This window comes from Micromesistius poutassou (genome assembly GCF_964030765.1).
Source record: "Micromesistius poutassou genome assembly, chromosome: 7".
Lineage (NCBI taxonomy): Eukaryota > Metazoa > Chordata > Actinopteri > Gadiformes > Gadidae > Micromesistius > Micromesistius poutassou.
In genome coordinates, this window is record NC_140277.1 from 12,071,560 (window position 1) to 12,143,113 (window position 71,554).

The window sequence follows — 71,554 nt, forward strand, 5'->3', positions numbered from 1 at the left end:
ACTGCCACCCTCTGGTTAGGCGCACTTTATATGGTCTCAGTGTAGTCTGTACTTTGTGTCTCCCTTGCAGCAAGTTGTTTCAGAAGAAGATCGAGCGTCTGTTCGATCCCAGCTTTGAGAACCGAGATTCCCCGGGAAACGCATCGACTCTCTACAGGTGATGTTCAGGGTTCAAATAAAGCGTATTTTAATATGCATTTACGTTACAACTTTGACTTCGTTCTATCATTCTAGGGAGATTTATAATGTTGCCATTTTGTTAAATTGGGTTAGTTAGTTCATAAATTAATTTATGCATTTGACATTGATCACTTTTAGTCTCTACTCCAGAAAATTAAGAATACATTCTCGCACTTTAATGAAGTATATAATGAAATAGATGTCATTCTTAACACAACCAGACTTTGAAGAAAACATTGATGACAAACCTCACAGGATGTGTGTTTCCCTTCCCAGGTGCGGTCTGTGCCACAAGCTGCTGACCAAAGACACAGAGAGAAGGATCTCCTGTGTTCCTGGGAAGATCTACATCGACGCCAAGGGAGAGATCGCCTACTCTCATATCAGGTTAGACAACCCATCACATGCTGCCCTTGGATAAACATCAGTCACCTTAAAGTGAGGTAATGGTAGCACACATGGCTTAAGCTTATCTAAATGTTTTGAATGAGGCACACAGTAGCAACCACAAATGACTGTGATTTCATCTATGATTTCATCTTGTGTGTCATCTTTTGCCTGCTTGAGTCAACATAGGAAACACATTCAACTTTCATGCTGTCTGTATTTGATGTGTGTGTGTATGTGTGTGTGTGTGTGTGTGTGTGTGTGTGTGTGTGTGTTCAGACAGAAGAGCTGGGAGGTACATGAGTACCTCAGCAGTGTGCATGAGGAGCTAAAGTCATGGGTGCTCGTCTATTGGAGGATCTGGGGAACCATCAATTCCCTCACCTGCTCCCGCTGCCAACAGGTACACGCGTGTGTGTGTGTGTGTGTGTGTGTGTGTGAGTGTCGGTATTTTACTAGTTCACAAATATATAACCAAAATTCTGTGTGTCTGTTTTCATTTGGTGCGTGTTTGTGTGTGTGCGCCCGGCACAGGTGTTTGTGTGTGCAGAATTGACCCACTGCAGGTACCACCCAGAGAGTGTGCAGTACCCGGGCATGGCCTCGGAGAAGGGCTGGCATGGCACGGGTCTCTACCCCTGCTGCAGCCAGAGGGTGCTCCGCTTCGACCCATCAGGCCTGCCCAAGGTAAAGGCTGCTATACACTGGCCCAACCGTTGGCCATCTGAAACGTTTGGGGAGATTCGGACAAGTTGGGGAGCAAATGCGTTTGGAAGCTTTTGGAACCGCGGTCCGATTCAACATGCAAAGTCTGAGAGCGTTGGCGTCTGAGGATCTGAGCCTCTGATTGGTTGTGTGCTGCTAGCACACAACCAGCGAATCCGTGCGGTGTGTGGGAGGGGCGGACTAGCGCCACGAGACTGATGTCACCGAGACTTGTGTGGTTGGCAGTAGTCTTCGCGGTACGTTTCAATGCAACTTCTCTGCCGAACGGGTCAGACGAGAGGCAACGGAGTGGTGGGATGAAGGCAGTGTACACTAACGTATGAATGGGAGCTAAGCAATGTATAATTAATGTAGATGGGGATGGAAGTCTAAAAATAGTGTGGGCTAACCAATACATTTCCTGATCTTCCTTTAGCTTCTCTCACCGAATAAAAAATTATGTGAATCAACTCATTTGAGCATGGCTGCGTTTGTTATATTTCATGTCAGGCAGTTTCAATGCTTGTTGTTTGTTAATGCTGACAATGTGTGTGTGCGTTTGCACGTGTGTGTGTGTGTGTGCGTGCGCGTGTGTACAGGGCTGTAAGATGCGGGACCACATCGTGAGTCTCCCTGACGAGGAGAGCAGTGCGGGGAACCCCGTGATCTCGGCCCAGACCCGGGTGCTCAACGACCTGCTGCTCCACCGGGACACCGTGTGTGTGGCCAACGCACCGCCGGCAGACACGTGAGTGTGTGCTCCTGCATCATTAAAGGATTGAACAAACATGGAATTGCAGGGGAGGGTGTGTGTGTGTGTGTGTGTGTGTGTGTGTCTGTCTGTCTGTGTGTGGCTTGGTGTGTGTGTTGCTGGGTGTGTGTGCAACATTACTTATTTATTTCACGGAAGTTGGAGTTTGTTTGTGTGTGTAAATGTCTTACTGCATGGGGTTTGAAATACTAAATTGTGCTTTTAAAGCATCTGCTGAATAACACAATGTAATAATAATAATGTTATAATGTTATATATGTGATGATATCATAGATATGACAGCTATAGATAGATAACGTAGATATTAAGTAGATATATCAGCCATGTCACTTGGAGAGCACAGCACACACACTCCCGGGTGATGTAGTCAGATGCTTCATGTAAGTTGAATAGCTTTGTGCTTTGTGTCAGGGCCCAGGAGCCCTCCTCTGGCGGAGAGAAGGTTCCGGAGTGTGATGTCCTCCAGGAGCCCCGGCTCTTCAGACCCTCCAGAGGAGAGGGCAGCACGGTAGGTCCCAATCGCTCTCTCTCTCTCTCTCTCTCTCTCTCTCTCTCTCTCTCTTGCTCTCTCTCTCCGTCCCTCTTTAAACCAGTGGGTCTAACTGTCTCCTGCTCTTTCTGTTTTTTCTTCTTTGGACCAGTTTTCTCTTCTGAAAAGCTGGAGCATGCAACTGGTAGGTTGTTTTTCTGTCTCTGTCTTCCACATTTTTAGTGAGTGAATCCATCCTAAACCAACCAATAGGCACGCAGCCATTGATGGTTGTCTGTCTCCCCTGCCCCCCCCCCTCTGTCTCGGACCACCAGAGGCAGCAGTGTCTCCTGTCCGAGGATGAGGAGTACACCACTGGGTCGGAGATCACGGAGGATGAGGTCGGAGATGAGGAAGAGCTCTCCAAGAAACAAGGTGGAGTAGTGGTGAAGCAGGAGGGAGCCATAAGGAACAAGGTGGAGTAGTGGTGAAGCAGGAGGGAGTCATAAGGAACAAGGTGGAGTAGTGGTGAAGCAGGAGGGAGCCATAAGGAACAAGGTGGAGTAGTGGTGAAGCAGGAGGGAGCCATAAGGAACAAGGTGGAGTAGTGGTGAAGCAGGAGGGAGCCATAAGTAGAAGTGAGCAGGATGGAGTAGTGGGTAATATGTTAAAGAATTGAGAATAAAATACAGTCAAAAAAAAGATTAAGATGAATTATTAAATAGCGATTTCAGTACTCTTCTATCATTATTTGGTATGAAAATGGCTTTATTCTTTGTGTAGGTAGGTATGACCAGGGAAAGTTTAATTCCAGCCACCAGATGGCACTGTGCGTTGAAGTTATAATCGAGGCTGGGTTATTTCATCACGGTTGTGTTTGTATCTTTTCTACCAGCTGCCAAGAAGGGCAAGCGGGCCCATAGACCGCTGAAAAGACAAATGTCCTCCCCGAGCTTTCAGCGCAAAGAGAAATCTGAGAAGGTGAGTTCCTCCATGGTTTTCACCATTCACACCATCTTTATTAACAATGGATACAATATGAGATCATTATTTATACCATTACAAGGCACAGCATTATTTGATCATATGCGATATTATACAAGGAATGAAGGAATCTTACTTATAGTTTCTAGAGTTCAATAATAATTGTCCCAAATCAATTGGTTCCCTAGGTGCACATAATTCTACTCTCCAACACACTGCATATAGGCCAACCAGTGTGCAAAAATAACAAAATGTGTCCTTTTCTCCTCCAGTCACTATCGAGGGACCACACACCTTTCACGTGAGTGGACCTACATCCCTTCTTCCTCCTAGTGGCTATGACACACGCATCAAGTTAAACCAGGAGGTTCTAAGCTAACTTGCCTCTGGAAGGAAACTGAACAGATCAGTATTGAATATCTGGTGCGGTTCTGTGTTTGCCAGTATGAGCGTTCAGAAGAGCAGATGGGACAGCAAGCGCTCCCTGCGCTACAACCAGGACGCTCAAAGAGAAGAAGGTAACCAGGGGATAATAACTTCACTACACGTTATATTATACCATCTTGTCTGTCATATATTATAATGTATTATTATAAAACGGGGGGCCTAAATCAAGCGATCTGATTGGTTCCCAACCGTTGTATATTGAGCGTATACACACAGCTATGACGCCCGTTCAGTTTACAGAGTCCAGTATCACTCCGCGCCTAACTTGAACTGTTGTTTATTTATATATAAAAGCGATAGCGTAGTTCACTGAAGCCTAAAAAAAGCCTGTAAAGCAATAGGCACACGGTCGCCGGCAATTTAGCCTTCTAAATTGCTAAATTGCCGGCGAACCAAGCTACCGTCTCTAGCCTTCTCTCTGAAGGACGCTAGTGTGTTGCATAGCAACCGCCGTACACTTTGCCGGCAGCCAGGAGGGACTACTTTTCTGTATTCGTTAAAAAAAATGCTTTTCCAACTTTCTCGCTTTTTCAAAATTGAGGGTGTCTATGACTTTAATTTCGCCATATTTACGTAACCGTTTTATACTTCAGTCAGTGATATACGGTCATTATACCACAGTGAAGGGGGTCGCCGCCCCTCCGCTGCGCGTCGGGACGGACAACACCCCTTAACTGTGGTATAATGAGCGTATACCACAGCCTGTCGTGATCTATTGCTTAATTATATTTTGTGTACGACGTTCACATTGGAGCTGGTACAGCTTTGGGGGAACATAACCATTTCCTTACATTGATTCTCCATTCACATCCACTGCTTACACCTATTCTCTCTCTCTCTCTCTCTCTGTCTGTGTCTGTGTCTGTGTCTGTGTCTGTCTCTGTCTCTGTCTCTGTCTCTTTCTCTGTCTGTCTCTCTCTCTCTCTCTCTCTCTCTCTCTCTCTCTCTCTCTCTCTCTCTCTCTCTGTGTCTGTCTGTGTGTCTCTCTCTCTCTCTCTGTCTCTGTCTCTCTCTGTGTGTGTGTGTGTGTGTGTGTGTGTGTGTGTGTGTGTGTGTGTGTGTGGTAAATGGTGCTCACTCCGCCCAACAGACCAACGCAGGATGGTGGAGATAATCTCTCACCTGACCAAGACGAGATTTGGCGACCAGGAGCAGAGCAAATCTAAGGACACCAAAGAGGTTGTGTGTGTGTGTGTGTGTGTGTGTGTGTGTGTGTGTGTGTGTGTGTGTGTGTGTGTGTGTGTGTGTGTGTGTGTGTGTGTGTGTGTGTGTGTGTGTGTGTGTGTGTGTGTGTGTGTGTGTGTGTGTGTGTGTTCATTTTAAAATGCAAATCAGGCTTCTACATGGTTATTTTCATATCAAGCATGAAGACAACCCACAATGGGGATTTGTAATTGCAAGTGCAGTCTGCTTGATACACGACATGAACATGTAAGACTCTTTAGTGATCAAAGCTTTACGGCTGTAACGTTATGTATCGGTTTGAACAGACATTGTGTGTGTGTGTGCGTGCGTGCGTGCATGTGTGTGTTTGGAGGAGAAGGTGTTGTGTGTATCCATAATCTGCTGTTTGAACTGTCGTCAGACTCACATTGCTGGATCATGCCTGAGCAATGTTTTGTATCTGCAACATTTATGTCCTTGTGTACATTGATAATGAATTGCGGACATAATTAAAGAAGTTAAAGTGTGTGTGTCGTTGCTGTGACAGCCGACAGGAGGGATCTACTGCAGGTTGGAGAATCAGTTCAAGAGCACTGCTCAGTCCAAGCAGCAGAGTGCTGATAAAAACCCTAGGTACACACGCATGCACACACACACGCACACACACACACACACACACACACACACACACACACACACACACACACACACACACACACACACACACACACACACACACACACACACACACACACACACACACACACACACACTGTCTCTCCTCCATCGCTCCCTTTGTTGCTGATTCCTTGTGCTGATTCCTTGTGCCCCCCTCTCTCTCTCTCTCTCTCTCTCTCTTCCGCAGAACTAAAACCCGCTACGCTCAGATCCGCACCACGTAGACCCCCCCCCCCCCCCCCGGGGGAACGCCGTGAGGGAGCGGACGGATGCATAGAGGCGGGGAGAAGGGACTGGGAGCGACCGGAAGAGAAACCGCTTTCAAGACGCTTTAGCCAAACAACCCGCCCAGCTGCCGCGCCAGGTGTGAGTGTCTCCTGCATACACAGAGAAGCGCCGGGCGGTGGATCCGACACACTCTGCTACACTTAGAAGTGGCTTCAATATACTCTCCTATGCTTAGAAGTGGATCTAATATACGTACTCACCTACATTTAGAAGTGGATTCAGTACTCTCACTTGCGCTTAGAAGTGGAGTTAATATTCTATCTAATACGCTCCGCCAGGTAAGCGATGCGTTCTGAGTCTAGCCAGCGTAGGGACAGTAGCTTCCTTTGCACATTTCAGTTTTAAACTTCCTGATTAATATCGACCCTTTGCAGGAGGAGGAAGCGATGGTCCTGATGAGCCTCGGATTTGTGTCTGAAACCCCCGTCAGGAAATATAATCGGGTTACGTCATGAGCCTAATGAATTTGAAAGCAAACAATCTATATTATTTGCAGACAGTGCCACTTTACTCCAGCCAAATCCCTACCGGACCAAAGTGTATGCCAGGGTGAGATTTACAGCATCGAAAAGACATTCTGGGTTGCACAGGGCATGAAAGTGTCCTTTTAAAAAGTGTCTCCTAATCTGAGTGTAGATTGGTGCACCGTTCAGCATGCCACACGCCTTTTACGAACATTATGAACACGTTTATTTACATGCACTGCACCGTCACCATTATCCCTAGAGATTTAAGAAAGAAATGTATGATTGTTGCTGCTGTTATTATGTTAGTATGGCTGTACCTTATGCCTGTATGACCGCAAGAAACCTGGGTGATGTCATGGTAAATAAAACGAATCATTTCTGCAGTTTGTCGTGCATTTTGTTGTTTTTAACGATGACATATTCTGTAATTGGCCAGCAGATGTCAGTAGACACCCCTCTATAAGACCAGCTGCTGCTGCCCGCTACCTTTAACACAATTGGAACAGAACCAATTTCTTCTTTCCAGGGAAAACGAAGATGAGCTCTTAGCATTTCAGGACTCCAATTTCAAAATGTTTTTATTTTTATTTTTTTATTGTATCCACATTTAGATCAGTTGTTTATTCATAATCAAATGAGTTGTATACTTGGACAAACAGGAAACTTTCTTTAATTTTTTAATTACAGGTTTCCACGTCTTTAGAGCATTCTCTGCCGCTTGATTGGCTGCGGGGGGGCCCAACCTGTCCCTCTTTGCCATCATCACACACATCTTTCCCGGTTTGGGGAAAAGGGAGATGTGATTGAGGTTGTGTGCTGCCTTTGGGGCCGTTAGTCTGGCTTTGTGCCCAGCAGTAATCAGAGTAATCCAGCTGTTGCCTCCTCTCCTCAAAGGCGCATGCCGCGGACGGCTGGGGATCTGTGATCAGGGTCATAGGGGTGGGAGGGAAGGGGGTATGTGGATCGGTGCCTGCAGCAGCAGCTCCACTGATTTCTCACTGCAGTCGCGCCTTCTGCACTTCGGAGAAGCCCGGTCACCCAATCTACACTTAAAAAAAAGGTGATTCACATGATATATGTTAATAGAACAACCAACATTTGGGGATTACTTAAAATCGAATTCTAAAAGAATGCTGCAGTATAATAACTTGAAAATCTGAAGAGAGATACCTAGGCTTTTATGAATTGTTTATATCTGCCTATAGATACGTATTGGGGATCAGTTTAATATCTTTTTTATTAGAAAATTCTCTTGAAAACCCACAAAAAGGTACATAAGGACACGTTGAAAAATAATATGTTGGAGTTTGTAGGAAACTTTTTTTTTATATCTGCCTTTATTTAATATCTAATTATATAAAAAATGCTACTGTGAATGAAAACACTTGAAAAATAACACAGATGTACCTAGGGACATGTTAAACAAGAATATGGTGGAGTTTGTAGAAAACAATTTCCGTAAGATGATTTGGTGCGTCAGACAGACCGTACAATTATGTCTGTGATGTAGGCCTACCCCAGAATTGTGACGTCAGCTCTTTATTTAAATTGTTATATTAAAAAGAGGAATGTGTTCAATTATATTTTTTATATAAATAAATAAAATACCTTGTTCGATTAATGCGAAAAAAATAAATAATAAAATAAATAAAACGCAATAAAGTAAATGCAATACTGCGCGACAGAGGAAGGGGGCGGTAAAGGGCTTCTGCGATGATCCTGCTGGAATGCGTTGCTGGGACAGGCTCGTGGGGCTTTGAGCAGCGATAGGCCTATTAACTCCCTCAAAGCGTCACCATAGCCTTTAACGAATACCAGCACGTTAACCGGGATTAGCGGTCGGCTCATGCCCCAACCTTTCTGAAAAGACGTCTGAGCGGAAGGAGTGACATGCCAGAGGAATATGAGTGTGCAACAATAATAAGAAACTGAGACGGGGAGTGGACTCACACACTGTGACTGCACTGAACTGAACATTTTCTTAACAATAAAGGTTTTAGAACTGTCCAGAAGACGATAGGTTTGCATGTTTAGGTGCATTTGTCAGATTCGATTAGGGCCGATGTCACGTGTTCATTGAGGTCACCTGGCCAGACACAGGATGCTGATGTCATCCTGGTGGCCCCTGTGACGCAGACAGCCCAGCCCAGAACATTCATGCCATATCTCTTGTCTTCCATAGGTTAACTTGGATTTAATTTTCAGATCACCTTGATAGCAATAAACATCCACTCATTGCACATTTCAAATAGATTTGGAAAACAAATGGCTTACATTTCAACCTTTTGTAAATGTATTATGCTTATTTTTTGGATTCACAATCAGACAGATCACACTAATAATGCCAATAAGTAGCCGTGGGAAATGAAGGGAAATAAAACCGAAAACATTAAAGGTTTGGCCTGTTTGTTAAGAAGGTTAATTGTGTAGGCCTATGTACCAGATGTAAATAAGCCATGATGTCTGACCCAACTCACCCCCTCTCGCTTTGTAGTGTTCGGAGACTGGGCCATTGAGCCATCATTAAATGTGTTGGATTGCAAATGAGTGTTGAGCATCTCACATTATCTGTGTCTTTGTTTTGATCAACACAATATTAGACCATATGAACTGCCCATCACTCGGTGCATTCGTTTTGTGTGGCCTGTGGTGGCATGATGATGATGGGTCTTTCTTTCTTGATACTAACGTTAATTCTGTACAGCATTTTACAGAGTAGCCTATAAAAGGAAATGTTCAAAGGTAAATCAACGTAATTAAACACTGACTGTAGCTTCTTATGTGGCAAGAAGCAACGGTGATGGACCGTAGGCTACTAAACCCTATCCATAGTATGGGTCTGTGAAATGCTAATCAAATCGAATTTATTTATTTAAGCACATTTAATAACAAGGTGAGGGGGGAGATCTTATGTTTTTGTTATAATGCCAACCGTTTTTTTAATGCAGTTTATCAAATAAATATAAACTAATGACACAATTATTCATGTCTGCGATCATCACAGAGTCCACAAGCAGCAGGTCGCAATCCACGACAATTCATGATAGGGGGCCGTCGAATTCTGCGACCCCACTGTAGGCTACATGCGGGAAAAATGAGTCAAACCCAACCAAATGTTTTCAGGTCATTTGTCATCCTCATATCTGTATGTGTGCATAATTATTCATGTCTGCGATCATCACAGAGTCCACAAGCAGCAGGTCGCAATCCACGCTGGGTCACAATTCATGATAGGGGACCGTCGAATTCTGCGACCCCACTGTAGCCTACATGCATTCTGCGCACACCCATTCTGAAGTCGATGAAAATCTCCAAATTGAAAATGCTTTGGTTTGAATTTCGTTCTGTCTATGACGAAATAAGTCACAATCGTGCTCTGGGACACGAGTTTGTGTGTTTTGTGTTATGTGTTTGCATTGTGTTACTTTGTTGTGCCGGTTCTATGTGCATGTGTTGTGGTGTTTACTTGCCGGTCGGTGTGGGGAGTGGGTCGCCGGGTCGGCTGGGGGCGGGGCTTGGGAGAACAGGAGGGTGCGGGGGCTTGCACGTGGAAGCGTTGCGGGTGCAGGTGGGTGTGCCGGTGAACCGGTGGTTTTGTGTGTGTATTGGTTTTTCGGGTTACGGTGACCAGGTTGAGTGAATAAACGGTTAACAAGAACTTGCGACTGGACATTCTTAAGTTACCGGTAGGGTCGTTACAATATATATGAAAATGCTGTGTCCATGTTTATGCAACACCAGGCTTTGGCTACAGAAGTAATACTTGTTAGTAGATCACTCATCTATTGTTTTTTTTCTTCTCATGGAATTTGTTGACAAAGTATATATCACTAGATTTATCCTTTCATGATTCCTTTCAATTGCAGACACTCCACGAACTTGGGATCTGATGCACACTCCTGGTGACGTTTGAAACACTTGGACACTAAGTTACTTCGATTTTTGATATTGCATTCTAGTTATCAGGTGATTTTGAATAACCTTGTTAGGTTTCATGAAATACATCTCAACTGAAGTGTTTTTATGTTAGAAACTGCTTTTGCTAAGTCAGTTAATGCTAGCATCTCAAGGACGTTGGTTGGTTGGGCTTTAGCCAAATAACATAGGCCTACAGTTAAAGAGTTGTTTAAAAGTTTCAGCCATGCAACCAACTATATCATTTATTTGTTCACTTCATTTGTTATTATCGTTGTGCAACCAGGACTCTCGTATCGCAAGTTGTTTAATGCAGGGATGCAAACAGACCTATGGTCAAAAAAGAGAGATTTTCGAAGCCCGCGCCCCCGCAGCAAATATCAAATAATGACATTTCCACCAACCTCTGCCATCCCCGGCCCACCCTATACACAGACAAAATGCAAACTGAAATTCTTAAAATGAAAATCCACAAAACGTTAATTTTGTTTAACTAGTCTTCAACACACACACTCACCTCTCCATTGGCAATCCGATTGCACATTGGAATCGGGAGTAGGCCTACTACACTTTCCCTGATCTTTTCGGCTGCTGAGGCCTGATTCTGGCTGGTAGCTGGTAAAGGATTGTCCTTACAGAGGAGCTGGGCCACACTTTGGGTAGATACGATGGAGGCCACTCTCTGTGTGTGTATTGTGCTCTGGCAGTGTTCCAACAGGGCATGCAGCCCTCTGGAACCATAATTTATCTCTTTAACGCAGAGAGTGCATTTAGCACATCCATTTTTTTCAATTTTTTAAAAAAAGTCTGATAGTTTGAAATTGCGTTGACTGCCTTGATCTCAATTGCAGTTTCAACTTTTAGCCAATGCCACTTCCAACTGGTTTTACATCCTTTATCCACTTGTTGCACAGTAAGTGCCGCACTCTCATCAAATTCTCTCATTCTGCAAATGAAGAGTTGAATATTTTAGCCATACTGTAGCATAACGCGACCAGACGTCTGAAACCGGGACGTCTGATCACCCTAGACTTTCTGTAGGCCTATCATAACGGAGTGCAAAGTAGTTCACTCAGCCCCCTTTCCTCAATGTGCCCTGCGCCACCTTCAGCAATCTATTTGACTCAATTAAAATGTATTAAATGATTTTAGTATCCTTAAAAAAGCAGTGCCGCCTGTTGATAAGATAAGCCCACTCCAGTGTTTCCCACACATAGGCCAATATTGAACAACGAGCGCCACAAATTGATTCCGCTTTTCTTATTTATTTTTACTTGAACGCGATTTTTAATTTTTTTATGTAACTCCGCCAGCCCGTAATCGCGCCCCCGTAATGCTGCCAGTCCGACGTGTTCCCATTTCGACAGTCCTGTGCGCGTATGCAAATTAGCCATGTGCGCCAAACAGAAGAAGGGCCCTATCTTGCGCCCGGCGCAATTGACTTTCTACACCGACGCATGTGTGATTGCTAGTTTGCACCCGGCGCAAAGCTGATTTTCCCCCGCAGCAACCAGGCACCACTACACTTGCATGTTAAATATTATGATGTCAAAGATTATTCATACGTGTGAAACTGTATAGAAATAGCGTGTGGATTGTGGAAACATTTTTTCCCTGCATGAATGAACATGAATGAAGTAGGTCCTATAGTAGGCTATGCCATCCGTCAAAATAATAATAATAACAATAATACATTCGAGCAAAGTATATTCCAGGCTTCCAAAACAAAATCTAGTTTTAGGGTAAATGATTGGTTATTAATGGTTATTGGTTATTATTGGTTATAAGTTATTTGGGAAAGAACAGCTGATACAGCGGTAAGTTGTAGCTACTTTTAAATCAATGCATCTGCAAACACCGTACAGCAAACACATATGTTCTTGACCCAGACATCGTGTACAAGCCCATTACTTTTAGGATTGATGAGTATTTGATCGTGGGAAAAAACAGTTTTACCGCGAGTGAGTATTTAATAGAATTAATGAATGCGTGTGTGTGCGCGCCCATCTGTCTAAACACACGCAAATTAAACACGTAAGTGTATGAGAAGGAAATCGAGTCAGTCGACCTGCGATAAGCAGCTGATTCTGAACGGACTCGTCTTCGAGATGGACGTGTTCTAACGCATTTTTAATCAATGAAATGTTAACACAACAGTATATATCTGACCATTTAATTTTCGAAATTTTAGGTGAAGCCGAGCTTCCCTTGCAGTAGTCACCACTACGAAAGAATGCAATGTATCCAACTAGCGGGATCTAAACAAACTAAGCTCCAGCGAATTACTACAATGCAGAAGTAGTGGAGAATGACGAAACACAGCAACTCTAGCCGACTCTCAACCAAAATAAAAATAATCGCCGCCCGGTGCAGCAGTGTGAACTGCCCCGTTTTTAGAACGTCTCAGCCCGTCTCGTCGCAAGGAGTCGCGAGTTGCAAGCAACTGCGTCGCGAATCTTTGGTCTGAACTGGGCTTTAGCATTATAAGCAGTGGCGGTTTTAGGCACGGGCGAAAAACGACACACGAGAAAGAAAATGATCCGCATTTTCTATTATCGATAATAACCCCCCCCCCCCCCGTGATTGGTAGATCATCTACCAAATAAGTAAATGCATAGATACAGTCTATGAGAAAACAGTAAATCAGAACGCTGCGCACGCGAAGCCAGTTGTTTCGGCAGGGCGCGCGCACCTGTATCTCGCGCTGCAAGGATTTTCACATAGTCTGACCCTGGAGTTTGGCGCCGCGTCTGAGGGTCTGATTATAATTTCATCAACAGTAATTCTGTATTGCATCTACCGTTGATGCAATATAGAATTACTGTTGATGAAATTATAATCAGACCCTCAGACCCTCCCAGACCCCCCCCCCCCCCAAAAAAAAAAAAAAAACTCATCGGATCTACACGATTCACACAAGTCACCCAAACAGCCGTGAAAAAAGCGGCAGCCGCCGAAAAGCGCGCTGTTTGCATCCCTGAAGGGGGAAGGGTCAGGTGTGGTTCATCATGGGGGTGGGGTGGGGGCCGAGACTGAGAGCTACATGGAAAAATATGCTCCAAACACACTTTTTTAAGGACTTTGAAATGTTGCTGTTTCATGACAAAAATTTAGGAACCCCCCCCAGACAAAATTTTTTTGGGTGACCCACCCCTCAACAAAGAACATTAAGACACAAACTAGGAACAAAGGGGGATATGGAACACAATAACAATTGATTATTTTATTTATGTTTTTTTTGTTGGTAAAATAAAGAAACAGGTGGCTTATAAAATTCTCATCTTTAATCAGTTCAAAAAGTTCACAACAAATGCATCACTTGAGAAGGGATATTTTCCATTAGATATTGGGTAATTATTTGGATTTATACATTCTTTGCCTAATTAAGCTAATTGGCAATTACTTTTACTTTCTTGACAAAAGCCTTTTGTTTATTTGGATTTATCTTAAAACAGTTACAAATGACAAAGGAAAAAAAAAAGATATAAAATACGTAAACCAAGGTTGTATTGGTTTCTAAAGGTAGTGTATTGAAGCACTACGGATTATGGTAAACAACGTAAATTAGTAGAATTCAAAATCCTGGAAAAGCTGTCCGAGTGAAACAGGAGTTATAAAGATGCAACCAAACCAAGAACCCATAAATATCTCCACTGCTTCCTTAAAACATGCCATTAATGAAGGCTCACAAATGAGCAACAGTCCTCTTAGAGGAAAACAAAACGCTGATGTCGACCAGGCGACAGCACACACACACACACACACCAAAAAAAAAAAAAATAGAATAAGGAAGTAATAATCATCCATTTTCTGTTCCCACGGTATTCAAGATGCGTTACAGTTGGGAGGATATGCACATTATCAACTTTGCTTTCCCTTAAATAGAAAAAAAACAGATTCCTGTCCGGCTGCGGCCAAACATTCTATCTTCCCCCACCTTTTTGTTTGTTAAGCCAAGGCTAACGTACGACTCCACGCTCCGTGAAGAGAGCAGCTTCTCTTCAAGCCTTCATTCAGAACGCAGCCAGATTCACATCATTGGTGCAGTGGGGGCGCCAAAACGCTGACACCTCTCCACTTCCTGTATGTCCATTGCCACTCCTCTAGAAGCCTCCATACTGAGGCCTCTTCACACATGCTTCGCCTCCCACACACACACACACACACACACACACACACACATACACACACACACAAAACCGGCTTAAACTGTGCGTATATATAAATATATATTATAAACAATTATGTGGACAACAGGGAACTGCAAAAATAATAAAACAAGAACAAAGGAGGAGAAAGGAAGAAAAGACAAAAAAAAACATGTTAACTTTTCCTAACTGTCGCAACCTCATGCAGTTCTTGGGATGGGCCACGGATCAGACAAAACGTACGCTTGAAAGATCCGTTTTGTAAAGATATTACACCAAGTCTCCATACAAAATGGCTATTATGCAAAAGGGCCACAGGGTGACATGGTTATCATTTACATATTGTTGGCATTGTTTTGGTCGATAAACATCCAATGGGATGCCCCGCTCTGCCGGCACGAGGGAGGGGGGGGGGGGGCGCGGGGGGGGCGCGGGGGCTGGTGGGGGGAGGGGACAAGGGGCTTTCCGCAAAACGCTCCTTTTGGGTTCTGCTGTGGTGTCACTTAATGCGGTTAGTTTTTTGTTTCTTTCCTACGTTTGCACGTTTTGTTTGCAGAGGAAGGGGGGAGGGCTGTACAGTTTGTCAAGGGAGCGAGGGGCGAGGGGGTAGGAAGGGGGGCGGGGCTCAGTCACACATCTCCTCGGGGATCTCGTGGGGGTTGAGGATGCCCGGCACAGACAGCTGGATCTTGTGCTTCTCCTCCTGGGACTGGCGCAGCGACGCCTCCCGCTCCTCCAGGAACAGGTCTGTGGTGTCCTCACCCGCAAACTCCTGGGAGGCAGAGAGAGAGAGAGAGAGAGAGAGAGAGAGAGAGAGAGAGAGAGAGAGAGAGAGAGAGGATTACCCATCCCATCGGTCCCGTCACTGGCTGTTATATCCCCATGTTATGGTCTCCAGCTACGAGCTGGCAGACCGCCTGAGGTTTGTTGAAAGGGGCAGCCCGTGGACAACATAGGAAAATGTTATTTATAGAAACAAGGGCCGAGTGGCAGGGCCGTGCTAATGATAAACCTTGTTGTTAAAAATAGCCTCAGCCATCCGAAGGTAAACAAAAAAGCTGGGCACACAGTGGGCATGTTGGAATAGCCACACAATGTGGACTTAAGAACACAGAACAGAAAAAGAGCTCAAAAGCAGAGGCTGGCCTCACCTTGATCTGGACTAGGAAGTCTCTTAGGTGCTCCTTGAAAGCAGGTATGTCCTGGTTCAAACTGAACAGCCCCGTCACAAACACCTTCACCTGGGCACTGATCAAGACAACACACGACCCGTTGAGCATACTTGCTATACCTTGATCAGAAAGCTTCACTTTTCATGTGTGTGTGCGCACGTGCGTGCGTGTGTGTGTACGTACTCCTGTAGGTGAGGGAAGGCGGTCTTCAGCAGGTTGGCGACGTACTCCTGGATGAAGACCTGGTTGCTGGTGGGGGCGGCGGGGTTGAGGGCCGTGCTGATCTTACCCTCCTCCACCAGGTTGAACAGGTAGGCCAGGATGGACGCATGCATCGTCAGGCCTGCAGCGCGCGCGCACACGCACACACACACACGTTATTACCACTGCTGGATATTATGTTATAGAGGCCTACAGCAAGGGTTCAACGACAAATGTACATTTCTGTGAGCAAAGTATTCAATAATAGCTGTCCATTCCCTCCACATGAATACCATTGTTCTTAACCCCAGACAGGACGTTTCAGATGAGGGACACTGCTCTATGTCTAGTGTTGTAGGATTAATTGCTCTGACATGGGGGGTGGGGGGGGCTCACCGGCCGTGTGCGACGTGTCGGTGACCACGGAGAAGATGTGCTGCAGGATGTCACAGAAGTACGTCTGGTAGAAGCTCTGCGCCGCCGCCTCCTCCTGGGCCACGTTCTGGAGGAGGGTGTAGAGGATCTGCAGGCCTGGGGGGAGGGAGGGACAGCAGCACCACACACACACCGTCACTGGATGAACCCCCCCCCGGCCTGGGGCCCACTGACAGAGCAGAGTCGACACGGTGCTGCTGCTCAATACAAAGTGACGGCGTGCTGAGTCATGGGTCCGCCGTGTGAGCAGTGTCCCATATGATCCAAGACGGGACCATATGGGACACTGAACTCTATTGCACTATTGAGGGTCTGGGTTTGTACACTGTGGGGTACATGACTCAGATCATACACATGATTCATCTGTAATCGACGGTGCACCCATGCCAGGTGATCTCAGCGCGGGGTCATGCGTGCCGGAGCCCTACCAGTGTCAGCCACGTTCCTCATGGTGTGCTTGAAGGCCCAGATGATGGAGTCCAGCACCAGCTTGAACTGGGCCGGGGGGATGGCTAGGAATGCAGGGAAGCAGTGGGAGTTGACGGCTTGGAGCAGGTAGAAGAAATGGGTCCTGTGCTCCGGGAACTCCTCGAAGTTCTATTGAAATTAAGGAAACGGTAAAACAACCATTAGTGTGTACTGGTGTGTAAGCCGTGGTATGAGTGTCCTCCATCCCTAGCTATAATTCATTGTAATTATTCATTGTAATTACTATCCATCCATCCATTTTCCTTCAGGGTGTGTGGAGTGAATGAACAGCTATACTTATATAAAATTATATCATTTACATATACATATTTTATAATTATAGCTCTGGTGCCTTCTTATGACACAACCCTTCAACATAGATCACGCAACACTCGGATTCTAAACGACCTACATGCTACGCCCCTCCATATATGGCCATCAAGAGCGCAGAAACTAGTCATGGTGTCACGTGACGTCGGGAAGTATTCCAGGCATGTGACAACGCTCCGTAACGCGGGAAAACAAAACAACACCACCGACTGCACGGCCCAGACTCTAACACGGGACGTCAGGGGACAGGGAACGCTGGGTCGTGATGAACGCCGGACACTGGGTCCAGTGTGTTCCTGAGGCCCCACCTTGTTGATCATGTTGAGCGTGCACTCGAACACGGCGTCAAAGATCTGGGGGATCTCGCCGGTGATGTGCCCGCCCAGCTTGTTGACGATGGTCGCCATGGTGCTGAGGACCTCGGGCTCGCGGGCCGCCGGCACGTTGCGCTGGTAGTCGATGAGCACGGCGTCCAGCAGCGGCGGCACAAAGTTCTCTCCCACCTGGAGGGGAGAGGGGAGGGGAGGGGGCGGATGTGGTCAGGGGGGTGAGGGGCGCGCTACCATGCAGGGTGGGGGCGTCGGGGGGAAGGAGACCATGTGGTACCTCTGAACCTTCACCGTACAATATCAACCTGTCTCTAGCTCATGAGGCTGGTTCCAGAGGCAGCATCCCTGCCCACTCAAAGAAATAATAATACTGAGCTTCGATTTTCTGCAGAAAAATAATGATTGCGATTCAGGGTCTGGTGTCAAGTGGTACTCGACCCTGCATTTTTTTCCCCTCTGAGCCGATCAATGTCTTGTAGGCAGGTCTGGAACCACAAATATGATGATGGATTCCGTGGGACTTGGCAACAACAACTTGGCAATCCATTGTGAGGGATTGGATTCTGCCTTTGAAGTCTCTTTCAGCCTATGGACTCTCGCTGTTGTTTTATGTTTAAAAAATAATTGCTGTTTTTTAAAACAGTGTTCCAGGTAGAAGCAAGGGGGTACAATCCTAACAATTCATTTTCTGCCCCGGCCCAGTCTCTGACTAACAGCTCAGGCAAAAACTAAATCAATCAACAAAATAGATATTCAGGATGATAATCAGGTTGCTAAAAGTGCTTTCTTATTGCACTTTTAGTAGCTTTTAGTATACTTTTAGTACACTTCTTATTACCAACAACCAATGCAACCTGCAGCAGATGCAGATGATTGTACAGGTCGGTCATCGTAGAGGTCGAGTGTCCTCCCGCCCAGCGCTGCAGTGCTGTTACTCACCATCTGTGGATCGTTGGAGCGGCTCACCCAGCCGGAAATCAGTTTGAGCGTCTCCCGTTTCACCGTCCGCATGCTCCGGATCAAGGGTTGCTTGGTTACCATCTCACCTGCGAGGCAGGGGGGGGATATTGATGAGCACCGACTCTGATCACATTCTTCAAAACAGCCTCACAAGCAAAGCGGAGACACCGTGGCCACCTTTGAAATGCATCAGTAACATGAAAACACTGAATCAAATAAATAATCATAAAGACCATGAAAGGTTTCTCCGCTCAACTCAAAGATGAATCCTGAACCCACATGCGCACACACACACACACACGCACACACAAACATTCAAATAATTGTTGTACCATGTCCAAATACAGCTTTTCCTTTAACCAAACCAACCCTGAAGCCCAGCACCACACTGCTCCGCACCCACCGTTGGTCTGGATGGCCGCAGAGATGTTCTCGCTGAGGCACTTGTACACGTTGAGCATGTCCAGGTAGATGCGGCCCAGCTGGATGACGAAGGGGTGGCCCACCGCCTTGCAGGCGCGCACGTTGGTCTTCAGGATGCTGCCCAGCTGCTTCACCGTCTCTGGGTCTTTCAGGATGTCCACGTTCTGCAGAGGAGGGGGGGGAGGGGGAGGGGGGGAGGAGAGACACAGGTGAGCACAGCTCTGCATGTTGACGAGGCAACTGACTGTGAGAGTCTTTTAATAGCTCATGTGCGATACAGTGAGGAAATCATTTGTCTGAGGACATGCTGTTCTGTAAATAAGCGCCAATGCAGACCACAGGCGATATTTTAAATGCAGCACTTTGCTGCGGGAGGACATTCATTTAATTTTAAGGGAGTAATATTATGATAAAGGGGGTGCGTGGCAAGAACTTTGAGAACCACCAAATTAACTAAACGCAGCAGACACACCCCTCAACCTAAAAATAAAATCTGATAAGACTACTCCAAACATTATTATAAATCAAGGGTCATATCAGAGAGAACAACAAATCCGACCACAGTGGAGGTACCTTGGTGGCCTGCTGGATGATGCTGTCCCACACCTGGTTGGGCAGCATCATGTACTTCTCTATCAGGTGCTCCTGGACCGCCTGGTCCGTCTGGGCCCCGATCATGTAGCCCACCGCCTCGTAAAAGGTGTGAACCTGGGGACACAAGGAATACACGCCTTAAGTGAAGGAAGAGTCACAGGTTTAACGGACATCTTTAAAGAGCCACACTAGACGGCTCTAGTGATGTGGCTGCCAACCAGGCACAGCGTTATGGGTGGGCCTGACGGGCCTAGGCCCACCCACAGCTCAACAGGCCCACCAAAAACTTTTCTTAAAACATTGCCCGACTCCGCCCATCACTCTCTTTCTCCGCTGCAGAAACCCTCATCCATGCCTTCATCACCTCCAGACTCGACTACTGCAACAGCATCCTTTACGGCACACCATCCAAAACCTTAAATAAACTCCAGTACATTCAAAACTCTGCTGCTCGTCTGCTCACCCACACCCGCACCCGTGAACACATTACCCCCGTCCTCCAGAACCTCCACTGGCTCCCGGTCCCACAACGCATTCAATTCAAAATCCTCCTCCTCACACACAAAGCCCTCCATAACCAGGCCCCTTCCTACCTCACTGACCTGCTCCACCGCCACAACCCATCCCGTAGCCTCCGTTCATCTTACGCAAACCTCCTGTCTCCACCACCTAGGACCAAGCACCGAACCTGGGGCGACAGAGCCTTCTCTGTTGCTGCCCCCTCCCTCTGGAACTCTCTCCCCACACAAATCCGCGACTGCACCGACCTCTCAAATTTCAAATCTCTCACAAAAACTCACCTTTTTAAAATTGCTTTTAATGTTTAGCTTAGTCTAATATGTTTTTAGTGTTTTCTTTTTTTTTTTACCATTTGATGTTGTTTTTACTGCTTTTATCATGTATTGTACAGTGTCTTTGAGTATTTAGAAAAGCGCTTTAAATAAAATGTATTATTATTATTATTATTATTATTTAAAAAAAAAAAAAAAAGTTTAATAAATTAATTTAACATGCCCTGGGAATGTATAAATATTTTATGAAACTTAAAACTGGACCATTTATTCATTAGAGTTGGATTTAACGAGTGGATTGGAGTGGAGTGGAGTGGATTGGATGAACATTGGAACGAAATTAATTGTTTGGAGTGCCGCGGCAGAACGAATCAAGGAATGGGCGCAGTTAACTTCATATCGGCCCAAAGGCAATACAATGCACTTTACAAAGGAGAAAGGCGAGACTATAGCCTAGACCCACCCCTTTACACACAAATTCTTGAAGGGGATCAATAAAAAATAAACCAACAGTTTTTGCCCATAGAAGGCAAATCCGTTAAACATAGACTGTTAAAGAATCAGGTCAGGTGAAATTGATTGAGCCACAGAATAAGTCTTATTTGTAGGCCTACATGCCATAGGCCTGTGTGCAGTTGTTAGATTGCACATAACATGTTTGCATATTAAGTCTTCTTTTTCTCCACTCTCCAGCACTCTCTCAGCATTCCCTTGATTAATGGCCTCGGTGCGCAAAGACAGGCAGGGTTTCCGACACTCCTTTTACAGTAGGACCATTTCACAATGAACGTTCAAATGACACCCAGAGTTCAGTGTCCATCAGCTCCAACATTTAGAAACAGAATCTGGGTGAATTGGGTCAGTGGGGATTTTGGGAGAGACTGGAGAGACTGGAGTGATGGGTCGGTCGCGAATGAGCCGGTTCAAAGAGCTGGCTCTTTGACACACACGTGTAATGGAGATTCCAAAGCGCTCTTCTAAGGAGAGCGATCGCGAATAGGTCCGTTCTTCTATGCAACAAAAGTTTTTACAATGCAACAAAATATTTAAATGAGCATCAAGCTATTAAAATGTCTATCATGCACAGATAATATAACAGTATATTAGTCGGTCATTTTTATTAGGTTAAACAGGGATTTGAAGACGTTTTTAATTTAAGGCCCACCCATAATTGGTCTGGCCCATCCACAACTACAATCCTGGCGCCGTGCCTGCTGCCAACTCAAATTTTTGGGTTCTATGGGTTCTATGACGGAAACACATTCATAGGAAAACACACTACGCATCTGAGTACCACCTTCAGACTGAAGCGTCAATGATACACTACAGATCAAGTATCTTATTCAAATAAGCTAAATCAGTTGGATTGAGTTACATTACCGACAAAGGGGACATTTGGGGACATTGTTGTCAGACGGCGAGCTCAATGAACATCAGCTTCCAGAACTTGAACATGTTTTAGTGTTTCCCCTACATGCATCAGTGGAACAGCGCCACTGCTGGAATACTAACCCCACTGCAAATATATACATATTAGATATATATACACACACATGTACATATTTGCATTCCTGTGATGGACACATCGACGTAGTGCACCTCACACACACGCCAGCAGCGCTGCTGGAAGAAGCGGTGTGTGCCGTACCTGCTGGGGCTGCAGGTCACAGATGATGGTGTTGATGTTGCTGAGGATCTCGTCGATGAAGGGCATCACCTCGCCCACCTGCACCTGGACAAAGTGGCGCCGGCACTTCTGGGCGATCTTGATGAAGGTGTCGCACGCCATGTCCTGCACTCCGTCATGGGTCTCTGGCGGGGCGAGAGAGAGAGAGAGAGAGAGAGAGAGAGAGAGAGAGAGAGAGAGAGAGAGAGAGAGAGAGAGACACACAGGTGAGCTATTGCTGAGAACACTGAATAAACAAACACATCATGAGGTGACTTCCATGAAGGTGCTATGACAAAACACTCCCACAAATGAGGAAGTGAAGACACAAGCATATGCTCATCTCACGTCTCTGTTACAATCAGTAGCAGAAGTTAGGATCTGAGTTAAGCGTGTGGTGAACATAATCCACAAACCCCAACAGTTTGTCTGTGCTTTATAAACCTCTCTGGAACACGGTAGCTTAAAAGGGCCACAGCGTTGTATCGCGTGCTAGTGCTCTCCGTGCTTGCCCCCGGCGCTCTCCAGCTGCGCTCACCGTGCATGAACTCAAAGAGCTTGTTGACCACCGTCTTCAGGAACTTCCAGTGGGCCCGGAGGAAGCGGGGGTACTGGCCCACGATGTACATGATGTTGGAGGCTATGATGGCCTTGTTGTCCTTGCCCCTCTTCTGCTCACACAGGCCCAGCAGATCCTGCGGGCAGAGAGTGCGTCACAGGCGTTTCACACCCCTCCGCCTGAGCGTCGTCGCTGGTGCAACAGGATATTGTCTCATATCGACCGAGTAAGAGAGACTCTGGTTTGACCGGAGAACCGTCTGCACTCTGCTGAACTTCTGCTGAATCTATTAGTCAAATTAGGCAAGTTAAATTGTTTTCTTGGCAAGTCTGCCGAAGCCAATGGCCCCATGCAGAGACAAACTGAATATTCCTCATGCAGGGGCAATTAAAAAGCAGGCTCTTTTCACATTGAATCAATGCTGAAACAATACTGGCTGTGCACAGTGTAATTCTCATGTGGGCATGTCATTAATAATAATTGGTTATGATTGCGGTTCCGAAATACTGAGAGTTCGGTCGGCTGTGGGTCCCGAACACGTTTGAGAGAACAGGGAAGTGGGCCAACCAAACCCTGGCCCGCGGCCTAGCGGTGCGGATGGGGGGGGGGGGGGGGCGTACGCACCTTGATGACGGTGACCAGGAACCTCTTTTCGTCCTCCTCGTGCATGGCGCCGCTGATGGAGCCGATGGCCCAGCAGAGCGTGTTGAGGTTCTTCCAGGACCACTCGGTGCCGTTCACCTGGTTGTGGAGCTTCTCCGTCATGATGCGCTCCGTGTCGGCGTAGTCCAGATGGGTGAGGTACACTGCGGGGGTCACGGGCCGGTCAGTGGGTTAAGTGGAGGAAGATTAGGAACCGGAACCACGTTGAGATTAAGCCAGCGTAAAACGATTTATGTTTGAGTAGATTACAGGTGTTGCATGCCAGCGGGAATGACAGGCGCTTATAAACGCCGAGTGGTTCTGCAGATTATACACAACCGCGGGATATAAAGGAGGCCGTTTATAACCATTAGAGCAGTCGTTCTATAGAGACGTATTATAGAGAATTTGCGTCTTTCTTTTTTGATGGTATCGTTTTCTTTACTTTTACTTTACTCCCTTTTACTTATGAATCCTCTACCATCTTGTAATTTGTGCCGCGCCGCCTAAATGTCACTGTATGTTTATGGCTGAATCGGTGTGAATGATAAACATGTCTATTCCACGAGGCTTGGTGAAGTGAAGGCGTGGCCGTACCCAGCGTCTCCCTCATGTTCTTGTAGAGGTTGATGGAGTCCGTGTCCTTCATGAACTCCCGCACCACCTCCCCCTGGTCGTTCTCCACCACCAGCACCTCCTCCGGCTTGGCCATGCGGCTCACCATCAGCAGGCGCACCTGGAGCAGGGGGGGCAGAGCACCTGGTCAGGCCCACGCCACGCCACCCCCCCCCCCCCCCCCTACACACACAGCCTCCAGACAGCCCCCTCACTGGGGACAATGGGTGTCAACCGCAATTTAGCCTCCTCCTCTTCCTTTTCATTTGCACTATGTCACCACGTGACTTGTCGGACGTTAAGCAAGCGGAGCAATCGTTGTAAATCACAGTTACAATTTCTTTTTTTTCTTTTTTAATCTGTGTGGCTCTGAGAGAGACCACGCCTCCAGGCGGTGATGGAAGTAATTTATCATAACACGCTGGGGCCGTACGAGACTGTCATCATCACCTCAGTGTGGGCAGCGGCTTCCCTGCCGGCCCTCCTGAGTGGGATCTGATGGGAAAAAATAACCTAAATGGACATTACATTATGAATATAGTCAACTCTGGGCCCAAATCTAATAAACACAACACACCACACATTCAAGAGGGTGAAGATGACCCTCGAGCCCCCCTATCAGTCTGCGGAGAACACTCTGCCACAGCCGGACGGCGAGGACACACATATCACACAGAAAGACAACACAACCTGGAGGCTCAGGGACAAGAGAACCCTCGATAACCCACACAAAGGCTAGCACACACACCTGGCCATGAAAGATACTATAAGTTTCTCATGCACCAAATCACGGGAGCTCTTCTGAGGCAGAACCTCTTCGGAGGCGAAGCTCCGGACGACCTCAGCGCTGTTAGGGGACGTAGAATATTCGATCTCTCACGCTTTATGAATCTGTATTACCTTTGCTACTTTACTCAATAAATCCGAGGCCCTCGTGCTGATAGACTTTATTACCTCTCCGTCTCATTTTATCTGGTCAAGTAACTAGGCAGACTGTTTTTCCCAACAAATTGGTGACCCCGACGTGATTTTCTTTACTACTGGGAAAACGACTGAGGACGGAGAGGGGCACGCCCCGGGACCCCGGAGCACCACCGATCCCGGCAGTCTCACCTCGGGCGCCCAAGCAAAAGGTAGGCAGAACCCGTTGATAAAATCCGAATTCTGCATAGTTATATAGGAACCACATTAGGAGATGAGACTGTAGGGACGGTTTCCTACGGGGGGCATCCCGCGGGGATAAGGCTGAGTGCAACGTAGAGTTAACCTGTAAAAACCCGATTGACCCTAGACGCGTGACGCACGAATACTGGCTCGCTGCATGGTGAAATAATACCCTCGAGGCCTAGGACCTATAATGATCGAGCATAGTGATACAATACTCTCGATGGTCGGATTAGGGTCTATAGTAATCGAGCATAGTGATACAATACTCTCGATGGCCAAGATGAGAAGATAAGGATGCCTGGGCTCTGAGAGAGACCCAGAGGAAAAGATGCCTAGGCTCGGGGAGACCTAGAGGAAATACCCGGGCATTATAAGGGACCCGGAGGAAATACCTGGGCTATGAGAGAGACCCAGAGGAAAAGATGCCTAGGCTCGGGGAGACCTAGAGGAAATACCCGGGCATTATAAGGGACCCGGAGGAAATACCTGGGCTATGAGAGAGACCCAGAGGAAAAGATGCCTAGGCTCGGGGAGACCTAGAGGAAATACCCGGGCATTATAAGGGACCCGGAGGAGATGACTCAGTAGGGCCTGTAATAATCGAGCATGGTGATACAATACTCTCGATGGTCGGAGTAGGGCCTGTAATAATCGAGCATAGTGATACAATACTCTCGATGGCCAAGATGAGATCTATTAGATAAGGCTCGCCGCATGGTAAATAGGAATGGCCGCCGACAGTGTCCACGTGTGCGCTAGAGAAGGAGGCGAGAGAGCGAGAGGCGAGAGGCGTGAGAATGTGGGAGCGTGCACAGGAGAGACTGAGAGCGAGCGTGTGTGTGTGCATGCGTGCGGGGGTGTGTGTGGTGCGTGTGTGTGTGTGTGTGTGACTGTGTGTGAGGGCCCGTGTGAGTGTGTTGGACTGGGGGTCATGGACCCGAGACACAGTTGGGAACTGTGGGTATAATCAAGAACGTAGGGGATAGCGTCTGGGTGGTGCATAACAGAGGGCACTACCAGAAAAGATACTATTGGTCGGGATAAGACGTTGCTTTGAGTCCTACGTGTCAAAACTGTTAATCATATTGTGCGGCCTGGTTTGCAAAGGAAAATTTCTTGTGCGAATAACCCCCTGCTTTCTGCGCGCAACGCTTGCTCGCTTACGCGCCACCCCCCCCCCCCCCCCCCCCCCCCCCCGTCCTTTCCCCATCCGCCATATTTGTAGTTTCCCTGTCCGCCATATTTGTAGTTTCCCCGTCCGCCATATTTGTAGTTTCCCAGTCCGCCATATTTGTAGTCCCCCCCCCCCCCCCCCCCCCCGTCTTTCCCCGTCCGCCATATTTGTAGTCCCCCATTTGTAGAAGGTCGCGAGGACAGTAGAGATAAGAGGGGAATGCAGCCTGTGTGGGAGTCACAGGGAGACAGACAGAGAGATTCAGAGGTTATCATCTATACTCCATAACATGAACAATTAGCATTTAAAGTTGTCCATAGCATGCACACCGCGTGTCCACAGAAGTCCAGGGGTCAACCAGCGCTGGGGACTCTTTTTAAGAGTTCAGGGAAAATCCTCTCTCACCAATCTGAGCAGAAGGACCCGCCCTAAAAGGACTCGGGGATGGCGGAGTCAATGCACAGTTCAACAGACCTGACAAGGTTTAAGTACAAAAAAGACAGCACAAATAGGAAAATTAAAAATTCTTGAGGGATTACGGTAATAATAGACATTATATTAAAATTGATCATATAATCTAGACAGAGAAAGGCCGGGTAGTAGGCCTCATCAGGGCCACTGAGATAAGGGAGGTTACTCCCCTGCGCAGTGTTGGAACACACAAGGTGGTTCTGAAAGCATATTTCAGATGAAACAATAGAGTTAAGAAGGAAATGGTCTTTACTATACCTAATTACAATTACATTTGTGTCAACTAAAATTGTAAAAGATGTTCTGATATTCACATTATGGCTAAAAGGGAATACATATCAGTCATACAAAATAATAATGTTACTGCAATTGAAGTTAAGAGTGTTATTAACCAAGTGATTTAACCTAAAATAATACGGATAAACAATAGGTGTCATGCAACTTGAAAGTTAATGTTATTATTTACACTGGAAAGGATAATTGAAAAAATATGGATATTATAAGGATAAGAATGAATAAAAATACATAAAATAAAACTTAATCTTAAAAACCTGTACAAGTAGGACAATTAGATGGATTATGGATTGGACGGATTAGCACTACATCTGCTGGGAAGGGATCTAATGTACAAGCTAGGTTCTCAATTTACATTCGGAAGTAATGGGTTTACCTTTCAAATGCCACTACTACTGCTGTTACGCTTTCATAACATGTTAACATTTGATAACATTTTACTTCTTACTCCAACAGAAAGTTACTTTCTGATTGGCTCCATCATCCGCCCACTTACACACACAGGGTAACCGCCCTGATGTGTCTCCATTATACACACACTTGGCTGCATGAGTAGCTGGGGCTGAGGACTCTGTCTCCATCCCTCCACTTTGCGATCTATTCCACCTAATGGGTGGAAATTTATTGTATCCCAGGCACGGCATCCTGCAGTAAGCCAGTATGGAAGGCTGGTTAGCCAACGACGGGTAAGATCCCACCTTGAAACCAGGGACAACCTAAGGCAGGCACAGTCACGATTACTTGGCAGAGTCACTGTGAGCATTGACTCATTCGATCGGGAAGTGACGAGCTGCAACCATCATAGGAAGAGCCAGGTGGGGTGAAAGGTGGAGGAGGAACAGGAGTCAGATATGTTGGCTCAGGCAGCGGAAGGGGTGGACTTAGAATGAGACATGTTGCGTTTTCGTTTATAAAATGGTATATACTAACTCAAGTTACGTTTTCGGTTTAGTGCATAACTTTGTTAATTTCGGGAACAGTTGGGTTTCGGGCGGCTGATGGTAAACCCCACTAATATTGACCTTTGGTTTTGGATATACTGGCTTTGATTTCCCTTCCCACTAGATTGGTTTCATTTAAAGGTTGTTAAGGTTAGGGACTTCAAAGTTGATGACATTTTTGGGTTTGCTTATCATTGAATAAGCAAGGAGGGAATTTGTGAAAAATTAGAGAAAAGTGTGGATACTGTAAACAAACTTTTGACTTAATTGACTTGTGTAGATGCACTAGCACTAATGAGGTATCACATGCATGCTAATAGAATGATGCATCTAACCCCGCATGAAATGCTTACGGGTCGACCCATGCCTTCACCTATTATTCAAGGCCCCATAAGGGACCTCCATTAGAGCAATAAGAAATATAATTGAGAAAATATGTTTGACCACTAACTGCTGTACATGAGTTTATATTCCAACAATAGAAACACAAGTTCCAGAGCGTGAGGAGGAGCCACATGCAGAGACGCCCGGAGCCGACCAGCCGAGCTAGGATTTGATTTTGATTTGATTTGTTTTGTTGTATTGACACACACTTACAGACACCCATGAAAAGACAAAAGAATACAATTGAGGATTGGAACACAAAAGTCCCAGTCTTATTTCCATTGTGGTCCCCAACAAGAGCAACAGCCACATAATAATGCTGAAGCTGGCGAGCCTCCTCCTGACCCTCTATGGGTTTTGGCAGATAACACAGCCCCGGATAGAGAGAAGAGCAGTCTACGGAAAATATCACACTAGACACAGAATCCATGCATATCACAAGAGTTGAGATCTAATGTGTAACTAGGACTGTGTATAGATTGTGTGGAAGTTTCGTAAAGTATATCTGAAAGGTTTGAAAGTTATTAGGAAAAGTTGTTTGAAGGAGCAGAGACAAGTAGAGAAGTTGAAGGTTAAAGAAATGTACTAGATAAAATGTATGCACGAGAATTTGAGAATGTTTTGGCAGATCCCACTGGCCCAAGGATGAATCCAGAGGAAGGATGAAACCAAACTCCAGAGGGGTCGGTGTCCAGAGCGCTGGCAGGGTTACAGGCCCTCGAAAACAAATCGAGATACACCGACCCCCTCCCCAGACCTGACGAGGTTTCAAAAGACAGAATAAATTTTAATTCAGGAGGGAGTACGGGAGAAATGGACTTCTCACTCTAACAGAAAGTTATACGTAGGCCTATAAAGAGATAGGTATAGATATATCACCTCATTTTCATTTATTAAAAAATAAATAAATAAATAAATTAAAAAATAACATTTTTTATGAGCTCTGCCCACACTTAAAAAAAAAAAAAAAAAAAAAAGAGGCATCCCTTTACGAAGCAGAGAACCCTCGCCGTTAGGGCTCGGAACTAAAGAAGGCGGAACTCATGCTTCATGTCCGCATCTAGAACCTAGAACTGAACCATGCTTTCCTACAACGTTTATGAAATGTTTTAGACTGTGCCTTCCTGTTGTTATCCAGTTTGCATTATTACGGATTGATTATTATGGTTATGGTTATTAACGACAAGAAGAGAGAATAACGTCCCTTGGCTATGTTGTTTTGGTGGTTTATGTCATGTTGTTGTACCCCCCCCCCCCCCCCTCCCATACAGATTCTGAAATGTTGGTAATGACGTGAATAACATATGATGGGCTTTGTGAAATATTTGTCTATGTCGAATAACGCCTCTTGGCCATGTTGTTTTTGCCCTTCCCTTGTTTTCCCCCCCCTCCTCCAAGAGGGACAGAGGGCAACTGATCAGCTCCTCATCCGCCCTCATATGTAAATCAGGCCCAGAAAGAGTTTATGGTTACCTGGACGGTGACTTTGACTACCCCCCCCCCCCTGGACTACACCGGTACTACCTTGACTTTGACTTTGACTACCCCCTCCGGGACCCGCCACATCCCGGGGCGTACGTGGGCCACACCCCATCGCGCTCCCAGAACACGCACACCACAAGGCAGTCCAGACAAGCCGCTGGGCGATTGAACAAGACAGTAGAAATCAACCAGAGGAGGACGCACGAAATGGCGGACCAGCAGAGAATCAGAGCGTTGAACTGGTTAACTCTAAACCTCGAACCAGGAAAGATCCTGGACGACAGCGCAAGGAAGAAATGGGAAGCACGATACGATGACTACATTAAAGGGTGGCAACGGGAAGGGGTGATGAGACAGGGGCCCTACGATCATAACAGCCGAGGCGCCATACACGCACACATCCGCGCCCAGTACGAACAGGCAAGGGTCCGCCGCGACAACGCGGGGAGCCGGGCAGGGCAGAAGGACGCCCTCGACATCCAGGAGCGGAAAAGAGAGAAAAGCATGTGGATATTGAAAGCGATGGCCTCGGGCCTTCCACCGATCCCGGCCCCTCCCACGAAGGACCCAGTCCGGGGGAACCCAACAGCCCCGTCCTGGACGAACTTTACGACCCCGCTGTACCCCCCCGTACCTAAAGAAGGCACAGATGCCCAACAGCCTCCCGACGCCCGCCCACTCCCTTACAACAACCTGACCCCCCACCGCCCCCCACCCATCCCGCCCCGCCACCCCATGAACCCAGTAGTCGAGATAGACTACGCTACACCCCAATCCCCGGTTACGGTAACATGGCATGACCCCGAAGAGACAGACTCGAAACCAAGCGGGCCAGAGGCTCACGTCAGCAAACAAGGAGGACGGAGAGCAAAGGAAGAACTAAGAGCACCGACAATCCCCTTTCAATGTCAGATGATCCCGGGGAGAGCCGGTCCCCTGGGACAGGAACCAACCGAGACCAAGCACCGGAGCAAGGAAGGGACAGGGAGACGCAAACCCAGGCCTCGCTCGTCCTCCCACTCCCCGTCGTCCTCCTCCTCCTCCTCCTCGAACTCCGGGTCTAGCCGACCCCCTTCCCCCGAACCCAGGCCTGGGCCGTCATCGCAAGGACAGTCCGGACGAAAGACAGAGAGAACACGGGTACGGAGCGAATCCCCAGCAAGCAGCAGGAGAAACTCCCGGACCTCCAGCCTGCCAAACCTGAAAGAGAAGAAATCAGGGAAGGGAAAAGGAAAGAAAAAAGAGGACAGAGTTGAAGATACAGCCGACACCCTAGACTGGGTCCCCCAAGACGAACAATGGAAACAAGAAATCCTAGACCAAATGACCCACCACCTCCGAGAAGAAGTGTACCGCCGGAGTCAGTACCTCCAAGAGGACAGAGACCGGCGGATGAAGAAAGCGAAGACAGGAGAAACGGACACAGAGTCACGTCACGGGAATCGGTTTGATCAGCTCCACATAACGGACCAGGGGAACACCACGACCCCGGCCCCGAATACACGCGCCACCAGCACTCCCCGAGGACCCCTAACCCCGGGACCCCCTCCACAACAGCCCCAAGCCCACGGGATCCATGAAAACCTCGCCCCGGACGGGGGGACGGAACCAATGTACCCGCTAATGGAGACCCAGACAGGGAAACCAATCTACGTTCCATGGACCCACCGCGACCTCCGCGGAATAGTGGAGGACCTTCCCCCGATCAGAGAAGGAGCGGGCAAGTGGATCAGAATCTTCGAGCATCTGACCACCGCGGACCGACTCACAATGGGAGACGCCCGAGCAGTCCTCATGCGAAGCGAAGGACCCCAACCACTCCAGGACGTGGAAAACGTGGCCAAAACCACGAGACAACCAGACGACCGCCCCTTCGACCCCTACCGCCCCACATGGTGGGACGCCCTGAGGGGCCTTTATCCCGCCCAAAATTCAGCTGCATGCATGACCGGCCTGAGAAGGAAGATAGGAGAGGCGGCGTGTGAATACATCAGCAGAGCCACGCAACGGTGGAAAGACGGATTTGGAACCCGACCCGGGGCCACCGATGCAACGGAAGCCATGTTCCGGGTAGCAGTAGAGACGGGCCTCAACGCCAAGACCCGCGAGGGCCTCAAAACAGTGATTGGACTCGGGAGAATGACCTTCCAGGAATGGGAGGAGGCTGTCACGCACCACGTGAACCTAGAACAAGACCGAGAGGAAGAGGATGTCAAGGAGGACCAGGACCTGAGAAAACGACTCCTGCGAATGGATGTAAAGAAGGCGAGCCAGGAGCACAACAGGGACAAAAAGGAGAGACACCGACCCCCTCCCTACTTCGAAGCGGTTCCCCTCATGCCCCTGATGGATTTCCCTGACCAGCTTGACCAGGTCGGTCAAGGAGGACACCTGGAAACCACGGCCCTTGGCTATGGGTACGACCTCCCCTACCCACAGCTTCACGCCCCCTCCCCCTCCCCCTACCTGTGAAGTGCTAGTAACCTCTCCAGGTGGGCATTTCCCCATTCCCAGTCCCTGCCCCTCCCCCTCCCCCTACCTGTGAAGTGCTAGTAACCTCTCCAGGTGGGCGGCCCCACTTCCCGTCCCCGGCTACAGCACCGCCCCCTCCTCCCACCTGATGCAGCCACGCCACTCGGACCAGGGATCTGCGTTCCGGTACCAGGGGCTGCGGCCCGTTCCTTTAGGGCTTGAGGGCACCCCTGGCTGTATTTGCTTCAATTGCTGTATAGCCTATAACCCGGTTAAGGTAGAATGCCATTTTTTGCAATAATATTCCCCGCTGTATTGCTCATGCTCACCAGGATAACGCCCTGCCAGGGCCATTGAATAAACGGGTCTTTTTAATTAGTATGGGGGTGCTACCGCCCATACTCCCATGTGCATCCCTGGCAGGGGCTAATGAAGGATGTTCCCGCTTGCTTTTATCTTATTTTTCTATAGCTGAAGGTGCTGAAAGGAGAATACGTGATGATATATAGCCTCGTATTCTGCTGTTGGTTTGTTTGTGTGCCCCACCGGGCCGCTAGGAGGGATTGATTTGATTTATCTTTCGATTTTAATGACTTTGACTCGATTTATCTTTTTAATAACTTTAACTTTAGACTTAAAAAAAAAAAAAAAAAAAAAAGATTTGTATTTTGATTTCCTTAATTGTTGTGGTTTAATTCCATAATCTCAATTTCTTGCTTAATCACATGTTCTGTTTTTACCTTGCCTTCCGTGTCATTGTGCAAAGGGATACTGCAATGTAAGGCCGGGGTGGATGCCACCCCCTAGGAGGGGTGTGTATGGCATACTCATGTCCGAAGCATGAGTAGCGTTTCTCCCACGTGGTTCCCCATACACCCGGCCAAGCGAGATATTAGGATCCCATGCTCATGGTTGCTTATTTTTATGGTCAAGTTTGTCGTCTTTCTGATGTTATTGATGATGCTACAATGATACGTCAAGCGCTGAGGTCCAACCCCTCGTGTCCCTAGTAAGTGAAGCTGTCTAGCGACGGGTTGAGGGGGACAGCTGTTTTTATTTTTTATTTTTTATTTTTATTTTGTATGGTCGAGTTTGTCGTTATTTTTAAGTGAAAGTCGTCTGACGACGACTTGAGGGGGATATGATGGGAAAAAATAACCTAAATGGACATTACATTATGAATATAGTCAACTCTGGGCCCAAATCTAATAAACACAACACACCACACATTCAAGAGGGTGAAGATGACCCTCGAGCCCCCCTATCAGTCTGCGGAGAACACTCTGCCACAGCCGGACGGCGAGGACACACATATCACACAGAAAGACAACACAACCTGGAGGCTCAGGGACAAGAGAACCCTCGATAACCCACACAAAGGCTAGCACACACACCTGGCCATGAAAGATACTATAAGTTTCTCATGCACCAAATCACGGGAGCTCTTCTGAGGCAGAACCTCTTCGGAGGCGAAGCTCCGGACGACCTCAGCGCTGTTAGGGGACGTAGAATATTCGATCTCTCACGCTTTATGAATCTGTATTACCTTTGCTACTTTACTCAATAAATCCGAGGCCCTCGTGCTGATAGACTTTATTACCTCTCCGTCTCATTTTATCTGGTCAAGTAACTAGGCAGACTGTTTTTCCCAACAGATCACTTCCTGACTCTTCCTGATAAGGAAGCGGAAAGGACCAAAAAGTAAAGGGCAAAAAGTACACAGCACAGTATGGAGTGTTTTAACAATCCTTACAAATGACTTCAAGTGTCTTTGTTTGAAATAGTTCACCATCTGATATCCCACGCACACGCACCCCGCCCCCCCCCCCCCCCCCCCCCACACACACACACACACACACACCCTCACACTCACACAGGCGTCCTATCACACACACCCGCCCCGCCGTCACACTGAACCCCCCGCTACCTTGGAGAGCACGGGCAGGTAGAGCTGTCTGCGGGGCGGCACGTCAAAGTGCTGGTTGCCGGAGAGCAGGGGCGAGGTGGAGGTGGAGAAGGGGCTCTCGCGGTACAGCTCGGCTGCCAGGTGGTTCCAGTACTCCAGGCAGATCTTGAAGATCTCCGTCTCCTCCACCTCCGACACCAGCAGCATGTAGTGCAGCGCCTGCGGCGAGGGGATGGTAGGTAGCGGTGATAGTGAGTGAAATAGTGCTGAACCTAAGAATGGAGCCCGCCGTCAAGACCTCAAATGAGAGTGTCATTACCAGAGCGAATCACTTTGTTCACAAAACAAATCACTGAGCAAATCACTTTGCTCACAAACAAACAAAGTCATAAATAAATAAATAAATAAATAAATAAATAAAAGAGCCCCCCTGGGGGAGACCAAGATGAGATATAACCAGCCACTTAAAAAATAACGACAGGAATGAATCATGCTTAACAATGTACCCGGCTAGGCGCTGGGAAGACTGCATATTTATCAAACCCTTTTGACAGTTTTCCCTCCTGAAAATGTCAATGTTGCAGTTAGGTGACAACAACTCAGTGATCGTCCAGCCGCCCTGGACAGCGGGGCTGGGGTAATGGGACGATTTAGAGGCAGTGCCGCCGCCGCCGCCTCACCTCCATCAGCGTCTCCCGCAGGTTCAGCCTCTTCTCCACCAGCTGGCCGTGCTCCTTCAGGAAGGTGCAGAGGAACAGGCTGAGGTTCTGGATGAAGTTCTGCTCGTCGTCCTTCCCGTTGGCGTAGGCCAGCCGGATGTTGGTGTTCAGGGGCAGCATCTGAACGGAGACGGAAAACAGGAAACAGACGGTCAACACTGGCTTGTCTTTGCTGGTCGATTAGGATTTCCTGGATCACCGCAGTCATTTTAATACCGACTAACCATAGTGTCTTGTATTGAATTGAGATAAAGGCATTGAGGAGCAAGGCGTTAGCGAATATTGCTCTACATGGAGGCTGTGGACGTTGGGGATCGAACAGCGGTACATTTCAGCTGGAAGACGAGCACCGCTAGCCTGGTCCTACCAGACTCTCGTACTTCATTTCATTTGCACAGAGAGTCTGGCCACTCTCCATTGACAAACGTTAACTCATTTGAAGGTGGACGTCTGTTGGGAGTTTAAAACTATTGGATCTGCCCAGTGCCACCCTTGATCTGCCATAACCAATCGCTAACGTTTGGTCTTCTGCCTACAACTCAACTAGGGCATGCCCTCAACGTCATTGTTCTCAGCCACTCCCTTTGCTCGCTGTTTGGACAGCCAAAAAATTTGCTGCAGAAAACCCGTGAAATATACCGCAAATCCAGACCTAGTACTGAAGGGAAATGAAAATTGAGCGGAAGTACGTAGGCGGGCAGAGCCAGGCTAGGGCACCACGCCACTATCCTGCTCCCTGCTTGCTCTGGTACTCCCACGGTGTCCCGGCACGAGGCCGATAAAGAGGTAGGCCATACTGTATAGGTCTCACCTGCTTGAGCTGACACATGGTCAGCGTGAAGAGGGTGACGAACTGCTCCTCGTACTGGCTGACGCTCACGCCGGCGATCTCCGTCAGGCACTTCAGCGTCACGTTGCGGAACATGGGCACGTTCAGGAACTGAACGGGAGAGGCAAGCGCCAGGCATTAACACAAAGGCTCCGCGTGGTTCTCCGTCAGTTAAGGCTTGCCGTCTGGATCATTATTTTAGATGAAGTGAGAATACAAAGTAATTTTTATCACTTCACTACCCGGCCAGGTTAGGTTGCCTGACATCCGGATGTTATAATATAGCTGCCCATCTAGGACTACCCGTCAAAAAACAGCCAGTAGCTCATTCCACAGGAATATCTCGTGAAGAATCCCGTCTCAAACTGTGTCTTTATTTATATATATTAACATTAAATTAAAAATAAACACATTTCATATGGGCCTACCTTATACACCAGTGTGCTAATGAGTTTAGTTTCAAAGATGTAGCCCAGTGGAATCCAGTTGAGGAACCGTAACAAGGTCTCCAGGGTTGCGTGGACCAAGGGTGCATTCTGGGAATTCTCCTGGGAGGGGGAGAGCAGCACAAAAAGTTGAAAGCCAAATATGCAGAAATATGAAAGGGAGGACAATTCCACACAAAATAACGAGCTCCATGGGAGAGGCACATCTACATACCATGACAAACTGGCAAAGCTGGAATATCTGGGAGAATTCGTTGCACATGCTGAAAGAAAACACAACAATAACATACAGGTCAAAATCAATTTCCATATGAAAAAAAATGGGAACATGAAAGGAGTTATTGTTCTATGAGAGACTGTTGAGACGGTATTGAACGGTCATGTAAACATAACACTGCTTTAACATCCGTGATCCATTGTGCTTTGCATACATAACACCAACTTAAATCAACAGGGCACAGATTTTACAATGTTTTAAATTGTAAAATATTTGTTAAACTTGTAAATAAGGTGTTTATTTATGTGACCTCCTAGAAGCAAAATAAAAAAAATTATTCATTGTACCCATATGATGATATGAGTTTAAATAAATCTCTTGATTTTGACCTAAATAAAATGGTGCCCAAAATAAAGGTGTACTAAAATAAATATGCTATCACAGAATGCAACAAAATCAGAACAATTCAATGCAGGACTATGCTTCACAGTACTGACGTGTTTATTGGACACATATCTTTGGCCAAATAGAATGTGATTGCATTGGTGATTTCGGTGTGTCTTTGTGACCTGGATGAATATGGTGTCTTGCTGTATAGGCTCCCTTTTAGTTGACGTGGGACAACTCGCGTTAGAAGCCGATGCAACACTTTTAGCCTTCATGCATTCATTATACTCTATTTTGTGGTGTGTTTTCAGGTGGCTGAATACATTAGTTGTGTTGCCTTTGTTGCTGTTGCTGTTGTGTCAGCGGCGCTGACACTCTATGGCACTCTTTGCATATTGTTTGTTGCTGGTTAATATCGCTTGCGCTAAATCCGGAATATTTCCAGATAATGGACGATGATCCGTGACGAGGGAGGAGCTCTTCGACTTCTGCTGTGTCAGACATTTTAATGGTGTTTCTTTTCTTTCAAAGTATTGGCTAAGCCTTGTCCAGACTCCCTCCAGTAGACTCGATTTCAGGCTTTGCGCCGCGGTGCAGTTTGTGCTGGACTCACGCAGACAGAACGTGTAAATGAGCGCTTGGTTTGCTTTACAGCGGAGCCAGAGCGTATACTACATGGGCGGGGCGCGCTTATTTTTAATTTTTATTTTTTTTGCAGAGCATGCATTTTAAATATCTATCTAATCTAATCTACATACAAATCCCGCCTGAGCAGATGAACTTCCACAGACCCTCTCCACAAGACGGGGGTGTGGCTCCGAGAGGTCATAGGTCAGGGTGGTCTGTGGCCTGTGGGTTTCAGTACACGGGGGTGTGGCTCTGAGGGGGTCATAGGTCAGGGTGGTCTGTGGCCTGTGGGTATCAGTACACTGACCTGTCCTTGAGGTGCTTTGCCTTGACCTGGGTCATCTGTCCACTGGAGAAGTCAAACACCTCCTCGCTGAGTAGCTTGAGGATGATCATGTTGTTCTGGCAGAGGCTCTCGCTGGTGCGACTCGCGCCCACGATGTCACTGATGAAGGTGGGCCAGTGCTTGGGCCACTCCTGCTTCAAGATCTACCAGGAGCAGTGACGCAAGGTTACGCCTTGAGCGCTGCCCCAGATTCAATCGTTGTCATTTGTTTAGTGGCTCAAGAAAGGACAACGAACCGATACGTGCATGGAAAGGCACTGCAGGTCTACACATACAAATCTAATACAGACACTGGCTAGCACCGCTGAGTAGGTGAGAGTAATCTGGAATGTGCCAGGGGCCGCAACGTTAGCTCTTTCTTATTAGCATTACTGCAGAGTCACACACAGACACACAAAGACACAGACACACACACACACACACACAGTTCTATTCACTCAATTCAATTCATTCAAGTGGACAAAATTCAATGTGTGGATAGCATTTGCAGTCAAGTCTGGCCATCTGTCTTTTATATACAAAGTCCTGCTTCTAAACCATTTGGAGCCCAGTAATTGGGAGCTACCTGACCAGACAAAGAACAAGATGACTTGCTCTTGTTCTTTGAGAGCCAGTAGCAAATTTCCAAATCCTATTATAAGAAAGCAGAGCTTTTTTTTTTAAATATTAATACAGCCTGAAGATTACCAAGCCTCACCTGAACGAGGATCATATTCAACTTTCCGATATACACTTTTTCCTTCTGGAAAAGAAAGCATTAAAGCATTAAGCAAATGTTTGTTATTTGTACTACCAACATATATTACCAAAATAAGATTTGGTACAGTTTCTGTCAATCAATTTATCGGCTAATCGACTTATCTTTGAAGCCCGTGGACCACAAGTATAAACACAGAGATTCATGTTCGGCCAGTGACTACACATGACTCTGTATACTACCGTATAGATCCATCTACTGATGCCACACGCATGCACTGCGACCAAGGACCATTCAACAGTTCAAAGCATCTGGAGTGCTCTTTGCACTCCTCGACTCACCTCTACATTAGTCGCGTCCGACGAGGTCTTGATAATGAGACCGACAACGTACTTTTTAATACCTGCATGGAAACAGAGAAGCACCACAAGAGAACTGCCGTTGAGTGGTCTGCGGTGAGGGGACAAATACACCCCTCTAATGGTATCACTGACATGACCCGGTGGCTTGGAGCATTCCTAACTCAGTGGTCCTACCAAAGTCTAATGGCTGGTAGCTCTGCTGAACATAACCCATCCTAGCCCTGTACTGTCCTGGTTGTAGAAGAGGTGCTCTGCTCAATGGTATTAACTCCAGGTGCCAAAAACCCAGTAGGGATAGGCATGGATGTAGTGTGCAACCGCCACTAGAGTTTCTGCCATGGTGGGCAGAACCAAATGAAATTGCAGGGCAATTCAGTGGAAGTTGGCATTTCCCTGAAGAACACAGGGCTCATTAGGAGCAGGGACCTCCACCTATCACCACCTTGTCTTTCCTCTGCCTGAGCTTGCTGTCTGCAGAAGTGACATCTGTGAGTGTTATGTGGAAGGGTGTGATGGGTGGAGCCGGAAGCAATTCTCTTTGACACAAAGGGGGGAAAGACATACTTGCCGGTCGCCCTGCACTGGGTTTGCCACTTGAACAAAAGTCACGCATCTATGGTCAGAAGTGGGGAAGTCTTGGGTCAATGAGGAAAGTAGAGGTTTATCAGAATTATTACGAAAATTAATTAGAAATATGGGGATAGAACGATTATAGATTTAGATTAAAGAATGAGATTATCAACTAAACTGCCCCACATTCTTAAGGGTCCCTCTGCAGTGATTGTTTTGAACAGCAGGTGGCAACAAAGTTAAAATCAACAAGCTGTAATAACCAACCACAATACCACAATAAAAATAAAAACTATTGCACATTTTTAATCCACAATCTGAGATCATGGTGTATGCATTGGTGTTTTGTTTTTTTGTTGTGCAAGGGGCAATTTCCCTTTATGAAAAGAACCTCTTTTCACAATGGTTTTGTGTAATAATTTCCTCATTTGTATAAGCAAACAATCTCTAAATGACTAAGTGGTCTCATGATCCGTTGTGAGAATGTTGAATGTGGAATCATGTTTATGTTTGCAATGAATCCAACACACACAGCTAATAATAGCAGTGATTTTGTCGGCATGACATCACAATTAAAACCTAGACCGCCAGGGCTTGCTTTAGTGGTTCACCCTCTCACTGAAGTCATTTTCTCATTGTCAGTCAGAGCCAGCAGCAAAAAAAGAAGAAGCAAAAAACAGCATTCTCAAATGGTGGATACTGCCCGACTTGGCAACCACAAGTCACCACGGTCACAGATGAGGGCACCGCTTCTTGAATTGGGAGGATGGATTTCGAGAAAAACGAGGCACCAGGAGTTAATAACACCCGAGACTAAATTGAACTCACCTTCACATTGATTCCTGGGCAGAATTTTCCACCTTGTTTTGATAACCGTTTCCAGAATTTGAAGAGCATAGTACTGAAATGAGAAGGAGGCGTTAGGGCTGCGGCTGTTACAACAGAGGTCAATAAACAAGCAGTGTTCATGTTGAATGCAAGAACCCCTGACAAGTGGGCTATTAGGGACATCTTTCATGCACATAGTAGCGTAAGAAAACATTTTGCTTCCCTCCTCCTCCTGTTTAAAAGAGTAAGACTGCTTTAATTATATATTTCTTTCCTATTGCGAACATCCCCAAAGAAAGGCTCAGAAACCAAGTTGAGGTCTAGTGAGTGGCGCCAAGACGCTTACAATCTCTGTGGTGGACATCCATTATGAACAGATGTATAGGTCAAACACCCAGATGCTTTGGCCTGCAGACTCCATCCGCCCTCTTTCATTTGACTATCAAACAAGTGTCCCTAAAACAGCTGTGTTCATCCAAAGCGTGCCACGGGACGTCAGCAAACTCCCTGCCCATGTACCGCACAACCCTAAGTACACACATGAAATCCACCGTGCCGCCGCACAACACAGACGCTTCAGGAAAACGGATGACGGCCCAATGAACCCGTAGGGTGGATTCCGCCGGCCAAAGCAGCGGCAAACGTATGCGTCTGCCTTGACAATCCCTAGACAACTGCCATGTGATTTAGGGTTTGTTCATTGGGGATGTCAGCGATATGAAAAAAATATAGACTAAGGTCAGCCTTGTCTCTTCGGTCTCTACGGGCATTAGGTTTGAACGCTGCAGAAGTCCTGCTGTTTCTCCCAGTGTCACACCAGAAAGCAACGGTGTGACCCCCTGGTGTATATTTACACATAAATGTATATCCATACGTAATATTAAAAGGCTTCTAAACCCAGTGCCACTTCACAAAGCATCAGGGAATAAACGTCACATATTTATCATTCACACCGATTCAGCCATAACAGACGGTGACACTAAATAAGAAAGTCCTGTTGTCCCCTTTTACTGGTGTGTCTCATAGGGAACAGCAAGACCCACCACAGGTTGAGCCCTACGTTAACCCCTTGGCACACTGAAAACATTTCCTGATTTTGTTTGGAGCCACTTATGCTATCAAAAGGTCTATGGTTAGGATTGATGGTTTCAACTGTAGGGATCATCATCGGTTCAGGAGTGCGATGTGTTTGGAAACAACAAATGGCATGCATGAGAAGGATGGAGGTTGGAGCTGGGGAGAGAGAGGTTGGGGAGGAAGGAGCGAGGGAAGTATTCAACATCATGCTCCCTCACAGGAACTAATGTGATATGTTGAAAGTGTCTTTCAACATGGCCTTGATATGGCCCGGCTTGTAGGGTAATTTGTGCACGTGGAGATGGTCAATAATTGATGTGATTGTTTTACAATCCACATTGTAACACATCTTATTTGATGAATTACGTAAATCAATTGGGTCATTGATGAACAGCAGATAACACCAATACACCTACATCTCATCCAATGATTACTAGATTATATATATATATATATATATATATATAAATGACCTTATGAGACAATAACACTGTAGCAGTAACTACAGGTATTTGAGCAATAACATTTTTTTCCTATTTGCAAGACCAAAACAACCACAGAGGTGACACCATGCATGCATTAACTCCAGATTGCAGGTTTACAGCAATATAAGGACACACAATAGCTGGTGCCACAGACCATTCTGAAATTATTGTTTTGTTTCAACTAACTAAACCAGAAGAGACACTCAAAAAAACACAAGCAGTAGAATGACGTTATCAGCAGAAAGAACAGCCAAGGTCTTGCCACTTAGGACTTTCTTAAAGCAAATTGTTGTAAGATCTTAGGATTAACTCTTTTGGGAGATGAAGGAGGGGGAACAAGGAGGAAAACACAAAAAAGAAAGGAGGAGGTTGGTGACAGAGCCATGATCCCTACAGGTGAAAACCAATCAGACAATCTAGGTCCTTAAAAGACATCATCTTCAACCGAGCCGCCTGACTGCAAGCCTGTGCCTTCCCTCTGTCCAGTGTAACAGATGCAACAGAAACGGATGAACAGAATTCAGTCAAAGGGAATTTAAAAAAGGGTAGACCTTGTGGAGGCCTGCCGTCAAAGCCTAGCTGTGTCAAGGTGCACAGGAAGACACACCCCGTTTCGTCCTATTACAGGCCTTAAACATAATGGAACATTGTGATTAATATCAAAAAAGTCACAACTTTCAAGTCAATACATTGGCATGTTATCATGACTGAAATGATGGCTTATGAAAACGTCAACTGTTAAACCCAAGAGATTTTCTATTTTTGGCTTCGTACTTTTTTGTTTTTAAACTCAATTACAATTCCAGGCTGTTTTCTCTTTTCTGTTTAATGCCCTCATCTTTGGCTTGTAACAAATTGGGAAAAATCATGTTATTTTGATAGAAGTTAGTATTAAATGCAGTGTTAAAAGCCATTGACTGGGCAAGCAATGTGACGCTTGTTAATGGTCTTAGAGGAAATGCCCTGGAGTAACCACTCTTTAAAAACTCATTTTCCAGCACAATTACCTGGTAACAAATGCATTCTTACACACAAAAACAGATTCACCAACTCTCCCTCAATGTGGCTGATATTGTTTGGTGTTTTTATACCCAATTTTTGAGCACGGATGGAAACCCTGTGAATATTTTGTCATGTCCATGATAGTACATTAAGAAACAAACAAAGTGTGACAATATTGGCCACTTTGAGCAAGAACTGGTGGTCTGTAATGGTCTACAAAATCCAGCACGACTTGTTATACAAGTGATGTACTTCAGTGGTGCAAAGTGGGGGCAGCAACAACATGGCTCTCCACGGAGGGCCTCTGGGTCACAAGCTAACAAGTGGAAAGAGCAGGGGAGCAGAGGCTGTTGAGTGGTAAGAGGACCTTTTCACAGAAAGGGTCTGAGTTTAAAAAAGGGTTCAAGGTGTAATCCTTCCTTTTTGATCAAACAGTTGAGAAGCTAAATGGCCTCATTTGAATTCAAAAGATAGCTATAGTCGAACAGTTTACAGGGCCACGGGTCCACTATCCCCGACTGTGTCCCCGGTGTCCCGACTCCTGGGGTGGGCTCCAAAAAGCATGGAAAGCATAGACACTGCCAGGACCAGTGGTTTCAGTCTCAGTGAGGCCTGCACCCATGCTGATAATGCATGGACTGTGTGCGACATATCAAATGGGACCTGCACGACTCAAAACGCACCCAAAGGGCGTTCCTCAAAAATAGCTGAATTGGATGTGTGTTCTTGTTGTTCCTTCAAATGTGGCAAAGAAGGGATGTCAACAGCGGCTATGCCTGCCCCCCTGCACCAGTGCCATGTGAGCCACAGTACACTTACTTTGGTGTTCATATTCTGGGAGAATTCCAGTATGGTGTCGACACGGGTCCAGGCATCCGGGTGCTCTTTCAAATGTGTCAACACTTCTTGTGCCATTCTTTGCTGCGTTGGAATAGATAACAGTAGAGTGTTGCATTTAGAATAATACCTCCTGAGGTCCAAATATCACAGGTGGCAAACAGGTAAATTTTACAGGTGCAGAAGAAACATAGCATTTACAAGCTACTGTATGCGTTAACCTTTCAATGTCTGAACTTAGTGCTATTGTACCACTTGGTAGATTACATGTTTCGGACGGGATAAATGCAATAATATATTTTTACTACAATGCTCAACATTCCTTCAATACAATCTATACATTTACACAAAATAGTCTTAAATGTCATACAAAAGGTAATACAAAATGCTATGTAATGTAGCAAAAATCCAATTTGTTACCTACCTGTGGTCCCACTCCATGATATAAACAGTTTACTACATTATCCAACAGGTTGATGTCCAGTTTTTGGTTAAAGTCCAGCAGCTGCTGTGCTGCATGGTCTGCCAACATTGTCATTATTGCTGGCATAGAGCTCTGCAAAAGATGTTTTCATATTGGAGATCAAAACAATTCAACCTCCAAGTCATGTTAAATTCCATATCAATAAGTTTGCGTTGTAATCCCGTACGCAAATCTTAGGATTCCACTTTAAAGTGAATCCCTAACCCTGGCATGGGCCACAAGAACAGGTGTAATAGGGTCTTGACCTGCTAAAACACACAACAACCTGGCAACAAAGCGACTGCCCCTTGCCTTTTTGCTTCCACCTAAACAAACAGTGGTAAATATTTGTACTAAATAATCTCGCAACGCGTAACTACATTGTAAAATTGATTGGATCAATCGAGTAGCAATTCATTGGCGTCTACCAAGCAAACCACGTGTGTGCAGCACACGCATACACGCACACGTCATATTGTTTACATCCACACAAGGGAAAGTCCACGTCTTAAAAACATCATCAGTTGCAGACCCGTAATCACAAAAACCTTATTTACGCATGTCAGCGTTATTTATATCGTTACACGATCACCGTTTCATAACTGCAAACGGCAGACAGTGCATTTGTGGTGTGAGACTGCGGTTTACAGGTGGTCCTCCCTTGGACCATCACTATAACCTTGACAGGGCTGCGACCACTCCCCCTTCACAAGGCGAGGGGCGGGAGGGCGCGCCGAGGAGGTCCAACATTACAAACCAACCCAATTAAACTGTTGTTTACCGCTACACCGGCCAACACTTAAGATACTACGTAACACACCGATTACTAAATGTCCACTTGCTTTGGGATTACAGCCTTTTGGGTCAGATAGTAAGCAGAAAGTTGACGCAAAGTGCCCAGTAACATCAACTTGACATCCGCTCACACAAGTGATGTCTTGAGAGCCAGTGCTGGACTCAGCGGTCAGCGGCAGAGCCGTGATTCCCATGTATACACTAGTGCTGCACTGTTTGGTCAATTTATTGACAGTAGACGACCATCCGATTTCAAAAGTGTAACTAACTATGCATTGAGCCAGCGCTAGCTGGTCAGCAATCAGCAGACACTGGCACATGACGTTGGTGCTGTTAGGTTAATTCATATTTCAGCACACCAGAACTACCTGGATTATTATTCCTTAATCACGCTAATGCACTCTGAAGCCTTCCACTTTCAATTTAACTCAAATACGTACAGAATCGTCACATTGCAACCACGTTACCTACCTAAAGTCACAGGCTCTGGCTGAAAGAGAGGCTTTTGCCAAATAAGTTATAAAGTATACTTTATAAATTAACACTGTATCACTGCAAATAAAAAACACTATCTGCAACGGTGTCTGTGTCCAGTCCCAGCAGTGAGTGATGTCTGGAGGATAAGAGCCAGGGATGAAAAATCCTCAACTCGCATCCAGGCATCCCACAGAATGTCTATCCTGACACATTATCCTGAATAAAATAATCATTGACGGACAAATGAAGTATTTACTTAAATAATGTTGCAGCGGGGCGGTGTGGTGATGGTGTCCCTGCGCCTCCTCTCCTCTCTCAAGCAACTAACTCGTAACCGGTTGAAACCGGTTCAGACTGGGAGATTCCATCTCGGTTTAGCTTTCAGCCCATGGCGCCGCGCAAAGTTTGGACTGAAGCAACACCCACACTCCGCCGCGATTGGTGTCGTCTTCGTCAGGGACTTCCGAGTCGTGATCCCATTGGACCATCGGGCTGTCGGTCTCATTCAGTTCGCCCAAGCGCCCACGCCACCACTACGCCCGTGCAGAGAAAAAGAGGGCAGACTCCCATGCAGAATGGACTCCTCGTTCACAGTCAGGAAAGAGTAGTCACAGTGTTACCTTGTTTCTACCTTTTTGCCAACCAGATTTCCTTTTACAGCATGTTTTCGTTATTTTTCTTTTTAAATAGATACATAGAGATGACCTGACATGGCAGGCAAAATGCTCTACATGTAATGCATAATATCATTCTGGCTTGTTACGTATAGTTAATGACATATCAGGAAGAGCTTCCAACTTCTCGGTAAGGTGTCATTATTTAATGAATTATCTATAATACACAATCGCGAAGCGTTGTCCTGTTGCTTATAAGCTGGTAATTTTCCACCAGCCACGAGTGGGCGTGGCTAGCTGATCACGAACGCACGAGGTTAGAAAAACGACCTCCAGGAGAATAATGTCTCGCGACGCCTTTTAAAGCGCACGGGGAAATGTCGCGATTTCAGTTGATAAATGCCGTGACTGAAATGCAGACAAGTTCGACTCTGCGTCCGTTGTGTTACTTGTGCGACTTTATAAACATGTCAACAGAGGATGCAAACATGACAGCGGTTTTTTTTTTCTAACGTCACGTGACTCATACGCTACTTGATGGAAAAATACTGGATTTGAGACACAAGACAACCTAGTAAAGTCGTGCAGGGAGGGCGTGTGGTAGTTTACCTAGCAACAATGTAAATGTTCCGTATGTGTACGACACGTTTATACCCCCCTCTGCATTGATATAATTTACTGCGATGCTGAAAAACACCCATTAATCCAATAGTAAGGTTCCTGCAACAAAATATGAGCATTTATTTTAGGGGCAAAAGATAGAATATTTTTTGCGCAACAGAGTTCATAATATAGACTACTACACTGATAATAAAAATTCATTTTGGATCAAGGGATAAGTGAAATTAGTTTGCGTTTCAAAGTAGTTTCTTGTTCTAGAAACTAGAGGCACTGATATGCTCAAAACAATAACAAACATGTCAACTACCGAGACAGTCACTTTCCCCCGTGCGCTAGGCACATACAATATTCAGTTAACCGGATTGTGTCATTTTTCATAATAAATCGTTTTTTAATTGAGATGTCTTTGGGATATCAAAGGATGTAACTTAAACTCGAGGACCGCTTCTAATAACAACATGACACAGAAGACCTCGCGTGTGGCTCCTCGCAGCGTGCCAGATCTCCGGAGTGAACTGACTCAAACTTGTTCGGTCTGGTTGAGGCGTGTCAACCTATTTACATACACTATCATTACATCACTAGAAAGTTCATCTGCGAGAAACGAATGTGAAAGTCTCGATGGAGTCCGAATAACTAATCTATTTTACAAACCTACAGTTGATCTAGGTTAGCTACATATCTGGGTATAGCCATCGCCGACAGTAGTACTAGTTAAATGAATGCAATTTACGAGGGTTGTTAAAATTAGACCAGTGCAATCAAAGATCTTCAATCAATCTTCCAATCACATCAATGACGCGTTCTAAAGTGTTTGTTGGCAGCGGCACTATATGCAGGTCTGAGGCGCCATCTGCTGGACAAAGTGTATGGAAAAATATATACCAGCGGATCGCAGATGTTTTGTATTATTAATAATAACGTAATAAAAAGACCAACACAGGGCTCAGAGTCAGAGTCCACGTAATAAAAAGACAAACACAGGGCTCAGAGTCCATCTCTGTTACACATACATAATACATACATAACATTTCCTAATCAACCCTTCAGAAATGGTCAGTTTGCTGACCAGTTTGCTGATGATCTATTGCCAGTGGTTCTCGACTACTTTTTAACTTTTACTTTGAAACCCTATTTTGTTTAATTCATATTTAGGCCATCATTTAAAAACCTTTAGCATGTTCTAAATTGTATTTTCCCATTACGTTATTGTATTATATATTTAAGGTCATGTACATTTTAATTATGTATTCTCCTATTAAAGCTTTAATATTAGGACGTACAACAAAGGACGTAGGCTACAACAAACAATAGTGCAACAGACAAATAAGGGACTGAATGGCTATGTAGAGTCTAGGTGAACTCTGAACAGGTGGGTTTTGAGTCGTTTGCGGAAGCTGGTGAGCGACTCTGTATTGTATTAATTGTTCTAACAATTTGAATTGTAAGAATGTTTTCATTGTTGTTTTTAACATATTGAGAAAACCTTGAAAAGAGTTCATTAAAAATGTGCATGAAACATGCGAATCAGGACAGTCAAACTTTTTACATTTCCAGTGTAATTCCCCCCCAGATGATTAACAATGTTATATTGACGCACACACTAACAGCTGTCATCCACCCACCCCCACTGCTTCCTGGCGAGATGTGAGGACATTGGAACTCTCACAGATACACTTATGAAGCTACCTTAGTCACTTAGGTTAGGTTATTTTTAGTTGCTTTTTAGCCTTTCTTGCTGCTAATGTCTATATATATCACATATCATTTGAGATAGCACTTGGTGACGCAATACACACACACACACACACACACACACACACACACACACACACACACACACACACACACACACACACACACACACACACATTTACGTAGTGTTCTAGCCTGAAACTACACACGCAGTTCAAGCTGTATAATGTGCTAATATTTACACACGATGATACAGGAAGCATTACATTTTATTTTGACTAAATAAAAAGTAAACTTTTTTTTTTTTATGGTTCTTTTGGCCATTAGTTGGCAGTGTTTCTCTACCACAAAGTCCCATGAGTGACGTGCCATCAAATGCTAAATAATTTGTTTGTGATGAAGAAGCATTCATCCAGGCCGGATTGGTGGAATCACTTGCAAGTTGCATCCCAACATTATCATTCCTCCTTCAACAGAAGAAACTACACTGAGAAAACTGACAATTTGGACATGCAGGGAGTTGCTTGGAAAACTGTTTTGAGTCATAGTTTTACCCTAGTATTGACTTGATTGATGAATTCAGCAAGTGATACTTGGTGTATTTTGCTTCTCAATGGGGGTATTTTGGTGGTGGACAATCTGCTATTGAAGAAGATACACAACTGTCAAATTCAGAGTCAAATTATATATATCACAATATGACTATATTATTACAATATAATAATCATGTTACTATAACAATATTGAATTCAAGATAGTCCTACGCAATAAAAATAAAACATTCACCTTCAAACAAATAACAAATGTTGCATTACATTTCTTTTCTGTGATCAAAGACCATTCAGTATAACGTGTCCATGTGTGGATCGAAAGATACAAGTGTGTAATCGTGACGTGCTGTGAAACGTAGGCCTACGCTTCCCTTTGTTTTCTTTTGCAAAGCTCCCATGCGCCGTGGAAGGGGGAGACGCGGGGGCGAGGAGGCGGGGGAGACACGGGGCCGAGGAGGAGGAGGAGGAGGAGGAGGAGGAGGAACCACCGAGGCAGAGTTTAGGACAGTACAGCGAGCAGCAGCCGCATCGTTTCAGCGACAGGACTATTCTTCAAGAAAGAAACTAGGCTACATATCAATTTATATATATATATATATTTTATAATGGAACGAGTACAACATGAAAACTTCCACCAGTAGTGCAGCTATAATGTTTTTATTAAATCCAACTGGTCGACGGGACAGAAAGGGGTTCGTCTATCAAGCGAGCAGTTGTCTCACTACACTCCGGCAAAGGTAACTAAAAGGGATTTCTATTGTGTTGACAGTTTGCCACGACATATTGGTTGATACTCTACACCTATGTGTCTGTTCGCAAACGTGTTTTTCGTTTTCTGCACACATACATCTAGGGGACTGCCAAACCCCAATTATGGCATCTTGTTCCAGTTTTCTTCCAAGTTTTACACATAGATTCTCGCCGGACTAGTTTTTCACCACCTGTTATTCGACGTCAGAGTGCGGGTTCAGGGCAGGCACATGATGATAAGAGCTTGAAAACGCACAAATGCATCCGATTATACCCCGGAGTGGAAGTTTGGCTGGCCTTATTTCAACAAGTTGAACAAGTTCCAGTGATTCCTTTAAGTGCACGGGAAGATATTACATAAAGCCATACGATCATAATTCCATTTTATGGGAATTGCTTTCCCTCAAATATATCTAACAGAGCTGTTGTAGTCGTCGATTTCCTAAGTCGATCTAATATAGGCCCAACCAAGAACTGAATAAATCACAAAGTAGACATATTTCTGCGTGCTGCGTGCCAAAACAGTTTTTTACAATCTCCGCTGAAATATGTGACCGACCGTGCTAAGCGCTGCTGGTGTAGCCGGGGTGAGAGCAGGCTGGCACTGCCGCAGCCTGTGGGCTGTGACCTGAGTAACAAGGAATTCAAGAGGTTGTTAGGTTAGGAGGAGTTAGGCCGATGCATTTCTCACATTTTATTGTGTTCGTTTCATTGTTGCATATTGCGACTATAATTATAAAGTTTAAAATGATTGCTGCAACATGCAACAATTAAATCATCCTTCCTCTGTGGACGTGGATTTTCAATCCTAACATACTTCCACGGACTTTGTGGAGTGTTTGAACATTACGTGACTTTCAAACCTTTGTTTCTTGCTAAAAAGATCAAGAAACAAATCCTGTGTCCTCCAATTTGCATGTAACAAATAATAATCATCATGTGATTGGATATTGTTGTTACATTGTCCAGCCATAGTATTCTGTGTTCTCCAGAGTTGATGCTATGGTTTAGCAGATTAGATGTTCCTGGGTCTTTTGTGCCCTGAAAGACTGAGCCTGTTCTCCATGGACGGGGAGGGAAGGATACATGGGTGTTTTGGAAACATGTAGGTCTCCAGGAAAGGACTTAATGTGAATGGCATTGGTAGCCATAGACCCATGCCCTAGAAGCTGCACTATAGCACTTAAGGCTGATTTAATGTCTTGACAATGTCAAGATAATGTGTCGTACAAATATGACGTATACTCGAAGATCCTCAACTTGTCTATGTTAGATCTGCTCCATGTTGGTCTCAATGTCGTTGTCACAAATTAACATAGCAGGTAAAATATGCATGCCATCTGTCTCCCATGTGTGCAGTTGTCGTTTAGGAGCAGTGCATGTCAGCTACAATAGTGGCCTACACATTTGACCTAAAGACCAACTGCGGACCTCCACTATTAAGTGCTGAAGTAATCAGCCTGGAGTGGCTGCTAAAGTAATAACAATGTATTTTGCAGTGAACAGTTCATTCATTCCATTTGTTGTAATAAAGAGGTGTTCTGAAAGTTGGCGTCTCCGTCCTAAGCCTAGTCCTGCAGGGACCACAAACCATATCGTTTGTATAGCATGCTATTGCCAACATGTATAATAGAGATAGGTTACATTTTGTGGAGAAAGAATCTCTGCGTCTCCCAAAGCCTGTGAGGTACGTGCTGTCGGTAAATCACAACACAAATGTGGGTTCATCTGCCACTTCTGCCTCAAGCGTCCCCGAGCCACACAAAACAAACAGTGGACAAGGCAAGTCTGTTTGTCAAGACTGGCGAGTGGGCACGTTGGTTGCACTTCTCTAATGGTTTGAGCAGCTTGATTCATTTAGCTGGGTTCTGGATTGTTAAATAGCCACTGAGTTGAAAATAGACACACACAAAAGCCTTACATCTTCATTCCTAGGCTAAACGATTATTTGATTTGTTGAATATATTCAACAAACAATATCATCAATCTCCAGCTCTTTGGCTCTGTGTGTGTAGGGGGAGGTGTGTTGGGGGAGATATCAAAAGGGAGAGGGAATGTGTTTCTTTGTGTGGCAGGGTGAGGTTCGGCCAACATCAATGTCTAAAATGATGAAGACAAGGATAAGTTGAAAGGATAAATTATCTGTAGTGTTTATGAGTGAGTTTATGAGTCCCCCCCCAATACACACACACACACACACACACACACACACACACACACACACACACACACACACACACACACACACACACACACAGCATGTATTCAATGGAGAACCCAATTGATGTTCTCTGGAGGTATGTGGGTTCATTCCCATTGCCTGTAGACGTGGGTTCAGTCCTCCTCTGTTCTCTGCAGAACAGCACACACTTAAACAGGTGGGGTAGTGTACAAGGTACAACTTTTCTGTCTCCTTCTCCTTCCTCCAAAGGCCAAAGAGAGAGAGTGTTACTGTGTGTGTGTGTGTGTGTGTGTGTGTGTGTGTGTGTGTGTGTGTGTGTGTGTGTGTGTGTGTGTGTGTGTGTGTGTGTGTGTGTGTGAGAGAGTGTCTGTATGTGAGCGAGTGAGAGTGTCTGTGTGTGAGAGAGAGAAAGTGTGTGTGTTAATGTAAGAGAGAGAGAGAGAGAGAGAGAGAGAAAGAGAAAATAAATGTGTGTGTGTGTGTGTGTTTGTGTGAGAGAGAGTGCATGCATGTGTGTGCAAAAAAGGTGTGTGTAATTGACATAGTTTTCGACCATTTGGACCTTGCACCACATTTACGCCAGACATGGACTCCATACAAGTGTTGTACTTGTATGTAACATTTTTAGAATAATTTACCTACAGTTTAAACTTTGGTTAACATTTAATTCATTGACATCAACTAAACCTCAATGTCATCAAACAATGTAACAGAATATTAATTAATATTATATTGGCTGTAAGCACTCATTAGTAAGGGGCTTATTAGCCTGGCATAAGGCACGCCCTCATCGAGACAGCATAAACCGTGCGCGTTTAACCTACTTTTGCTTCTGTAGACATAGTTTGGGTTTGTTGCGTTTCCTGGGAATGTGGGGGAACATTAAAGCCTATACATCAACGCCTATGCATCAACTATTCACTCTCTGTCTCTATGTCTCTCACACTCTCTATCTCTGTATTCTTTTGTCTTCTAATTCCTCACTCTTTGTTTAGCAAATGATGGTCCACACTAAGCCCTATTTAAATTGCTATTTGGTTTTTAACCATTAATAGAAAGTGACAGCAGCATGAGCTCTTCTTTAATGCATTCCATGAATTAGTTTGTTTTGGTTAGAACATTGTCTTTGTAATCTAGAAAAAAGTCTTCCATACTGATCTAGGGGGGATAGCTGGTAAATTGCCTGGCCAATCTAGTTAATTTTGGTTTACTTTACAGAGAACTGAAAAGCTTAAGGCAAAAAACATAAAAAAACATTATTCCAAAGAGAGCATAATAGACTGTAGTCTCTAATATGGTTACTCAAATGGTATGTTCTGGTTAAAAAGTACCGTATGAAATGTTCAATATTGAAACCCATCATTTGTATTTGTAGCTTTCATATTCTATTGACATTGGTTTTATATTTTTCCTGTTGTTATATTGCTGCTGATATTAGTGTTTTTCTCTTTTGTGACAGCTTTGCCACAATCGTTTAATTGGGCAGCATTACCTGCGTTACACCACTCGTTTGGTCAATTAAAGACCTTGACTTGAGTTAAGAGTATGGTTCTTAGTCTTGACAAACTGGTATACCTTACTAGCAACATAGCTAGAATACCAGAAAAGTTTCCTCACTAATTACTGCAGGGAAGGAAACGTTGGCAAGTGGAATTCCCCCATAGCTATGACATGGACTCTTTCAAGATGTCAATCTAGGAGTAATATGTCAACATAATGACATATTTGGTCATAGTCTTCGCCCCCCCTCCCCACCATTAGTCACCATCACACACTCTGTTTCTCTTGGTTTTAATCTCTTTCTATATATTTTATGCACACCCACACACACACATAAACTTTAACACTCCACATTTTATATTCTTCCTACCAGACATGCATGAATGATTGTCTACTTGTTTGTGAGCTCTGTCACTCCTCTGACCCGACGGGATATGACTAAGAGCCCCATAACACACACTAGCCTTGTGTGTGTGTGTGTGTGTGTGTGTGTGTGTGTGTGTGTGTGTGTGTGTGTGTGTGTGTGTGTGTGTGTGAATGTGCATAGTGATTGCATGTGAGTACTCTTGTATTTACGCCATACATCCTTGCTTCAATTTCGTCTCTTTAACTTCTGTAATAGCCATTTTATTCTGAAGTCTTTCCTTTTCTTTAAAGAGGACATTTATATTTCAGTCAAGATTTAATCAATGACCACATTAAGTCAGAACATGTAGGGTAGCAGTCTTGTTCAGCCGGGGCCTAAGGGCCAATTCACACTGAATCAGGAGCTGAGGCGAAAACGCCAGTTCAACCATTCACTTGAATGGGGATCGTGCATTTAAGCTGCATGACAATGGGGGCTGCATGGGATAGTGAAAAAGATGCAGCATGCCTGCAGCGAAAAGTTAAAACAAAATACATTTTTGGGGAAACGCAACCCCAAGTCATTCTGCGGTGGCCGATCACATAAGACTGCGATCAGACTGGAAGATGTCCATGGAGTTAGCCTATGCGGCAAGCACCGCAACGCCTGATTGGATGAGAACGTGCCCTAACACTGGGGGCTGGGATAGAATCATTTGCTGTATTTAGGTGGTGATTGAGGGGTAAACATGTTGAATGAATAAAACTAACAAAAACCCTTTGACATTGTTTTAAGACATCTAACACACTGTTTGAAGACATCTAACACATTGTTTCAAGACATCTAACACATTGTTTCAAGACATCTAACAAGTTTATTTTTCGTTATTTGCAATTTGTCGTTATTTGCAATCAGGCTTCCCGCATTCTGCTTCAGAGGGCTATTTTGTTATGTTAACCACAATTACTTTCACTACCCCCTCTTAAGATCAGGTGGCAACATTCTGTCAATCCTATAGTTATACATTGAATAAATTAATCAAATGTATTGACACGATATGTATAGCAGGCTGTGTAAGCTAGCTAGACCTTTGGCAGAATGCTGTGATGCAATGTACCACATGGGCGATCAAACTTCCACCTTCCCTTCGTGAAAGAGAGCTGGCCGCAGAGCCGTAGAGCTTCACCAGTGGTGAAATCAGGTGAAATTAAGTTAAAAAAAGACAGGAAAAGAAACCATTAAGGGTTTTGGCCAATACTTTGGTGAACACTTCAGTTATCAGTGGCTACCAGGCCGTTTCCTCCTGACCCAGACCATGCCTCAGGAGCTGTATGGAGGACATGATGGCCACTCCCAATGCCAAAGTGCATTCTGGGTTTACGATGCTGATGGCCCGGCAAAAACGTGTGATTTGTGAAAAATGACATAGGAACATTGCAATGATTCTGAGACAGAACCCCTGCGTTGTTTACATTTACATTTAGGGCATTTAGCTTAGACTCTTTTATCCCTTCAATAAGTACATTTGTCAGACATTTTTACCTTAAGAAGTGTGAGCACTTGTGATTAGCTAACATGTTATGACTTCCCCACATAAAAAAAAGGGAAAACAGTGTTTTTAGTTCCATTTTGAACACATGACCAAAACAATAACAACAACAGTTGCAATTGAGAGAGAGTGAGAGAGACATAGTGTGTGTGTGTGTGTGTGTGTGTGTGTGTGTGTGTGTGTGTGTTTACATCGAAATTATCAGCCAAATAGTGTATAGTTTGACCTGCTCTGACTGAACACTGGTCCTCTGTTTACCAGAAATTAACTATGAACCGCCTACGGCATAGCATGTTGTTTTGTCAAGATGGATTGGCCTCAGGATGTTTCAGAAGAGAAAAGAGTACCCCCCCAGAGACTGAGGGAAAGATAGAGAGAGAGAGAGAGAGAGAGAGAGAGAGAGAGTTGTGTCTTTTCCCACTCTGTGACTGTTTTCTTCACTTGTTCCCCCATATTCCAAGAAATGCCTTCAGTAGCCCACAAGAGTGTGTCCGTCTCTCTGTCGGTCGGTCTCTCTCTCACTCTCTCTGACTCTCTCTCTTTCCACCGAAAAACATGGAAATGTGATCTGGTGTTGTTTTTCCAACCTTCCTTATCCCCCCCCCCCCCTCCCAAATTCCCTGGACAGCCTCAGAGCGTGTGGTTTCTGTGAGTGTGTGCTGGCATAGACTAGCCTACTACTCCTGTCACACAATAGCCTGACCGGCTATGTCGCTGTGGGATTTATGAAGCACGTGTTTATATGTTGTCTTGGTTGCCCTTGTGCAGCTCCTGTTGAAATGAACACCCTCTCGCAATTGAATAAACGCGCACTTCTGTTGGTATTCACCACTTTCTACAAAACATTTGTTGCTGTTAGTTAATCAGGTACTTTATTTTTAGGGTGCCTGTGTTTGTGCGTTTGTGTGTGCGTGTGTGATTGTGTCCATGTATATGCGCACGTGTGTATTTAGTACTAATTTATTGTTATTCAAATCAGAGTGTTTTCACCAGAATCCCAACGGCAATAAGAGGTCGGGGGGAGCATGCTACTTGTTGCCAGAAATTAACAGAGCAACACTGCGGTGTTGAGAGAAAGATCGGCGGTATAACTGAGCGGAAGGGGACAAAGTCATGTAAACAGAGTTTTTGACTTTTATGCTGCGTTCACACCAAAAGCGACGGGGCGGTTAACGCGGCTTTAGAATTCATGTTTTGGAAAATGGCCTGTCTGTACCAAACACATTTGATGCTGGTAGTGGCAATTCGCTGCATTTCAAACAGACGTTCCATCTTCACATTGCACACATGGCAATTGCCCAAGAACAGCTGTGTTGTATTGCATGCTTGAACACTATTGCCTGACTGTTTTAGTGCTTTCAAATTAAAGCCACACTTTACAAATATACAAATACTTATTGTCACTCTTTTGCACGTCATGCACCCCATTCGACAAACAGCATTTCAGGGCAACTAAATGGATAGTAAGCATGCTTTCGAATAATTGAGGATCTATATTTTAGTCAAAGTAAATACAGATGATTGCCACATTTGTGCAGACCTACTTTGATGGTTTTTCTGTGGATCACACTACTGCAGTATCATTTCCTATCCTATCTTTTCTCAGGCGCCCAGGCAGCCAACGTTAAGAGGGGACAGCATCGGAGTGGAGTGAAGACCACATCATGGCATCCAGCGTACTCAGTCCACCCCAACGCAAGAGGGCCAGCTTCTTCAAGGTAGGCTCAGGACCCCCCCCCCCCCCCCCACCCCCCCTTAAGTATACTCAAAAGTGTACTTAAAGGATGACTAATGACAAAGTCCTTAGTCAAAGCCATAACTAAAACACTGTCACCGGTTTGCTTGTGCAGGGTACACTGAAAAATACTCGGTCACGTGACGTCTAACCCACAAGTTAGTTGAATTAATGGAAAGGAGGGACCCAACGCAAATGAGAGCGGAGCGCATTAGTGAGAAAAGAGGAGGGAGGGAGGAACTGGAGTCAGGCTTGGGTGTCAGTTTAGCGGTCTGGAATCTTTTCTTGTTGTTCTTTGTTCTTTGCTTTATCCAGTTTGTATTCCAGGTGGTGGGAGGTGGAGATGGAGCCTTGACTTGATCATTAAATCCAACAAAAGATACTGTAATGACAGCTTTTTAAATTCCCATTAAGTCCCTTTCATGGGCTTGTCCCCCTCTTGTTTCTTTCATCAAACAACCTAGATGTTTATGTGGGTTATTGTTTTCCAGACCAAATGCAACATGGAGCTCTCATTGTGCACTTTTGAGGAGCTGCTTTCTGAATTTCATTGTACTGTGTATAATGACAATAAAAGCTTTCCATTCTTCTATTTCATTGGATGAGGCGTGTGCTTAGTCATGATCTGTGCGCTGTTAGTCTAAGAAGTGCTGCTCAGCATCGTACACCAAACGGTTCCAAAGACCCATTCCTGTCAATCAGGCCATTTATAATGGGTTGGGTGGGGAGCGAACCTTCACCCTGTGATCAGACGCTGTGATAATGAGAGACCCGTCTCTGACAAGCCTATGCTGGGGTCACAAAGTCTCAATTAAACCACATCCAAATCCAAAATTAATGTGAGATCATCCCAAGATTTATAGTCTGGGGCTGGTGGCAAACCATTCTAAGAGTAAAATATCTTACCAACTAGCCAACTAACTATTTTTATTCCATGAAAATGCCTATTGTAAATTTAAGAAACGAGAAACAATTTGCTCATAAAACCTCTCTGAAGATAAGTTAACCTTTGCATCATCCTTAACTATAACTTGTAGACGTAGAATTGATGTATGTAGAACGTAGAAAATGTTCTACGTACGTAATGATAAACAGCATGAAGAGCAGACAGAGACAGGAGTCAGTCTGAGCTAACTTCTATTTTTTGTCTGAGGACATTTCCTCGAGAACAGGCCTGGCATCCTGCTGCTTATCAGCTGTGCTATATATATATATATATACATATATATATATATATATATGTATATATACCCATGTGATATATATATCACATGGCAACTGTCAGCAGGGAGAGTGATAAAAGAGGGTGATATGGTGACATTAATACAAACTACAGGGAGGAGGGTAGTCTAGCTTTGGATGTCGAGGAGAACCGCCTTGTCTCTTGAAGAAACCATGAGAAAGAAGCTCCAGGAACAGACACAAGTACTGACACAGACGTGTTGTTCATGTGTGCTGATCGAGGTGAGCAACACGGGTGTGTTTTTTGCAACCTCAATCCGACCTGTCCACTTTCGGGGAAGGCGGTCCTCTTCCATTGTGTATTGCACACATAACCGCCTTCACATCCACCCAAGCAGATGTTTGTGGATTCCATAAGCATAATGGAACAAAGTGCCAGAATGTGATTTTAGTCAATGGGCTGCTACCCTATGCAACATGGTCCCTGTGGGCCTTGTATTGGTCAGTGACACACACAGACACACTTTTACACACCTGTCTGAAAATCGAACCAAAATCGAAAGGCTATTAGAAATGTGATTGCATTTCTAGGAAATTAATCTGGATGAGCATCCAAGACAGAGGAAACAGAACTTAAGAAATGGCGTCATACTGGCATGAAACTACTCAAGCGAGTGAATCATTCAGTTTTATCTCTGATTTCATCAGAAGGTGTTCACCGATCCAGACCTGGGAAGTCTTAAACAGTCACAGGCCTGCTACTATGTCCCCTGGTCTACCGAGTGTTCCCATGCCAGTGTATTGCTCAACGTTTTACTCGTAAATGGGAAATGAAACAAACAAATGTGATGTGTGTGTGTGTGTGTGTGTGTGTGTGTGTGTGTGAGGCTGTGTCTGTCTATCAGGGTTACACATTTTAGGGAATTCAACTTGGTTCTTCACATCAAAAACGAAACGGTCTGGTCAGTGTAAACTGCTGCTCATTCAACTTAACAAATTTAAAAAAAAAAATTATTTAACAAAAAACTAAAGGTTTGTTCGTCTGGAATAAAAGTCTAAAAAAGATGAAGATGAAGTTAATGCTTTGACTTGCTTGATTCACAACCCCGGTCTCTATTATTTTCTGTATTCTGGTCCCAAATCCCTAGTCAACAAAGGGGAAAACAAGCCGAGTCTGTTAACAGTGGCCGGTTTCAGATGCAGCAATGGTTTATTTGGGGTGTGCATGAATGACTTGTGTGTCTGTGAGTGTGTTTGAGGGGTGGGGGTGCTTCCCTGGCTCAGGGGAGCGGGGCAGGGGGTGGGAGGGGGGGGGCTTATTTAGGTGGTAACTAATAGCACTGGGTGGTTAGAACTGGAGGGCTGACAAAGAGCTGAGCCCGTGGAGAATACTGGCGAGAAAGGGGCTGATTCAGCACATCTCAGACGGATCTCGCGGAGGGGTGAATACGAGGCCATGGCCGCAGGCAGCCCTCACTTAACACTGGGGTGTCGGGTGAGACAGCAGATGTAGGGTGGAGGTATAAAGACTTCTGTTTGGAAGAAAATCCTTAAATGGCTGCCAACCACCGTCAGGGGAATGCTGAATTATGTATTTATTTATTTGAAGTGTGTTGAGAAACGACAGAGTCAATCTTTTTGTTGTACGCTTGCTGACTGTCAAATCTTTGGTGAAAGCAGAACATTAGCAGTAAAACATTCTGCAATGTTGCAAGGCGGTTTTTGCCCCTAGAGATTTACCTCAATAGTTAGTTTCCATTTCAAAAAACTGCATTTTAACAATATTTGATTATTGACGTTATGTTTTTTATTATTCTCTCCAAATTGAATGTTCATCTTCACTTAGTGGTCACACAATAATAAATAATAATAAACAATAAACACAACATATTCTAGAATATTGCATTAAACCCCATTTGAGAGTAATAACTGTGGCCAGGTCTGCCTAGATGACACACCAGCGACACACCATTTCTGACGTCTTTTCATTCCAGATGAATCACTACTGTCTCTGCTTCGGTCTGTCCATTGTTGCCAACTGGGTCGCTGGTCCTTTGTGATCAGGAAACCGGCTGTACTTGAATCAGGAGAGCTGGCTGTAGTATTGCAGGGGGTTTCCTCTCTTTTGATGCTTTGTTTATAGGCCTCTTTTGTTGTCGACAACAGATAATCTAACCTCCTCTATCTGAAAGGACATTTACAACCTGGTATTTTCCTCAAATAAAGATGATTAAATGTATTTAGCTGTTTTCTTCATTGATAAATTGTGTGTTTTATGTGTTTCGGACCAATACTACGTGTGGTCAGATGAATTGAACTAGTTACACTGTAACAAAACAGCCAGACTTTTTTGTGAATGGTTGATGTTACCTCATGTTCGGTCCACTCTCTCTCTTTACCTTTCGCAGCTCATTGACTCGTTCGCCCTGGAGATCGGGACCTTGAAGAAGGAGATGGTGAGACGGGCATCGGAGTCGTCAGACAAAGGCCCCGCCAATGACAGTCTTCACGGGTAAGCAAGAAATCATCTGGTCCACCAGCAGAGGGTGCTGTTGACACGGCATTCAACATTTTCAGTTTCAGAATGCAATGTGACTGAACAGTAACCAGAGAGTGATCAACTTATGGCATGGCATTTTAAGCAGTGGTTGACTTATCTTCATTTACATTACATGTAAAATAAATAAAAAATGGTGTTCTTTGTACAGTTCGTCACTGATACTAATATAATATAATAATATAATATATATAAACGAATATACAATACAGTGTGAGATAGAGCCAACATTTCTCAATTATCACGATTTAGAAAGGCGTTAAAGTCCATCCAGAAGGTTTCACTACGTCTTCTTACTTCCGACTTTCTTATTGTCCCTCCTGGATCTACAGGCTGAGCGGGGAACTTGGCGGGCTCTTTCTGCAGGCTCCGCCTCTGCAGCCGTCAAGCGGCCTGGGGGCGGGGCCCGCCGGGGCCCGGGACTCTGGCTACGACTCCCTGCACCGGCGCCTGAGCATGCTGGACCGAGTGTCCCAGACCCACGCCGTGTGGCTGCAGCTGGGCCGCAGCCACCAGGACGCCGCAGGCCTCCTGGAGAGCCAGGCACCTGGGGTGAGACGGGGGCAGCAGGAAGTCAGCCAGGCTGAAGTCATTCACTCATGTAACATAGAGGCTTGCATTCAAATATCGGTATAATGACATTATATCTTTTATCATAATGTTCTAAAATGTATTCTAAAATGATTATTTCCCCCCCCAAAAAAAATACCCATACACATAAAGGCGTCAACTATGACTTTATGGTCCAATTCATACTTTGCGGTCACGTGACTACCATGGATACCTGGAGGGAAACAAGCTGGCAAAATGGCGACGAACAACGGCCAACCAGGGGAATTGCAGCCTTGCAGATTTCCAAAAATGTTAAAATTAGATACGAAGAGAAGATAAACATACTCGGAACTTGGGATTCATACACAACACCCGCTGATGTATTCATTGCTTTGAAGCTGGCAAAGACTCTACCAGACTTGGAGTTTGGAGATATTTACATTTATCTCATAGAGAATCCGTCACCTTATACCGCACAAAAATTTAAAGCCTACGGATGGGTTAACAACGCTGTCGTATGGGAGGTGAAAAACAGGAATATCTTCATAATCAAAGCAAAGGTGAATGTTACTATTCCACCATCCACTATGAAATGTCCTCTTTTGTCCGCGATTACATAGCCAATGTGGTGTTATTATAGCCTGATCATTCACTAAAAAACACATAGAAAGATTAAAGCATCCAGCATATGATTTCAACAATGTGTGAGGGCAGGGATGATCACACAGTTGCTGTTACAGAATGCTGCGTGATTTAATCTGCACAGTGGAATGAGCGCTGGGTGGAGATGTTCGCGCATTTCAGAAGCAGGGAGATTCTGTACAAAAATATGTCTAATTTGTCAGTTTGCCATGTGTATGCCTGGCACAAATGCTTCCGTTTAACTAATCTTTCCATCATGGCGGTATTTGGACTGAGAGGAACCTAAGGACCATTTGTGTGGTAAAAGTGGTGACGTCCTAATAAGGTTACTAGGTTTCGTTGCTGGAGTTCTTGCCCGCCAGCCAGTCGTTGTGACGTCACGTGCAAAGTATGAATGACTAATGTACTTTTTGTTTAAATGGTACATGAGAAGATGGCAGTCGTATGGCAATGACCTAATAACATTAAAGTGATGTGTAAGACTTGCGCATCTGTCGTTCACACTCACCCAATAACAGTCAGCAGTCAAAGCCAACACACTATAGTCGTGTCAAAACTCAAAAAACTGTGACAAAAATTCACCAATATTTTTCCTGGTTTTACCACTCTTTTTGTCGTTGGCTTTAACTTACACTGAGGTATTTTTTTGGACATATAGTTAGCTCTGCCAAAGCAAGAAATAACTAGTGCCATGTGGTAGGGTATGCTAGAGTATTTATATACTCCTCTACACTCTTTTATACTCCTATATACTCATCTCCTGGAGTAACTGCAAGCAAAATAAAGACAAGATTTCTCGCCAGGTTAAAAAAAATAAAAATCAGTATCACGTCTAGGGTGAATTGAATGTAAGTTATTTTTGCTGTTTATAGCTATCAGCATGTTTTACAGATGTATCTAGATCATGTTACTTAAAAAGTCATAATTTTACTCCGTAAAAGTAAACCTTACGCATCGCCACGTTAATCATCAATTAATTAAACCATGGCACAGACGCTACATGCATCCACTGCAATGTTTTAACCATGCTAAATAGCATAGCATCCACGGTATCAGCATCGGTCAAAAGGTGTTCTTACAGTCGCTGGCCGGGTTACAGTAGACAATGTAAGACAATGTAAGACAATGTTAACAGACCGGGTCGGGGGCCCCAAGGTCAAGGTGCATAGCTAGACATGGACAATAAACCCTTTGAAGTGTTGGGAGATTAGCAGGTCGACTTATGGGTACTTTTCCTCTTGGTCTGCTCACAGACATTTGTGGTGAGGAAGTCGAGCAGCCTGCAGAGGAAGGTCATATCCCTGCGCTTGGACAGCGACTCAGGCCCACCTATCAAAGACTTCCTCATCAAAGAGAGCCAATACAGTGAGTATCAAGGGAATGTCTTCATTGATGTATTATTTTGGCCAAAAGTCTAAAATTGAAGTCTAATATCTAAATATAAAGCTGCACTATGTTAGTTGTCTCATTTGCAGCATCCAACAATTCAGATTCGCCCACGGTGCAAAATAATCGGTGGACGGATTGAGTTGTAGCTTGCCATGTTTAATGGCCTAAAGAGCTGCGACAGAAAAGCTACCATGCAGGTTTTTAAAAAAAGAAAAACAATTACTTTTTTTTTTTTTTTAATTAGGGGATTTCCATAAGCATACTTTAACTGTTGTGGAAACAACAATGTTGATGTTGGTCATAACTGTTGCTTTATTGCTTTTGCTGTGTTACCACAATCAAGATTGATTGATAGATAGATTGTGTTTTGATGAACTGCACGTCGACAACCTCACCCCGCAGCCTGACCTATGACCACTAGATTGGACCAATGAAACGAGAGATAAAAGTGGCAGGTTCTGAAAAGTGAGATGATTCATGAGATGATTCACTCATAGCCCTTCACAGATTTTGAGAATTCCGAAGAAGAGTCGATATAGAGAGCTTATATATTGTTGTCAATACATTTATCAAGAAATACCTGTGGAAAAGATGTTTCTATTAATGTTTTTGCATCATGGGTCCTGGGGGGGAATTCCCCTCCAGAAGTGATGGATGACATGTGTGTGTAGTCTGACCTTCAGATCGATAAGCATACCCCATCCCGCTGTGTGATTCCTACAGTCGTCAGTGTTGTTCCTATTTTTAGTAATACTTCCTTCAGAGGTGGGACTTTCCTGAATCTGATCACCAGCATCTGAGAGAGTTACACTAAACACATGCGTACCTGTGTGTTCACATTCCTCTGCCTTCTGTAACTGTCACTTCCTATTTATATACTAGATTAAAAATGTGTGTGAGATGTGCAGACACTGTTGCTAAATTGGTCCATGGAAGAAATACAGCATATGTATTCACTTTAGGGAAATCCCATGTAGTCTATAAAGCAGTCTGGCAGACGGGGCAAAAATAGGACTGCGTTTAGAAAGCTTTTCCATTGGCTGGTTGTAACTTAGATCGTCTCTATTTAATGAAGTTATAAGGAAACGTCAGACCCATATATTTCTCAATACTCTAATTGTGATTGGATACTTTGGTGTTTCCTAGCCTCACATGCAAGAAATGAAACTGCTAAATGGCTCAATGGGTTAAAGTTACAAAGAGAGAGTCATTGCACACTCACAGTGTAGATTGTCATATGTAGTCATAACTGGGCATTCAGCGCTGATTGTTTTCAACTCCTGCCAAAATCCCAGATACAGTGGCGGGTTCCAGCATGTGCCGTGATCGTATGATTTAATATTGCATGATTTACATCGAGGGTGTCACAATAGACCTGTTTGCGTCAAGCACCTCAAGGTGCTTCATTCCATTTGAACCCTCGTTGAAATTGATGAGCAATGGGGAGCCCTCGACCGACAGACGCTCGCTAAAGCCTTTGGTGTATTGTTTGAGGCCGCCGATGCACGGTCAACAACAACAATCCCTGTCATTGTAGGCTGTTACAACACAAAGCCGCGTTATTGTTGAGCCTGTTATTTAACCGGTTATTTCCTCTCTATCACATAAACATCTTTGTTCGGTACCCTGAAGCCTCGCTAGTGTTCTCCTCAGAGGAGACGTGGCGTGACACGGGGACATCGCTGGTCTCGTTGCTCCGGCTGCAAGGACACTGAGAACAGAGGGAGAAGATTTAGAGTCTTGTTAAACTATGCAGTTTAACAAGAGCTAGGTATCTATATACAGTATATCTATGTATGTAGTTAGAAGTAGACTTGGACTACTTATAATTGCTATAAGATTTATGAATTAGAATAGTTACAGTTAGACCACCATAAGTTAGAATAAGTTAGTTAGAATAGTTAGCATCAGAAGGTTGACACACAAGCACAAGCACAGCTTTTTACTCACTGGCCCACTGCCATTCCCCACATGTTATGATTTACCCCACTTTCCTTATTTCCTCTGGAGAATGGAATGCCCTTGTTCCTCTCGTTCTCTCTCCCTATTCACACCTCGTTTAACTCACACAATGATAATGTCACCTTGAAATCTCTGCCCTTTCTGCCAATTGCGTAATTGTGTAAATGCTCTTCCTTGTCTCCTTTCCGGCAGAGATCTAAGCCAACTATAGCGTCGGGGGAAGCGATGCTACACTCTTATGACACACACACATGTTGTCAATTGGCTGCTGATGGACGGCTTTTTGATGCACTGTGTAACCCTCCTCTTTTTGCTGGAGAAGGGAAGCAAAGAGCCTTCGTTCATGAATGAACTATTTGAGCTCTGCTAGAGAAAAGCTGCCAGTGATGCGTCCCTCTCCCCTCCCTCTCCCGGTCGCTCTGTTAGTATTCCAGTCAATGCTGTTGAGGAATTCCACACAGCTTTGTAAATAACCCCCCAGTCCTCCATACCGCTAATGGGAATGCATGTTGTTTAACCATCCTATAGCGGCTCAAGCAACATGAATGGAGGGCTTTACAACCTCATTACGGCGTTTGGTGTTATTGCCCAGTAGCCCTGCGTTGTGGGTTACTGGATGTATGCTATGGAGGGATGTGATTGGGTAACGCTTGTTATAATCACTGTGTCCTCCCTCAGCTTTTTCCTTGGAGGGATCTGGCCTGAGCTTCGCAGATCTGTTCCGTCTGGTGGCGTTTTGCTGCATCAGCAGGTGAGGTTCTCTCTGTGCACATGCATGTGCGCACACGTATACACTCACTCAAACAGACATACTCTATAGTCAACCCCATTCATTTTGTCCTGAATTCCACCTTCTTCTTATGCATTTGATGTACTGGGGCTTACTTTAAACATGGGCACAGACATTTGTATTTTGTGTTTCTAGTGGTTGGTATATTATGTTTTGTGATATGTTATGGTCGATCCCTAGTATTTCATATGCTAGCTCTGTCTAGGCAAGTTGAAGTGATTATGTAATTGAGATTTTTTTTACTTGCTAGAGGGCATACTACAGTCTAAAGGGAGGTAGTAGTAACTTTGAATCCATAAAAGTCTTTTCAATTCCCATCTCTCCTAATCCCATATATATCGCTCTCCCCATAAAGTATCTTCTGGGTATAGAGTTCACTAGTCGTCCAACCTCTAACCCCCCCTTCCTATTCTCTCTGCACCCTATTTCCAGGGATGTGTTACCTTTTACGCTGAAGTTACCAGAGGCCATCACCACAGCCAAGAGCCCCACGGACCTGGAGGAGGTGGCGAAGCTGGGAGCAGGTTGGATTCTTTTAGATCTTCTCTCACGGCAGCCACGGCTTTGTTCAATTTCGTTTGTGGATGACAAAAGTTATGATGAGTTCATGTTAAGTTGACACTTTACTTTCAATCAGCCCTGTGTTTCTTCCGGATGGCTTTCGTTTAGGTAATGAGGAATTTCTCAAGGATTCAGTGATTCAGTGTCCTTACAAAAGCACAGCGTAGCTCTTTAGTGAGGTAGGCAGCATGTTGTGTATTAACTGCACCTTCAATGGCTATGGAAATGGTCTTCTACTCTGTATTTCGTTTTGCCATTCTGTCCATGACCAAAACAATCAGTGAAAGGTAACTTCTTCCGGGTTTCATGTGAATGGTGCAATAGGTATTACATTCTCAAGGTTTTAAATAGATTGAATTATAGAAGCAGTGCCATCTGAAGTCTATGGTATTTTGTAAAGTCAGGAAAGATCCACCAAAACAACTTCCAAAGTGGTGGTCCTTCCCTCCATCCACATCTGTTCTGCAGCCAAACCAAAGCTTGTAAAATAGCCACATTCCTGAGCTAGCCTGGCACGTAGCTGGCACACCAACAACCGAATGACTCAATCCCCGGGGATAAAGGCCCTTCTCAGGCCCAGATCAGTGCTGCTCCGTCGGGCTTGAACGTGAAACAACCGCTGGGTGTGCTTGTGTTGGCAGCTCTCTTCACCTGAATGACAATTTGGCCATTAGGGCTACACTCCATATGTGCATTAAGCTAAAGATAAGAAGCAACAACTTCTCAGAGCTAAAAATGTAAACGTCCAATGAAACCACAAAGTTTAAAATGTCAATTAACGGTGTCTTGGCTGTTTGTCTTGTGTGTTGGAAAACATAAATTATGTTAAGAGAATAAGAAGAGAGAATAGACCGAGGTTTGAAGGATATACAGTATGCTGTCCAAAAATGAAGCAAAGATCTTTTTCCAAAAGCACACTTCAACATGCCGTGTGTAGTCATTAACTAGCATTGCAAGTTACTACAATGCTCTTAATTCATGGAAATAGTAAACAGATTAAGCATGTTATTGTAAACATTTAAAGTCGCAATGTGTAAGATTGAGCCCCTAGTCTCAGTCGTAGGGATGAGACTATCATAATTCCCAAAACGAAATAAGTGTTCCGTCCGCTCTAACCGGCTGTGCAACTGTGTAACACAAACCGTCAGACACAGTGTAGCTCGCTGCGTGGGTGCCATGTATGGCATGGGTTTGGGTGTGTCCGTAATAAGACTAGACATGTCATGCAGAACAATCTTGCGAACAAAGAGAGCATTTTTTTATTTGTAGAATATATATAGTACATGATAAGTATGTGATTCAATTGAAATCACTATTGATCAGTTTTAACTACAGATATGTCCAGGTCATTTTAAGCTTGTAGTTAGATTAAATGTTTTCTTACGTCAAATATTTGCATTGGCAGCGTTCTTCCTACCTTACCTTCTGTAGTTAATGACATAATACAGCTAATCACCACAGATCGAGCCAGTTATTTAAACCAGTCTGTCATTACTCACTCAGTGGCCCTTTCCAGTAATGAAGGGATCAGTGGCCTGTAAACTCAGATGACATCTTATTCAAGTGGAAAGACGTCAGGCCTCTTATGTACTCAAAGGCTTTTGGGTTTTCTCTCCAGTGGAACAAAGCCTACCTATCTTACATGGTAGGTGGTATGGGCATATGTATGCAGCCTTGTGTCTTTGATACTGACTTGTTGTTTTCGGCAATAAATGTGTGCTTCCATTGAACACTGCATAACACCCTTTATGAAATATTTAGACTACAGACTACAATAGTATTCTTGGGAAACACAATGGAAAAGTAGATAGCTGTGTACCTCTTTCTCCACATCTCATCCACACATAGAATAACCTCTTCCTGTCTGACGACTAATAATAATTGTGACGACTAATAATTAAATAATGCTATCGACGATAGGCTAAGCTAAAGCTATGTTGGCCTGATGCGTGCAAGCCCATCATTGACATTTTTGCGAATGCTTAATGTCTCTCATTAATCACTCCTATAGTCACTGTGTGGTATTCAAGGTAATATAACGTAATGTATTGTGGACACACATTGATGAAGAACAAACTAGAGTAGAGTGGCTGGAGACTATGGGCTGGCCTCGGTAGGTGTGTACATAGGTGCGGGCTCAGTACCTTTATCTGTATCAGCGGGTCCGTGCTGAGATTTCGTAGCACCAACCCTCTTTTCTGTTTGTCCTTCACACACTGGACTTTCCAGCACAAGTGCCACAATGCCAGTAATAAGCAGGAAGCAATTCACCCAGTGTGTGTGTGTGTGTGTGTGTGTGTGTGTGTGTGTGTGTGTGTGTGTGTGTGTGTGTGTGTGTGTGTGTATGCCGGTGTATGTTTGTCCCTGCGAAAGTGCAAGCACATTAAAGCAATTCAGGAGTCAGAAGTCCAAATGTGTAGGAGAACCGATGATTCCCAGGAGAGGGAAAAATAAACAGAAATGCTTGAAAAGAAAGCAGTGAAACTATATAGATAGATATTAGTATATATTGTGTGTGTGAGTATAAGTGTGTGAGTATAAGTGTGTGTGAGAGAGAGAGAGAGAGAGAGAGAGAGAGAGAGAGAGAGAGAGAGAGAGAGAGAGAGAGAGAGAGAGAGAGAGAGAGAGAGAGAGAGAGAGAGAGAGAGAGAGAGAGAGAAGAAGCCCATGAGTAGGATGAGAGCATGTTTGTATTTGTAATCCCATGAGGGGAAAACAAAGGGCTTTTCAGAGACAGGGAGGGCGGGAGAGAGAGAGAGAGGGAGCGAGTAAGGGGAGATATGGCTAGAGGGACACAGGGAAAGAGAGGGAGAGAAAGAAGGAGGCGGGAATGCTGTGTTGACAGAACACCCACAGTGACACACGCACTCAAAGTCACACATGCCTACAAACACAGTTCAGGGCGAGTGAGTCATAGCACACTGAGCGAGCCGGAGAGAGGGACAGAAGCTCTGAAGTCTGGTAACAGAGCACATGTAGTCATCTTCTCCGGCTACATCGGAGCCATAGTCTCGTCAGGAGGAACGTTGTCCGTATGTCACACAGCTCAGAGGAACACACCGTGAGTACCGTCGCACCACTCTTGTCTCTCGGCGTTTTCAGATTGAGCAATTTACCACTTATGTGTGGTTTTTTGTGTGTCTGTCTTCTCAACAGTGTGCGTGCTGTTGACTCTTTGGTCTGGTTTGTGGGTTGGCTACTTCTGCCTCTTGATAGGGGAACAGGTGTGCTTTTGTGTGTCTGAAGTCTCTGGCTGTGACTGTTGTCACCCGACAGCAGCACATCCTTATCAGGGACTCTGAAAGAAACTTAGACTTAGAGTTTTCCGTTTGGGTTTTTTGCAAATATTTGTCATCAGATCTGCTGCCTCGATAGAGTTGGCTCGCATCTTCATGGATTACTCATCAATGGAAACTATTGCAGTATCCCTGTGATTGTTTAACAATATGTTTTATGAATTATACGACATAAAGTAAGACATTAAGTACAGCATGCAATATGTATTTGATTATCAATGTTTATGCATGACATTGTATTTTTATTTGTATTTTATTATGTATTAATTGTCTGCCAATGGCTTTAGACAGTTATGGGCGAGTTCTAAATGAGGGTTTCTCCGACGTGGTGGACTTTAGTCCATGCCAAGCCTTAAGTGACTTAAGCAATAAAGCCTTGACCATAACACAGGTCTATGGCCATAATATAGACTTATAAAAAAATCTCCTTGGCAATGGACCAGCTGTTTATAGACTTAACTAGGGCTGGGAATCTCTTGGCACCTCACGATTCGATTCCGATTCAGAGGGCAACGATTCGATTATAAAACGATTATCGATGCATCTCAATTCAACAGAGTTTGCTAATCAGTTTGCTAATATATATATATATATATATATATATATATATATATATATATATATATCTTTTTTATTAAATTTGTTTCAGATTATTATTATCATTTTTATGCATCGAGACGGAATCATTCTAGAGCGAATCGCGACGCATCGAAGAATCGATTATTTTCCCCTCATTTAAAGTTGTTCTTCATCTCCTCTTGTCCTCCTCCCGACAGGCTTCTGGGACTCTGAGCTTTGCATTGGAAAAAAGCGCGCGGTCTCCTGGTCCTCCCCGGCGACCGCCCCCCCCGACAGGCCGCCGCCCCCCCGCCCAGAGGCGGGTAACCTTGGCCACCAGCCCCGGCGCCCGTCCCCGGTTGATAACGCGCAGCCCTTCGGAGCTGGAGTGTTGCCAGAGCAACGGCGCGCTCTGCTTCATCAACCCCCTCTTCGCAAAGGTCCACCAGGCCCCCCTGCCCCCGGAGACCCCCCCTGTCACACCCCAACAGACCCCCAGTAACCGGGTGAACGAAGAGGAGGAGCCTGTTGCCGCTAGCGACAGTAGCAGCAACCAGGAAGCCGGCGAAGGCAGAGAGAGTCCCGTCCGAGTCCCCGTCGCAGAGCTCAGTGAGGGGAGCGTTCTGAGGAGCTCGACCCAGGCCTTGGCACCACAGCCAGAGCGAGGCACTCGAAGCAGCGACCAGTCACAGAGCGGAGCGATCACCGGCGCCTCCTGCTCGCCGCCGCCTCAACGACCCCCGCCTCCCCGCCAGCTCCCCCGCCGGTCCGTCCCCCCGCCCCCGCCCGTCAGGCAGTGCAGCATGCCGGAGAAGATCCCCTCGCAGAAGGAGCCGAAGGAGATGGGCGGCAGCTTCCTGCACCGGCTGGGCTCCTCCCTGAGCATCAGCACCTCCTCCTTCCCCTCCTTCTCCGCCTCCTTCTCCTCCTCGCCGCCGACCAAGAAGCTGAGCATCAGCTCGCCCATCTCCATCCCGCGGCCCTCCCTGGTCTCCCTCTCGGCGTCCCCTCGCCGGGTGAAGGCCTCGCCCTCCACCAGCCAGGAGGAGGTCACGTGCCACCTGGCCATGGAGGAGCGGACCATCCAGCAGGCCCTGAGCCGCTCCAAGGTCTCGCGGCAGAACGCCATCATCACCACCACCACCCGCCGCCGCCTTCACCACCACCACCACCACCACCACCACCACCACGCCGCCGACAGCCCCGGCTCCCAGAGCTCGCCCGACGCCATGCCCCGGGAACGGGCGGAGGACTCGCAGGGCGGCCGGGGGCCCGGCG

General features: G+C 45.2%; 3 protein-coding genes across 6 annotated transcripts in view; 2 read left to right on the top strand and 1 right to left on the bottom strand.

Moving 5' to 3' along the window:
- sanbr (SANT and BTB domain regulator of CSR) overlaps positions 1–6,033 on the top strand; it is a gene marked incomplete at its 5' end in the record, with an annotated part of 8,524 nt that extends 2,491 nt beyond the window's left edge. The window contains 14 exons of the mRNA XM_084470967.1: positions 71–157; positions 457–567; positions 847–970; positions 1,102–1,254; positions 1,872–2,020; positions 2,456–2,552; positions 2,686–2,718; positions 2,849–2,948; positions 3,409–3,494; positions 3,770–3,798; positions 3,942–4,015; positions 5,035–5,123; positions 5,656–5,741; positions 5,974–6,033. Of these exons, the coding sequence (XP_084327093.1) occupies positions 71–157; positions 457–567; positions 847–970; positions 1,102–1,254; positions 1,872–2,020; positions 2,456–2,552; positions 2,686–2,718; positions 2,849–2,948; positions 3,409–3,494; positions 3,770–3,798; positions 3,942–4,015; positions 5,035–5,123; positions 5,656–5,741; positions 5,974–6,010 (1,255 nt within the window). The 3' untranslated portion in view covers positions 6,011–6,033. The remainder of the gene's footprint in view (positions 1–70; positions 158–456; positions 568–846; positions 971–1,101; positions 1,255–1,871; positions 2,021–2,455; positions 2,553–2,685; positions 2,719–2,848; positions 2,949–3,408; positions 3,495–3,769; positions 3,799–3,941; positions 4,016–5,034; positions 5,124–5,655; positions 5,742–5,973) is intronic.
- Positions 6,034–13,664: 7,631 nt separating this feature from the next.
- Positions 13,665–45,582, bottom strand: xpo1b (exportin 1 b). Of its 4 annotated transcripts, XM_084471007.1 has the most exons (26): positions 43,934–43,962; positions 43,492–43,593; positions 42,222–42,299; positions 40,109–40,181; positions 39,275–39,323; positions 38,690–38,751; positions 38,349–38,393; positions 37,613–37,794; positions 36,289–36,337; positions 36,057–36,176; positions 35,611–35,739; positions 34,761–34,919; positions 34,102–34,299; positions 23,772–23,910; positions 23,157–23,338; positions 22,512–22,668; positions 21,956–22,119; positions 19,496–19,630; positions 18,903–19,086; positions 18,479–18,585; positions 17,519–17,713; positions 16,841–17,009; positions 16,374–16,508; positions 15,960–16,119; positions 15,756–15,852; positions 13,665–15,376 (listed from the first exon to the last, which is right to left on the bottom strand). In XM_084471007.1, the coding sequence occupies exons 4-26, from the start codon at positions 40,175–40,177 to the stop codon at positions 15,230–15,232; spliced, it is 3,033 nt and encodes a 1,010-aa protein (XP_084327133.1). In that variant the 5' UTR covers positions 40,178–40,181; positions 42,222–42,299; positions 43,492–43,593; positions 43,934–43,962; the 3' UTR covers positions 13,665–15,229. The 4 variants fall into 4 exon arrangements, with proteins under 4 accessions (XP_084327133.1, XP_084327130.1, XP_084327131.1 ...); XM_084471004.1 differs by lacking the exons at positions 39,275–39,323; positions 42,222–42,299 and adding an exon at positions 45,501–45,582 and having other exon boundaries at positions 43,934–44,065; XM_084471005.1 differs by lacking the exons at positions 39,275–39,323; positions 42,222–42,299 and adding an exon at positions 45,239–45,366 and having other exon boundaries at positions 43,934–44,065.
- Positions 45,583–49,252: 3,670 nt separating this feature from the next.
- rin2a (Ras and Rab interactor 2a) overlaps positions 49,253–71,554 on the top strand; it is a 30,692-nt gene continuing 8,390 nt past the window's right edge. The window contains 9 exon segments of the mRNA XM_084471030.1: positions 49,253–49,462; positions 56,659–56,770; positions 60,378–60,481; positions 60,859–61,078; positions 62,974–63,085; positions 65,750–65,822; positions 66,294–66,385; positions 70,495–70,580; positions 70,582–71,554. The exon segment at positions 70,582–71,554 is cut by the window's right edge and continues 753 nt beyond it. Coding sequence (XP_084327156.1) covers positions 56,717–56,770; positions 60,378–60,481; positions 60,859–61,078; positions 62,974–63,085; positions 65,750–65,822; positions 66,294–66,385; positions 70,495–70,580; positions 70,582–71,554 — 1,714 coding nt within the window. The 5' untranslated portion in view covers positions 49,253–49,462; positions 56,659–56,716.

Coding starts and splice junctions, on each gene's coding strand:
- xpo1b (XM_084471004.1), bottom strand. CDS start 44,059: ATGCCAGCAATAATGACAATGTTGGCAGACCATGCAGCACAGCAGCTG. Junction 23,339..23,771: donor GAACATGAGGGAGACGCTGG/GTACGGCCACGC, acceptor TGACCCCCGCAG/TGTACCTCACCCATCTGGAC. Junction 15,377..15,755: donor ACTTCCTAGTCCAGATCAAG/GTGAGGCCAGCC, acceptor TCTGCCTCCCAG/GAGTTTGCGGGTGAGGACAC.